Source organism: Dunckerocampus dactyliophorus, chromosome 2 (genome assembly GCF_027744805.1).
Source record: "Dunckerocampus dactyliophorus isolate RoL2022-P2 chromosome 2, RoL_Ddac_1.1, whole genome shotgun sequence".
Classification (NCBI taxonomy): Eukaryota; Metazoa; Chordata; class Actinopteri; order Syngnathiformes; family Syngnathidae; genus Dunckerocampus; species Dunckerocampus dactyliophorus.
This window is the reverse complement of record NC_072820.1, coordinates 18844379-18910000: the sequence shown is the minus strand read 5'-3', so window position 1 is coordinate 18910000 and position 65622 is coordinate 18844379. Positions and strand designations below refer to the sequence as shown.

The window sequence follows — 65622 nt, the reverse complement described above, 5'->3', positions numbered from 1 at the left end:
CCAACACTTTGTGGAGGTGTCCTTGTCTGACGAGTTCCTCACCCTGAAGACTGAAGAGATGCTCGAGCTCGTTGGGTGTGATGAACTTAATGTGAAAACTGAGGAGCAGGTGGGACACCTGAACTTACCTTGACATGCAGCTGCTGTTCTGTGTCTTACATGTACTATCTTTGAAAGTAGGGATGTCCCGATCCGAGATTGAAATCGGGCCAATATCGGCAAAAAAAACAAAATCAGATTATGTCGGCCTGCATCTCAAACCTCCGATATACAAGCAGTCGATTTCAAACTCCACCCTAGCACGTCTATCCAGCAGTGACTGTCTAGAGCCCATGTGATCACAACAGCGTGCTAGCAAAGTAGCAAGGAGTAGGGGTGATGTCATCTGTATGGCAGTAAAGAGATGTTATAGCAGAGTGCAAGACCTGTCATTGTGTAACAGGATGGGATGGCAGAAAGTCAATAGTTATAACAGAAAAGGGAAAGGCTTCTTGAGACGTCATCTGTACTTCTGTGAAGAAGGCGCCACCTTCTTCACAGAAGTACAGATGACGTCTCAAGAAGCCTTTCCCTCGTTGGACAACTCCTGTACGACTGAGAGCCTACACAGACATATAACAGAAAAGAGTGAGATCCTGTCGGTGGTGACTAATGTCGGGCTTATAATCTTCATAGAGCACCTCAAACCTTGCTACATATTATGCCTTGCTGCCACTATATCGTGGATACAAATATACCCCAGATACATAAAGAAGTAAATCAATCTTGCTGACTGCAAGTTGCTGACTATTCTGTATTTGTGTAATATCACTTGATCAAGCCGCTTCTAACATTCCACACAACAAAATAAGTAATAAAAGTAAAGGATGATTTTTGCTTTTGTAGCATTCCACACTATGAAATAAATAATAAAAGTATGTATGATTTGTCTTAACGCTATAGGTGCCAAAGGTTTTGTAAAGAAAATATTTTGTTTTAACATTTCTACTGTAATTTCCGATGTATAAGCTGCACCCGCTAAATTTAGAGGGGGAAAAAAGATTTGTACATATATAAGCCGCACCGGACTATAATAAAATGAGATATTTAGTACACAGGAATACGTTATATAGAAAGATTTTTTATAAGCTTTTAACTTGAAAGCGGCATCATATCCATTTCTTTGTGTGTTTTCTGTCATGGAAGATTGTGACTACCGGGTTGTCACTGCGCATGTGCACAACGTGTCTGCAGTCTGGTACAGTAAGTGGTGATATGCACCTAAACGTTGGTTGCCACCCACCATAAACAAATAGAAAAACATCCGGTGTACATCCGGTCGCCTATTTTCCGGCAGTCAGTGTTAGATGGATAGTTTGCAACTTTATGCATCTCGAAGAGAACAACATGTTTTGTGTTATATGGTTTAATGTATCTGTATTTCTATTTATTGATGTATACTATACGTTAGTGGACGTGTACACCTCTGGCGCTACTTACATTGCGTAAGTTTTACGTAGGGTCACTTGCGGAATTGCTGGATATTAAACACTATTTCTGCTGGAGTTATCGCTCTGGACTTGATAAGAACCATGGTACAATGGGATCAAGGACACCGTGGTCGGGCTTTGAGTCATCATAGCGCGTCCCGGCGCATGCAGGTATGTGTCAACAACGCGATCGCTGGGCAAATTCCAATACGTCCCCTCTTTTGGATGTTACTTTCCCTTTTTGTTTTCATTCAGAATAACAGGCTTTGCAATCTTGGCGGTATATTTATGGTGTTTATTGAATAATCCAAATACAACAATGTTTTACATTTGATTTTAGTCTAAATTATGCTTGTTGTTGCTAACGGTAAACTGCAGCGTGTGCACACTTACAAATACATATTTAAACGATTAGTAGTAATTCTGAAGTATACGAGATGTCACAAGATTAGAACATGACCACATATTAGCTGCACAGCTGTATAAACTGCAAAGTACAAACTTTGAGAAAAAAGTAACGGCTTATACGCTGAAAAGTATTTCAAAAGGTTGTACCTTGAAAATGGTTAGAGATAAAGGCATACTGTAAAGAGAAAAATAATCAGTATGACTAAAAGTGATGGGAGTGAAATCATAATCTAATTTGCATATCATGATGTCACCAGGCTCAGAATTTGTCAGATCCCTGTCTCCACGAACAGGCTCATCAAAAATGTCTGATCCACTTGTGATGCTCTTAATCATCTCTCAAGCAAACCCAGCCATCACCATAGTCATTTACAGCGGGATCTTGAACCACCACTGCTACCACCACCACTCTTAGCAGTGCATTTTCTGCTGAGGAGTCTCCCACGGACTCTACTGCATCTGCTGCTATTTCCGTGGGGTTGTTTGTTTGTTTGTTTGTTTGTTTTTTTAACATTCCTGTTACCCCCCTCACCATTCATGGTGTTTTGACCACCCACCACGTCCCCTCCTGCCACCCCGAACACGTGAAGCAAAGCATCGGCTCAAGTATGTGCTGCTTGTGGACTGTCATTGCGAGCGGACTCGCTGCTTCCACGCACACAGGGGATCAATGTCTCTAAACTTTTTAACTTTGCATAGAAACACACCCACAAATGTAGCTCAGATTGAAGTTAGATGCCCACCATCTCCTGGTGTAAAGTATTAACTACATCACACACCATATTTGCAGAAATGGCTTGTTAAATTCAGCAATGTGGCTTGTCGCAATTTTCGACATTGGTGCTTAAGGGGTTAATACCTGTATCAGCCGATATGCAAGGATGCAATGTCTATATCATAGCGGAAGTGAAAAAGTTTTACTGAGACACCCCTATTTGAAAGTGTCCTATGTGTCCCATTTTTGAACATGTTCTATCTTTGGACGCATCGTACACGTGCAGGTGTTTGAGGCGGTGCTGGTCTGGGTCCATCATGACCGGGACAAGCGTGAGTCTCTCCTGCCGGAGCTGCTGTCAAGGATCAGACTGCCACTTTGTCGTCCTCAGTTCCTTACGGAACGGGTCCAACAGGAAGAACTTGTGCGCTGCTGCCATAAATGCAGGTGAGACATGTTGGAAGTGTTTGACTTTTTGTTTTGAAGATGTTTGAATTTGCTCCTCTGTGACAAAGAGACCTAGTGGATGAAGCCAAAGACTTCCACCTGATGTTGGAGCGTCAGCCTCATCTTCCGGCCTTCAAGACCCGGCAGAGGTGCTGCACGTCCATCACGGGTCTCATTTATGCTGTGGGAGGACTCAACAGCTCAGGTGTTTTCTCCACTCCTCACCTATCTGTTAGAGGGCGGTGCTTACACAGGATTGCCTTCTGATTGGACCTTGGCCGAACATTCACTTTGTCCTCCAGGCGATTCCTTAAATGTGGTCGAGGTGTTTGATCCAGTCGGGAATTTGTGGGAACGTTGCCAACCAATGAGGACTGCTCGCAGCAGAGTGGGTGTCGCTGTTGTTAATGGACTTTTGTACGCCATTGGAGGGTATGACGGACAGTCACGCCTCAGCACTGTCGAAGTTTACAACCCTGAGACGGACAGCTGGACCAGAGTGTCCAGCATGAACAGCCAACGCAGGTAAACACTAATCGAAACACTGATCACTGTGCTGCACAATAATTGCGGTGGCAGGACATCATCAGTAGACGTGTCTTTTTCACTTCCGATCTGATACTGATATTGCAGCCTTGAATATCAGCTGATATGGATATCAATCTGATATCAGCATGAATCATACATACTTTTTATTACTTACTTAGTAGTGTCAAATATTGACACTACCTTGATCAAGTGGTATTACTCAGACAACAATAATAAGCAACAGTGGGTATTATTTAAGTTTCTGGGGTTCAGTTTAATCCACAATGTAGTGGTGGCTAGGCATAATATTGCAAGGATCGATGTGCTTAATTAAGCATTTAAACCTGACTTTACTCACCAACGACAGGGGCTGGTCATCTTTTCTGTTATAGCCAAGGACTTATTCTCATCTCATGGGAGTTTCCCGTGTAACGCTGCTGCAGATGCGTGAGGAGTTTGGTCATGTTAACGTCTCTGGTTCATTGCCACCATGGGAAACTTGTGCATGACAAATGTTGGACTCAGCTGTAACATCTTTTTGGGACTTGAATGGAAAAATACAAATGGTTGACATCCCTCCTACTCCATGCTCAACACAGGATGTTGTGATCATGTGGGCTCTATCCAGCCGCAGCTGGATAGATGTGCTTGTATCGGAGTTCCAATATCCTAGATTTTAGATGCCGGCCAATATAAACCGATACTTTTTTTTTTTCTGATATCTGCCTGATATTTGATATTGGATCGGGACACCCCTAGTCATCAGTCAGGCCTGGTTAGTTGGGTTAGTAGTAGTGAAGCTAGTTGACTTCTTCAGGTTGAGGAAGTCAGCTTGGGGCCCCTCACTCACACGTCGTTTTACGTGTGTGTGGTGTTCAACACATGTATACAGTACTGTATACAATACTATCCACTATAGTATGTACTATATATTATATTATATCATACTATACACAATGCTATATACTCTAGACTTTATTATAATACACTATACTGTACAGCAGTGGCCACCAACCTTGTTTATTTATTTTGTAGAATGGCTTTTAAAATAAATTAAAAAAAAAATGATACATATTTTTAAGTTTTGTCTTTAAATACAAAACTTTGTGTTATTATTGGTTGTTGGCTTCAACATTTCATCCTTTTCTCATTGTTTGTTTTGCGCTATTTTTACCATTTTTGCTAGTTTTTTTCAATTTTATTTTCTTTATGCACTGATGCCAGGACACTTGTACTTTTGTGGATCTTCGTCGAGCTTGTGGCGTGGGCTTTATGAGCAAACCACAACTGTATTTGGCTTGTTGGCTTCGTGTCGTGGGCAAGCGATGTTGGTTGAGGAGAGAGGGCTGCTCAATGCGTTACAACAGTCACCCCTAATGAGCCGCATCGCCGCAGCTCAAAGATGTATTTGGAGGTGCACATCTATGGAGTTATATTGGTGCATTCATTTTGAGATAGCGAAGCCAGATTTTGAACCATATTAATGTGCAATAACTACTGGAGTGTACATAGGCACATCGCTGTGCTCTGTCACTCCCTCGCTCTTTCTCTCAACCTCTGCACGTTTGTCCCGCTTGTTGCTTGTCTGACAAGGCAAGCCAAGCCGATCTGGTGTACGTGCGCTGTTACTTCCGGCCTGGTTTTGGGGACTGGGCTCCTGGCTGGAGCTTGTGAGTTGTGTGCCTGGAGGGCGGCAAGGCATACGGGCATGTTCAGTGGACAAAATGCTTGCCTGTTGGTCACTCTCTGGGAGGAGAGGGCACTGATATAATATTTTTTTTCCTAATATTCTTGCGATCGACCAGCAAAGTCCAAAAGATCAACTGGTGGCTTGCGATCGATGGGTTGGTGACCCCTGCTATACACTATCTTATTTACTATACTATGCACTCTGGTAGAGACTACTGGTATATTATATAGCATACAGAAGAGTGTATAAGGGCATTGTTGTTATCCTCAGCGCTATGGGAACAGTGGTGGTTGATGGACTCATCTACGTATGTGGTGGATATGATGGCAAATCTTCTCTCAACTCTGTTGAACGTTACTCTCCTGAGACTGACAGGTGAGCATTACACAGGTGTCACAATGACGGATAGAGTTTTAACACAACAACAGGTGAGATAAACTTCCTGTTCCTTCATCAGATCACTTCCTGTTGCCTGCAGGTGGGCCGTCGTGACGGAGATGACCGCAAGTAGAAGCGCGGCCGGTGTGACGGTCTTTGATGGACGCATCTTTGTCTCTGGCGGCCATGATGGTTTACAGATCTTCAACACGGTCAGTGACATTGTCATCGTCACAGAAGAACATGATCACAAACAGGACTCACTGACTGTGTGTGTGTGTGTGTGTGTGTGTGTGTGTGTGTGTGTGTGTGTGTGTGTGTGTTGAAGGTGGAGTATTACAACCACCACACAAATCGCTGGCACACGTCGTCAGCCATGTCTAACAAGAGGTGTCGTCACGGCGCTGCAGCACTGGGCAGTCACATGTACGTGGTGGGCGGTTATGATGGCTCGGGGTTCCTCAGCGGCGCAGAGGTGTTCAGCTCAACGTCAGGACAGTGGACCCACCTGGTGGCAATGAACACACGACGCAGCAGGGTGTCGTTGATGGCAACGTCGGGCCGCCTCTACGCTGTGGGTGGGTACGACGGACAGTCCAACCTGTGCTCTGTGGAGATGTTCAATCCCGACACCGGACGTTGGACCTTCATGGCGCCCATGGCATGCCACGAGGGAGGGGTGGGCGTCGGCTGCATCCCCTTGCAACCTGCCTAAATCCTTCAATCACAGCTGCAGGATCCACGTCACTGACATGCTGCGAGGTGAAAAGGTCACGCCCCCCAGTCGTGCGAGGCCAGATGCAGCACTCACACCAGTGGTGCGCACGCCAGAGCCCCCTAGGGCACAAACTGTAGCGTTAGCTTTGGAGGCTAACTGTTAGCATTGTGCCCTGAGCAAGCAGGCTGGTGACTGTTACTACCAGCAGGAGGCGCTGTGAACATTTCTTGTCTGTGACAGGAAGTGGCACAGAGGGAATTTCCTGCCGTCTACGTTGTGTATATCATCTTCAAAATAAAAGCACCAAGCTTGGATGTAGTTTGCTAATGAAGCTTTTATTCTGGAAGCAACAGGAGGTTTACCTGTGTACTCATTTGTCCCAAAGCAAACACATTTTGGTAACTTGTTGGAAGCGGAAAAAGAAATAAAGTTCCATATTAAAGGTTGTGGAGTGAAAGGTATTATGAGTGGTGCATGGTGGGTAGTGGCATTGTGGGTGGGTAGTGCCGTGTCCAATAAGAGAGAGGCTCAGTTTGAAAGAAAGACTTTTTTTTTTTTTTATTGTCTCCTCCAGGAAGTAAAAATCTAATCACATGACTCCACAGCATGCAGTTATTGGCTTAACTGGCACCCAGTTGACTGCAGGTCCCAATTGTAGGTCCTGGAGCAGGGGCGCTGGGGTCTGAAGAGGTGGGAATCCTGGATGGTTGGTCAAGCTCCAAAAGATCAGAGTCCCTGGACAGAAACGTGTTCACTGAATTGAGCCAACCTCCAAACAGATCCTGATTGGTCTTACTTGACCTTTGTTTTGAAAGTGTGAGTGTGTCTTGAGTTGAGGTCACATGACCCAGCCCATAGGCTCATCTCAGCAACTCACAGTGGCTCTGTGGGCTGGAAGCGGCGCTCCTCTCCATCCAGGATGCCATGATAGAGTCGGATCTCGTGCTCCAAACGCTGCTTGTTGCTCAGCAGGGCATCGTAGTCTCTGCGCTGCTGCTCCGTCTCGCCGCGCACATCTGCAAGCTCCGCCTCCAGCTTGGACACCACAGAGCCCAGGTTCTGAAGCTCCATGTCATGCCAGTGGTGGGCATCGCCTAGTGAGTTCTCCAGGCCACGCTTCTGCAGGAGGAAATTCATTAAAAATACAACTTAAGTTATAAGTCGTCGTGGGTTTTTGTAACTCAGCTGCTTGTGATCACCAGAGCTCGAATGGATTCAGTCTCTGCTTGCAGACTTTGGATTCTGCAGCCAGCATCGGAGCATTCGACCTTCAGTGCCTCCAGCTCCTCCTCTTCTGGACTGAGCTGGCTCACACACTTTGCGTCCTGCTGACACACACATGTGTCAAGACCGGTCCACACCGCCCCAATCAATGCGGGTTCTGACCTTGCATTCCAGGTAGCTGTCTGTCTCAGCTCGGTTCCTCTCTGTCGCCTTCTCCCAGTGGTTGCGGATATAGTCCAGGATCTGGTCCAGACTAGTTTCAATGGGGGCATCTGGCTGATCCACTTCACGTCCACACATCTGACTGTAGAGGAGACGAACGTCCTGCAGTCAGACAAATATTTGGAATTTTACGAGTCATTCAAAGTCATTCAGAACCGTTAAATCTTGTTGTGTTGAGTTGGTTCACCTGCTCGTGGTTGCGCTCCAGTTGTCCAAGTTCTGCTCGCATGTCGTCCATCTGCTGCTCAAGCTCCACCCTCGTCAGGTTGGCGTCCTCAATGACCTTGTAGAGCGAGCCAATCTCCTCCTCCACTGCCTTCCTGAAGGGCTGCTCATTGTCATATCTGTGGGACGCACACCTGACAGTGACCTCTCGACCGAGAAAACGCCCTAATTCACTTCTCACCTTTCCTTGAAGTCCTCTGCATTGGCCTGGACGTTCTCAGTCTGCAGCATCAGCCGAGCGTTGTCCAAGATGGCCTCACTCACCTGTGCACACACACACACACACACACTGCTGTCCATCAGTCTTCATTGTTCAGTGACCTTGTCCCACCTTGACGAGACAACAATGACTACTACTGTTGCGGGTTCATGTGACGTCACTGAATAAGCGGCATTTTCAGATTTGAGGGGACTTTTGAAAGAGTCAACAAGAAGGCACTAACAGGAACTAGTGCATGTCCCATGGCGACAAAGGGTTTTCATCATGGTGTCATATGGTATTTATTTATGATGAATGATTGTCCTTTGGCCTCTGGTCAAAGGTTCTTCTCACCTGTCTGTAGACGTCCTCCCAGTCCTGCCTGAGCGGACCCCAGGCGCCGGCGCTGGACGCCTTGCGGTCCAAGCTCAGTCGGATCTGCTCCTCCAGCTGCTGGTTGAGCTGCTCCAGTGCTCGCACTTTGTCACGGTACTCCATCAGGCAGGTATTCAGGCCCAGCCCTGGCCCCCCTCCTCCCACAGCACCCTGTCCGGTCCGCTCTCCTGCCCGGGGAACAACCGGCACCGCGCTGGTCCTCATCCCCTGCAGGAAGACACTGCTGATACCCAGAGCCCTGCGGGACACCCGTGTGCCCAGGCTGGGCGCCATGGGGGAGGCGGTGCCGACAAAGACACCCCGGGATGCGGCGCCACCCGGAGTGACCCTGCTGCACGCGGCGCTCGGACGCTCGGACGATGACTGTCCTAAAATGGAGGAGCGACGTCGCGGCAGAGGCATGACGGACAAAACCTCGAAGGGCAGCACGCCACCTGGATTTATGGGAGGACGAGTTTCTGGAAAGATGGCCGCCTTTGTCCATCTGGGACCTGTGACCTTTGTTGTCACACTGTGTGTGTATCTTTGTGTGTGTGTGCGTGCAGCTGTGTCAGCAAATAGGAAGCATGCTGAAACACAGAGGTCAGCTGACACACACACACACACACTGTGACTCAGCTGTTTGTTTGTTGTTCCTCTGAAAAGAAAAGTTCTGGCGTCAAGTGGCCATGTCACTTCCTGTTTGAAACATCAGGAGACCTAAAAGGCAACAGGAAGTGGTCAAGGACAAACGAAGAAGTTTCTCCAGACATTAAAGGTTACTTAGGGTCAAAGTTTCTTTTTATTTTGTTGAGAGGAACTCCTCAGACCGCTTTTACCAGCATCACTCATCACTTCCTGTCACCTTAACATATCTTAACGTATCATCAAAACAACTTTGTTCGTCCATGTGTACAATAGCTGACATGTTTTGTTATCTCTCGTTTCTGTTTTTTTTTAATAAAGGTCATGCATGAGAAAGTTTGTCAGAATGGAGGTGAAAACAGGACGTGAGGGAAGGAAGCGAAGAAAAAAGCATGACAGTCAATTTCCTGCTGCTTGTTTGTCTGTTAGCACTTCCTGTTTTGACGAAACGTCTTTTACGTAACAAGCGCATTGTCACGGCCACCACGCCACCAACAGGAAGTCCCGCCTATAGTGACAGTGCCTGTGACGTGTCGCTGTCAGACGCTCTCACCGAACCCAGCTGACTTTTGCCGGAGCGGCTTGACTGGTCTGACGGTGGCGTGCGGCGGCAACACCTCAGCAGCCGCAAGAGGTCACGCCTGAAGCGCACACCAACAAAGGCGTAGAGGAAAGGGTTGAGGCAGGCATGCAGGTAGGCTACGCCCTTCAACACCTGGCCAGCCTTCAGGAACCGTTTGAGCTCCTTGCAATCTGTCATGGTCACATTGCCCGCCTGTACTGCCTCTGTCACCAGCACGGCATTGTGAGGCAGCTGCGACGCCAAGAAGACCACCACCACCACCAGGATGACACGCATGGCCTTGTGCTTCTGAAAATTGCGTGTCTTGAGCAGCGTGGCCACAACAGCGCTGTAGCACGCTGCCATGACCAGGAAGGGCAAGCAGAAGCCCATTACCACCTGCACCGACAGCAACGCCATCTTTGTACGCTGCCCCACGTGTGGCGGGAACACCATCCTGCAAAACTCCTGAGTTTCGCCATCTGCTGCCGCCGTTGTGGCAAACACCAACTCGGGTGTGGAAAGCAGCAGGGCGGAGAGCCACACCCCTGCGCACACCAGCCGGCCGCAGCGGCGCCGCTCCGCCTGCGAGTTGTGTGCTTTGGCGGTCTGCACGATGACAACGTAGCGGTCCACGCTGATGCAGGTAAGGAGGAGTGTGCTGCTGAACAGGTTGACCTTGTACAGGCCCGAGGTGATCCTGCACAGGACGGACCCAAAGCTCCAGCCATGAGATGCCTCGGCCGCCCACAGCGGCAGCGTGACCAGGAACAAAAGGTCAGCCATTGCCAGGTTGAATAGGAAGACATCTGTCATGGTTTTCAGGCGCCGCCGGAAGTTCAGATAGATCCACACCACCGCCAGGTTCCCGGCTCCGCCCACCAGCGCAATTATCCAGAAGAGTGGCGGTTCGCACACGCGCCGGAAATGGCGCACGGACTCCAGGTTGCACAGAAGGTCAGGGTAGTCGTAGTCGTCGGTGGCCGTGGGCCCACCATAGGATGGGTCCTGGGGGAGAGAGAGAGACAGTCTGTAATGATGCCACCACCATTTGTCACTTGAGTGGTGCTTCGTACCTCAGTCACCAAGTCTGTCATGATGTCATCAATGGAAGTCATGTGATCCTCAACCAACTAAAACACACACATTGTTACATACTTTGTGCCAAAATAAAAGCTTTGAATGAACTCAAATTACGAGGAGTGACACAAACACGCACACAGAGCACTCACAGCGTGTCTTCTTGTTGCGTGTCTGTTCTTCGTGTCCGTTAAATGTTGACGAGTCAAAGCAGAAGTGGCACAAAGGGGCGGCGCTGAAGACGCCTTCCCTCCATTTTCTGGACCACTTATCATATGGGGGTGGAACCTCTCCCAGAACTGTTGGGCGAGAGGTGGAGTTAATTGGTTAACATAAATATTGAAGAGCACTTTCTGTCAAATGTTTTCACCTCAGAGATGAAAAACATCATCACATTGCCTGAGTGTGTGTTGACACCACACACACTTTTTACTTCTCGGTGCCGACACACAACGTCTAAAGTTAACCTTTGACTGAGTGTGTCACATAACGGACCAGCAGCAGATGCACCACAAAAGGGTGAAACCAGTCTTGGTTGGGGGGTTGCCTCTACTTTAGAGAATAAATAATTGGATCCTGCACCATCCCTTCACACTAGAGCTGTTTTATCTAGTCTTGGAGCATGAAGTCTGTTTGGATGAGAGGTGAAATGTCCTTTTAAGCAACCTGAACAGTCCAGTTGGGATCTACTCTGTGTCCTGAGAATATGTGTCATAGTAAAAATGTACACATTTCCTGATCAAATACAGCGCAGAAACCTAAGATGAGGCTGCCATGAGCGTCTCTTCTCAGCTTAGTGTGCAAGCCCTGCCTACCGTCTGATTCAGGCCCTGTCCACACACAAATGCTGCTGAGATTTTTTTTTGTCGGGATGAAAAGATTGGTAAATACTTGCATCCAGACGGAACGGATCACTGAGTGAAAATGATGTAATACCCAAGGCACACCTAAGTGTGCGAACAGACAGAACCAACCAGAACCACGTGACACACCAAACCATATAAAAAAAGAAGGAAGACGTGCACATAAGTCCATCGTTTTCCACTTCCCAAGGCTCTTCTGTGAGTCATTATGGACTATAAGACAACAAAATATCAGGAGAATGTTGACTGGGGTGAGTCATGTCAGTCGTAATATTCCGGTATTATGTTGGCTTGTCCTCAAAGCTCACTGCTGGTCACGTGACGGCGACGGGGCAGTGGTGGGTCGGTGACATAGTTTTTGTGTCGGCTGTCTACACAAAAATGACAAGCCGGCGTTTTCAGATTTTCTCACTCTGGAAACTTAAAAAAAAATACCGTTCCAGGGCACCCAGAACACCGTTTCCGTGTGAATGAAACGATAAAATACTTTGCCGTTTTGACCTGAAAATGTTTCCGTGTGCATAGCCCCTGAATTGGATCACGGCACCTGTTTGTTTTGTTTGTCAACATGTCACCAATAATATCATGTTGCAGAAACATTTACACACACCATGACTTTCTACAGGCCGTGTAATGTATTTAAGGTAAGTGTGATATCATTATTCTTACTAATCCGACAGTAAAATACAGAGAAATGTCATACAGAGGCGCTTGCAATAATGACTTCATCCTGAAGGGGTGGTGGCGTGCGTGAGCTGGAAGGTGCTTGCTTCTGCCTGTCTGCCACTGCCCATAGAGATCCATTTTTTGACAACAGCACCAGCTGGAGAGCAGCAAGTCAAATTCAAGATTTTTTTAATGCTGAGCTGAATGATTGAATAAATTTGACGGTCAAGATGGAGGATTATATAGCCAAGCTCACCATGTCATCAGACCTTTACAAGAAAGTATCAGAACTTATTCTGGATGATAGGGTGCATGGACTTCATATACAGGTAAAAGGTAAGAATGCAAATGTTTTTTTCCTTTTTTGAAAAAATAAAATAAATGGGACAAAAAAGTATCAAACATTTTTTACCCAAAGTGAATTATTCTATTCTTTTTGTTGTTACCCTCTTAATGAGCAACCTGCATTAGCAAAAAATGCTCCAAAGAAACCTAACTGCACGTCACTGTGTATAATATCTGCATTTTTGCCTATGTATTCAGAATTTAGAGACACATTGTACATTATACAGTATGGACACAAATATTGGCACAGCTCCACTAAGTGAAACACACAGATATCTGGAGTCCTCACAGATAGAACATCTTCCTCTCTTCTGGGAAGATGTCACAAGACACAAACGAGACGAGACGAAACGATGCACGAGATTGGGTCTACAAGAATGAAACGAGACAAGATTTTAACATCACTTTTAACAAAAGTATAATGAAAAATATCAAAAAATATATGACAATATATTGCAATCTACTAATTTCCTTTCCATGTTACACTCTTATGCACTTTGTGTGTATGCTACTGACCCCGCCTCCACCCACCAAGACAAAGAGACTGCATGACTGACAAAAGGGCTCACTCCATTCATGCCGGTGTTGTATGGAACAAATGCGAACTCTCTTTCCTGCCTGTTAGGAGGTGAGATACGAGGAAAACAGATATGCATGCACATGGCAATGTATTGAAGCCGGCAAAATTATTGTGTTCATTTTCATTTATTGTGTGATGAATTCATTCATTTGTTATCGTCCCAGGCATAGTGCCCACAAGGCACCTTTTTTCTGAACGGGAAATCATGTCACGTTTTAATCTTGCGAGATGTTGTGACACAAGATCTTGTGACACCCCTACTTTCAAGAAGATTTATGTCCGTTTGTGATGTCACTGACGTTGGACCTATACTAGTTCTTTGAGAACATACTCCTCCCAGCATGCCTTTATGAACTTTGCTTTGTGCACTGGGAACAGAAAAGGGTCTTCCTCAAAGTGTTCGCACAAAGTTGGAAGCATATAATTGTCCAAAATGTTTGCTAAGATGAAGAATGAAGACACCGGGGCAACTAAAAACTCAGGTCCATCCTCTCATTGATTGATCGACTGTCCCAACACTTTTGTGCATAGTGTATGTATCAAATCCAACAGAAGATGAACGTTCTTCATCAAGATGAACATTGACAAAGTCCTAAAAAATGCATAACCCAAGCAGTAAAAGAAAGTATCACCACTGACGACGCTGTTAACTTGGAACCACTTCCGAGAGTCTGATTCAAAATGTTGAATCTCATCTGAGACATTTCAGTTGTTTTGTTGCGTGACTCAAAGGTTGACTGCACAGTTGGTTTGTGTAAGACAGGAAGTGAGAGCGTATGTTTGCACGCAATGTTTGTCTTCTCACTTTCAGTGTGGTTGATAACCGCATTTACAACTACATGTACAAAAAAGATAGCTTTATGATCTAAATAATAGATTAAATACAATAAATATACTTATATTCAGCAAGCAGGTGTGTGAAGAAGGTCATTGACCTCCTAAGATGGTCTCATGCTTGTGGACTCTGAGCCATGTCCAGATGCTGATCCATTTCTATTGCCTATATTATACAGTATGTCTATATATTCTCCTTTCCCAGGTAATAAATGACAATAATTGCAAATAAAAAGAGCGCTAAAACCACAAGACCCCAGGCAGCCAATCAGAAAGGCTGCTGAGGCCCAACCAGAAAGCAGCTGCATGGTTGGGTAGATTGGTGCAGGTACAGTACAAACTAAATTAGAAATGCAGGTTTTCTTTCCAGCCGGTCACTAAAGCAGGTGATTTTAATGATCAACACCTTCAGTTTGAGGGAAGGAGCTCATCAATTAAATCACCTGCTGCAGAAACTGGTTGGAGAGAAAACCTGCAGCGTCTCGGCCCTCCAGGGCACGAGTTTGACACATGTGCTCTAAATTGTCCATAGGTATGAATGTGAGTGTGAATGGTTGTTTGTCTATATGCGACGGTGTTGGTGCCTAAATATGTGATAATATGGTGCAGGAACTAAAATATGAGCATGTACATGTATGTGCCGCCACCACTGTGTTGCTATAAGTGCCAGAAATATGGACATACAGTATAGCAGCACATTGCTCAGGAAAGCAAACATGTGGAAGATGGGGAGGAGATCACGATTACACGTACAGTATGGCACATGTGGGGCAGGAGTTAAAGAGAAATGTGTGAATTGCGGTGGAGCACATAATGTTGGCCATAGAGACTATGATGCAAGGAAAAGGGCAGTTGAAATACAGCAAATTAGAACAGAAGGGAAAATGTTATATGCAGAGGCAGCTAAAAACGTTAAAGGAAATCAGGTGGTGAAAATAGTGGGAAAGTGTTGTAGTATTCAGGAGGACTCCCTAATTGTTAAAAAGGAACATTTCTTGTTCTTCATCGCAGCAGTGGCGGTGTAGAAGGCCAAAGTATACCCCCAGCCCAGGCCAGTTTATATCCCGGGTATAGTAGGCCTTGGCCAGTGGTTCCCAAACTTTTTACAGTCGCATACCCCTTCAGACATTTGACTTGAAGCCATGCACCCCCTACTGCTGCACACTTAAAACACATAAAGCATTTTTACATTTAATTAAATTTAAATATTAAACATGATGAATTGGTTAATTCATTTTATAGTAAGTAATTCTGGTTCCAAAATGTGTATTGTGCATGGTCAAATTTTGATGAAGTTTTACATGAGCACTGATACATAGATAACGTGAATTTCTCTTGGAGATGAATAAAGTATTTAAGTATTCGCCCTACATATCTTTTATTTCAGCCAAATATTGGGTTCCTTACCTTTTGAATAGGTTGAACTTGAGCTTCACTTTTGTCCACTTGCTATTGCTATGATTTAAATATGCATATTCATTTGATACCAAATTGAAAGGGAAAGTTGCACAAACATAATAAAGCAGTAGCCATAGTACAAAAATACACACAAGCAGGGATAAAGCCTAATTTTCAAGGGAATCTTTGGGCCAGAATATGCCCCCTATAAAATATACTTAATATTAATAACCACATACTAAAACTGAATGGCAATAACAACATTGATATATACTAACAATTTCCAGGTTAAATGCAGTGTTCACTTGTGTCCTGTAGATTTATACTCCACTGGGCCAGATTATACCTGCTGAAGTTTTAGAGTTTAACACAATCATTAATACAAATTTATGCTGAAAATATATGTTTATTTGGACAATTTGATAACAACCCACTACATACTAATAACAATAACTAAACCTAGCGCGATAGAGCTAGGTGTCTGACAATGTCAACACTAATGAAAATAGCATGATAGTGCAGTGTACCAGGAACACTAAATGTCCTGATTGAATAGTGCTTGTAGACTTTGGAATGGTTTAAATAAGTTGAGAAACGTGCCAATAGTGGAAGTTTGAAAAATGACCCATTCATTTTCAATGGGAAAAATACTGGGAATACTGGGAATACTGGGATAATACTGGGAAAATCTGGGAATTTTTCAAAATATCTGAATAGCTGAACAATTTGATGCTTGAATGGTTTGAATCGGTTAAAAATGAAGGAGGACTCAGAAGACAAAAAAACAGTGTAATAATAATAATAATTATAATATGAAAATTGGTGTAACACAATAATAATAATAAATTGATTCAAATTAGTGTAGAATTGTATAGGTGTGAATGATCAAGCATTCACACAATAAATTCATGAACTATCCAAAAAATAGGTGAAAGATACAATATATTACATTGTGATTATAATCTGGCCCAGAGGTGTATATTCTGGTTTAGGCTGTTTTATACCCGAAGGTATGAGCCCGTCCGGGCCATATTACACCCCCGGGTATATTCTGGCCTAGGCCACATTATACCCGGGTATATTTTGGTTGGGGGTTAATTTGGCCTGCTACACCTGTTCTGGTTTGAATGTCGCCCTGGCCAGAATGACGCTACGGGAGCCAGACACAGATACTACCCTGAATGAAAAGATTAAGAAGCACAAGGGAGATAGTGGACAACTGGCTATGATGTATGTGGATAGATACTGTATATTCCGATTTTCACTGATGGAGCTAAGCAACCAGAAACAGGAAAAGTATCTGTAGCATTTGCGGTGTCAGAATTTAATATCACATTTGCAGTAAGAGTACCCATATTTCAGTGTGTTTTCTGCAGAGCTTGTGGTAATTACAATGGCGTTGCAGTGGGTGGAACAAATCAAACCATTAAGAGTAATAATATGTACAGACTCACTTTCAGGCTTGGAAAATATTAAATCAAGTAACATGAATGAACGAAATGACCTTGTGTGTGAAATATTAATTAATTATGATTGTCAGAATTCAAAGTGTGGGAACTCATGCTAGATTTGTGTGGGTTCCAGCCCATGTGGGAATGGTAGGAAATGGGTTGTCAGACAAATATGCAAAGCAAGCACTAAGAACAGAAATAGTTAGTTCAGCGTAAAGTTGGCAAATCAGAGGCCAAGTCTGTAATTAGGAAAGAAATCATGAGGATATGGCAAGAGAAGTGGCGTAATATAAGTACGGTAAGTGGACTATTTTTTTTGTCAACCCTCAAATTGGTCAGGTTGGGGGCAGGTGCAGTTCCTGAGACAGTAGAACATGTTCTAATAAATTGCACTAGGTACGACAGAGAAAGAAATAATATACAGAGGAAAATCGTGGACATTGGAGAGACATTCAGCATAAAAGATAGCCTAAGTAAACAGAGCATAAGGTCAAAAAATATTTGTTAGAATTTCTAAAAGCCACCAAACTTATCAATAGAGTATAATCTATTTTTATTTGTAGAATTTAAATATATATATATATATATATTATTATACTTGTATATTATTGATATAGCCTATAAACCTTAGCGATCATTCACATCCGGAGGGTGGCGGTAGTGCAGTAACATAGTCTGCATCCGCCATTAAACCACAAAGAAGAAAAAAGGAGGCGAAACGACGTCGATTTTCATCTCTGCCCGTGGGGGCAGTAGCAGCGAGCAGACGTTTACTTGCACTTGAAGGAAGAGGAGGACGAAGAACAAGCAACTGAAGAATGTTGACGATACAACAACAACGACGGAATACCTACTCCAAAAGTTATGAAAACGTTTAATGTTTTGTAGTGAGCGGATGAAATGTTTTTAATGTCACTTCAGTTTCCGCTAGCATGTTAGCATCAGTACAACAAAGTCACCTCTCCTCTTAGCATGCTAACATTAGCACCGTTGTAGCTTGGTTACTTTTGTTGACATCACGTGACATTTTCTTCTTTTTAAATTAACTACTGGGTTTGACCTCCATCCTGAATTCGTTTCTCTTGTCGAGCTTTCATAAAAGACGTCAGACAGAAGGATGTCACCCTACAGGGTCAAAGCTCACGACGTCCAGCCAACACCACAGACCGCACCATCTGCGGAAGATGATGACGTCACCACTTTGAGCTGGAAGCAACGTTACCGTGACATCAGCCCCGTAACGCTGCAGCTAGGGGGCGGGGCCGTGAGTGCCAGTCTGTACTGTGACCTCATTGATGGCCTCCGCGGCCTGGCGGAATCTTTCCTGGTGGAGATTTACCGCTGTAAGCTTTGCCAGTTCACCTGTGAAATGAAGACCACCATCAGCAGCCACCTGCTGCTCAGACACCATCCCCCCTCCCTCACCTCGCTCGCCTGTATGAACGGGGCTGAGGAGGCGAGGCTTCAGCAAGCATCGTTGACCTATCCGCTTGACCTGGCAGAGTCCAAACAGAGCGAGGAGGAGGAGGACTTCCTGCTCTACAACATGCTGGACAACATGAGCCCGCCCACCTGTGATGTCATCAGCACTGAGGGGGAGCTGCAGGTTGCTCACAACTGTGAGGTGACACGCACGCACACAACCACATGCGCATGCACACACACGTCGTGTGATGTCAGTTAACTAAGTGGACATGTCTTTCTGCAGGTCAGCCCTCTCTTTGAAGAGGACGAATCCATCTTCCCTCTTAAGAGGACGTCTGGGGAACACCCTCGTTCCACCGACCCCCCAGCCACTCAGGAGGAAATGGCGCAGTCTGCCCACCTCATGACGCTCGGTCTGTGTCGCATCACCGCTACACGGACGCCTTTGCCTCCCGTTCCCATCCAACGGCGTCCGGTTGATGACTTAGACCAGCTGCCATGGAAGGATGCCCGGAAAGACGTCAAGAGACGCCATCTGTCGTGTTCTCTCTGTCTTGTGAAGCTGCCGTCCAGGCGGCTGTTGGACGCACACGTCAAGTGTCACCAGTCATCAAGCGCCATCACGTGCTGCATAAAGACAGCTGATAGGTGGACGGAGCTGAAGCCTGATTGGAGAAAGCGCCACAGGAGGAGGGAGGAGGAGAAAAAAGAGGATTGTTCAAATGTGAAAGCACTTCCTGAAGATGATAACGCAGGTAAAAAAATCTCTTGGAAAATTGGAATTGACCAGTGATCAATAAATACTGATATGTACATGTCTTCTGCAGATGAAAGGAAATGTTTGATTGGACCATCTGACAGCAGGAAGAAGAAGGGGACACACATAGAGCGGTGATGATTGACAGCTCAATGACATCGTCACCGTGACTTACTGACTTGTTTTGACTTGTCGTTACAGTGACTCATCAGCGACACCAAAAGAAGAGTCATCAGGTTTCATCTGCTCACTCTGTCAGAGGTCACAGGTCACTTCAATACCCACAATCTCCCACCTCACTTCTGATGTGGACCAATCAGAAAAGTTGTTGTTTCCTTCACAGGAAGTTCTCCAGCAAAGTGACACTGCAGCGCCACCTGGGGGTCCACAGTGGAGACAAACCTTTTTCATGTCCTCAGTGTTCTTACAGGAGCAGGCTGAAGGACTCCCTGCTGCAACACATGAGAACACATACAGGTCACACGCATGCAGGCACACGCACACACCAAGTTGACATGAGCGGTTGACATTGATGCAGTGTGTGTGCGCGCGCAGGTGAGAAACCCTACAAGTGTGTTCAGTGTCCGTACGCCTCCATTGATCGCAGTTCTCTGCTGCGACACTCGAGAACTCACAGCCAAGAAAAACCTTACAGGTGTCAACACTGTGACTACCGCAGGTAACACACATACACACACAAACACCCAAACACACTTTGTCCCAACAGGTTGTTTTTTTAATTGTCAGTATCCAGAAGAAAAGTTTGGATCTTCATGCTCGGCGCCATCACACCGGAGAGATGTTTCCATGCCAACAGTGTGAGTACTCCAGTCCTGACCGCCAGCTGTTGCTGCGACACACACGCAGACGCCACGCTCCCTCCCAGAGAACCTCCTCAAAAGCTACAACTCAGTCCTGTTGGACAACAAAGATGGAATTATCTCATAAAAAATATAAGAAGTCATAACACTTTAAATATGTTACAGTGTGTTCTATACAGCTTTGTGCTTGACTTGAACTCATTAAGTCCCTAAGTGATGTGTGGGAAGCATTTTGGACTATTGTCATGTGACAGTCATGTCATATATGTTTAGTTTCTTATATTTATTATTTTATGTTTTGTTACAGTACATGTTTTGACTGTCACCTGCAGTCTATTTTTACTTTTTAATAGAGATGCTCGATATTGGCTTTCTTACTGATATCTGATATACCAATATTGTACAGCACATCATTTTTGCTACTGATAGCAACCGATACCCGTATTGGCAACAGCTCTTGCCTCAAACGACTGTATTGTCAGGTCACATTTCATGTGATGAATAAACATACTACACTTCTTTTACTTTTACTGGATACATTTACTGGAAAAATAAGACTAGTGCAATATGTCCAAAAGGTACCAAAAGTGTGACTTAGCGTGATATAGCAAGCAAAATTGAAAGGTATTTTCAACCAATTTGCATATTAAAATAAAGTATCACTTTAGCCCTCTGGGGTCTCAAGGATTTTTAGTCCTTGCAGGCAATTTTTTGCTCCTTTTTTGCTCACAACTTTAGTTGTTACACTATCGCATGAGTTTTCCTAAGATGTTTTTTTTTTCATGAAAAAATACATCCATCTTCTATGCCGCTTATCCTCACCATCCCAGCTGACTTCGGGCGAGAGGCGGGATACACTCTGGACTGGTCACCAGCCATTCGCAGGGCACATATAGACAAACAACCATTCACACTCACATTCATACCTATGGACAATTTATAGAGTCAGCAAATAACCTAACATGCAAGGTTTTTAGAATGTGGGAGGTAACTGGAGTAACCCCATGCACACACGTGGAGAACATGCAAACTCCACACACAGATACCCAACGGAGAGTCGAACCCAGATCTGTCAGATTTCATGAAAAATCAAATTTTAAATTTGTTCCTAGGTCAACCAGACGCACAGGCCAATTTCCCACCCTTTCAGGTTCCTAGAGGACAAAAAAAGTCCACTCCCAAAAACTGGTATAAAAACATAAAAGATTGTTTTGTTTTGTTTTTTGCTTAGATCTCTTAGTCAGCTTGAGTTCAAATAAAAAATACCAAATGTAAATATTTTTATTTTAACCCTCTGAATGCCCATTTCATGGAGATTATTAATAAAGTATCTATTTGATTCAATTATGTCACTGGTTTGCTTACAAAATAGTTACTTTCCATATAATAAATGTGAGGGGGCTCGGACTTAACTATATACTGTATAAGGTTAGTAGTAAAATTGATTTGTGATTTTTTTTTTTTTTTTTTTACAGTGTCACATTCCAAATTTCCTACCCTTTCGGATCCCTAAAGGATAAAAAGTCCCATTGACTTCCAAGCACCCTTTTTTAACTCATTGTAATAAGACAGTATGAAGATGCTTTTTCTAATTTCACGGTTTCATTTTGTTGAAAACTCGTCCAATTTGTCATATTTACTGTTTAGAACCGATTGGATAATTTTGACATTGTAAGTCTGCAGAATTTAGCACACAATATAAATGATCCTGGAAAATCTTCAAGATTACCGTAAACACTTTTAATATACAACTTATTTGTTCCTGTAATGCACACAGAACAATGAACAACTTCATGCTGTCACCTTTCTTCTGCACTGTTTACATGAGGCGTCTGAGCGCATTACGTAAATCTCAGTGTTTGGCGCTAACGTAGTCAAGCTGTTTTACATTTTTATTAACATACCCCCCGACGGCAATCTTCTTACCCCTAGCGGTATGCATAACCCACTTTGGGAACCTAGGGCTTATTATTGTTAGTTAGGTTTGCAACGTGTACACGTTTTGTTGGAGTTTGGTCAAACTACGTGCAAAACTACATGCAAAATGCGTTTGGTTTATAGGTAGGAAATCAAGCAGCTGCAAGTTCCACCATTTTGTATTTATGTCATCGTATTTGTGACACACTTTTGCATGTCAGAAATTGGTGATGTGCAAACGACCTTTAATTGACATCAAATCATGTTTTACATACAACAGGCCTGAAGAAAATGCATCCATCCTCCCTGGGGTTGGCGGGTATGCTGGAGACTATCAACACACACAGGGGACAGACCAACAGTCAATTGCAGGGCACATATAGACAAACAACCATTCATACCTATGGACAATTTAGAGTCGCCAATTAACCTAACATGCATGTTTTTTGGAATGTGGGAGAAAGTCGGTGTACCTGGGGGAAACCCACGCATGCACAGGGAGAACAGAACATGCAAACTCTGCACAGAGATGCCCAACAGAGATTTGAATCCTGACTGTGTGGCCAACACGCTAACCGCTAGGCCATCATGCCGCCTGTCTGAAAATATTCAACACTATTACCGCTGTTTATTCAATATATTTGCAATATATTTTTTATTTGGTTATAGCTGCAAATCACTGAACGTTGGAGAGACTGTGTCTCTCAACTGGCCTGGGAACGCCTCGGGATCCGCCGAGAGGAGCTGTTTTCCCTTAGTTTCAGTTAATTATTTGGTCTTTAACAAAATAATTAAAAATGTGTCAATATTTGTGGGTGTGTGTAAGCGGTCAAAATCTAAAAATACACAGCACAGACAGAAGATATGTCATGACAGTGAGGATAAAAGCAAATCATTGTTTGTCACAGAACAGGACTTTGCCTGTCATGCACCGTCTTGACTGACTATTCCCGATTCCCCCCTCCAGCCCATGAGTCCTTGATTGAAACACTTTCGTAAAATAAATGTGACACCAGCAGAGCGCATCTATTTCATTGAAAACATGTTTTCAAACACCTATGTCAATTATTGTAAGACTTTTTGTAGCGTTATTTGTGTTTATGTCAATAAAGTTTAAGGCCTTTGAACACAATGTGGTAATCTGCTCAGATTACAAGCGTGCAGATTACTTGCACACTCTTAATCTGCTCAACATGTCTGACTGGCGGAAGACACTTGTGGTCTCAGGTACGTTAACCTGCTTTGTCATGGAAAGAAAAAAATCCAACATTTATTTTTTACATTTATAAGAGATCAATAGTGTTCCTGATGTTTGTTGCGTGGTAGCGGTGCTGCTGTGTGCGTCCTTCACCTCGGTTTGGACCTTTGTCGAGGAGATTGATGACTCGTGAGTACAATTTAGTTCTGCTCACGTGTCAGTGTTTAGTGTGTTTGGATCATACATTAAAAAATTACATAGTTCAACAGAGTTTATTTAATCCTAACCTTGTTGACTAATCAACAAGAACTTTGATGACATCATATGACTGAAACACTTTTTGTGTTATGTTACATTTTGTATACATTTGCAGGCCCGTAACCAGAAATTTTTTGGGGGGGTGCAAAAATCACAGTGAATGGACCTTTTGGACGGAACCGCGGGGGGGGGGCAGACCGTACTTCCCAACGTATTCTGAATACGTGACGTCCGTGATGAGGCGCAGAGATAGTCCCTACGCCGTACGGGATGTGATAAAATATAGTTGCTAATTGTAATTATAAAATATAACGAGTGCGAACCCCCCCGAACCCCCCCCTGGTTATGGGCCTGATTTGTATTGAGTTTGTTATTGCATTCTGTATACCTTCGGTTTGGTTTTGTTTGCATTGATTACTTTTAATGTCCAATAGGTTGGTGGAGACACGTGGAGACAACGACATTTGGCTCATTAAAGTACGTTGATCAGTCATGAACGTTTTACCACTGATGGGTGGACGCCTGTCTCTCTCAATCTCTCAAGGCGAGATTTAATTTGGGGCCACCCTCCATTGCCAATTTACATATGCTCACAAAATAAATCTAACTGCATTTTATAGTTGTCTTTAATTTGCAAGACAAGGTGTCGCCCAATTTTCTTCATGTAAAAAAATATATGGGTGAATTTTTTTTCAATTTTTTGGCAACCCCTGGAGGCCACGGTGCCCGTAGCATTTGCCTACATTGCCTAATGGGCCATCCGGCTCTGTGTGGTGCTAAACAATGCTAATTGTCATCAATGCTTAATGTATGAGGTGACCACAAGGTGGTACTGTTGTGTACAGAGGCACTGACATCTGATCACCTTTTGACCCTGTCTCTTGGGTTTGTGCAGTTTTACGCCCCCTGGTGTTCCTTCTGCAAACAGTTGGATCCCGTGTGGCATCAGGTTGGATCGGAGTTGAAGAGCGTCGGCTCTCTGGTCAACGTTGGCAAATGTGACGCGACTGCTAACATGGGTGAGATTACCATCCTACATAGCAAAGAAGCTAACATCTCCATGTTCACACATCTCTTTCACATCTCACAAAGCTTTAGCCAAAGAGTTCAAAGTGCGAGGTTATCCTGCCATCTTCATGTGAGTCCAGTGCACAGGCCAATCAGCATCCAAGACTCAGCAATTATGTCATCATGTCATCTTCTGCCTTTTCAGGTGGAAGAAAAATGTCAAATACAATTATTTAGGACCCAGAACCAAAGATGGAATTATGGATTTTGCTGACCGTGTTAGTGGGTAAATCAGCGCCCTCCGCAACGCTAACATGTCAATGTGTAATCGTGTCAAATGTGGAAGTAATTGTGTGATCATGTTGTTGTTAATCAGTCCGCTGATTCGACCCTTGACCAGTGTGCAGCTCTTTCAACATGCTTTGAGTCGTCATGACGTTATGTTTGTTTATATTGGGGCATCTTCGCCACTCAAGGTAAACACACACGGACACGCACACACACACGCACACGCACACACACACTAACCACATTGACGTGTGTGTTTGCAGGGTGTTTACTCCGCTGCTGCTCAAGATCTCATTGCTTCTACTTTTTTCTTCTCTGCCAGCAGAGACATCGTGCCCAAGGTCCAAACACAACAAAAAAAAAAGAATACATTCTATACAATTTATAATTGCATACAATTAGAAGAATTTATTGTATAGAATTTAGACATTGTATAGGATGAGTAACTTGTATAGAAATAATAAATTGTATAGAATGAATGATTATATATTGTGTAGAAATAATATAAAATTACATAGAATTAATAAGAACATATTATATAGAAATAATAACATATAGAATATATAGAACGTATAGAATTAATAAGAGTAAAATGTATAGATGGGGCCCGGCAAGGCCCAGCCCGAAGAAGTGACACGGGATCTCCCCCCCTGTAGACCTACCACCTGGGGGGGGCAAGCATAAGGTTCCGGTGCAATGCGTTGTGGGTGGCGGTTTGGGTTGTGGAACCAAACTCCTTGAGAGGGGCTGGACCTTGTTCTACTCTGGAGTTGCTAGAGGGGAGAGGCGGCGAGCTGGTGTGGGCTCATTAATAGCCCCCCGGCTTGGTGCCTCCACGTTGGAGTCCTCCCCAGTGAACGAGAGGGCTATTTCCCTACGCCTTCGGGTTGGGGAAAGGGTTCAGAGTACCCAGCCTTCATGAAGTGTATCAGAGGGGTGCTGGAGAGCACCCCAGCTGGTAAGTTCATAGTACTACTGGGAGACTTTAACGGCCATGTGAGCAATGACAGTGTGACCTGCAGGGGTGTGACTGGGAGGAACGACCTCCCCGATCTGAACTCGTGTAGTGTGATGTTATTGGACTTCTGTGCGAACCACAGTTTGTCCATAACAAACACCATGTTTGAATATAAGGATGTCCTCAAGTGCACCCTAGGCCGCAGGTCTATGATCGACTTTATTGTAGTATCATCAGACCTGCGTTTGCATGTTCTGAGAATAGTACCTCTGGATTGGCAGATCTGGGTGGTGGTCCCCATTGTCAAGAAGGGTGACTGGAGGGTGTGGTCCAACTAAAAGGGGGATCACACTCAGCCTCCCTGGGAAAGTCTATTCCAGGATGCTGGAGAGAAGGGTAGTCGAACCTCGGCTGCAGGAGGTGCAATGTGGTGTTCGTCCTGGTCGTGGAACACTGGACCAGCTCTACACCCTTGCAAGGGTACTGGAGGGTACATGGGAGTTTGTCCAACCGGTCTATATGTGCTTTGAGGACTTGGAAAAGGCATTTGACCGTGTCCCTTGCGGTGTCCTGGGGGGGTGCTCTGGGAGTACGGGATTGATGGCATGCTACTACATGCATTCGGTCCTTGTACAACCGGAGTAGGAGCCTGGTTGGCATTGCCAGCAGTAAATCAAGCCTGTTTCCGGTGAACGTTGGCTTCGGCCAAAGCTGTCCTTTGTCACCAATTCTGTTAATAATTTTAATTGACAGAATTTGTAGGCGCAGCCAAGGCATTGAGGGAGTCCATTTCAAGGGCATTAGGATCTCATCTCTGCTATTTGCAGGCGATGTGGTCCTGATGGCCTCATCGGGCTGTGACCTTCAGTGTTTACTGGGGTGGTTTGCAGCTGAGTGTGAAACTTCTGGGTTGAGACTCAGCGCCTCCAAATCCGAGGCCATGGTTATCAATCAGAAAAGGGTGGATTGCACCCTCCGGGTTGGGAATGAGGTCCAACCCCAGGTGGAGGAGTTCAAGTATCTCGGGGTCTTGTTCGCAAGCGAGGGAAGGTTGGAGTGTGAGGTCGACCAGACCATCAAGGTGAAGAGAGAGCTGAGCCGGAAGGCAAAGCTCTCAGTTTACCAGTCAATCTATCTTCCCACCATCACCTATGGTCATGAGCTTTGGGTCGTGACCGAAAGAACGAGTTTGCGGATACAAGCGGCTGAAATGAGTTTCTTTTGTAGGGTGGCTGGACTCACCCTAAGAGATAGGGTGAGGAGCTTGGTCATCCTGGGGGGCTCAGAGTGGAGCCGCTGCTCCTTCACATCGAGAGGAGCCAGATGAGGTGGCTCAGGCATCTTGTCTGGATGCCTGCTGGACGCCTCCCTAGTGAGGTGTTCCAGGCATGACCAGCCGGGAGAAGGCCCCGGTGCAGACCTAGGACACGCGAGAGGGATTATGTCTCACAGCTGGCCTGGTAACGCCTTGGTGCCCTCCCGGTGGAACTGGAAGAGGTGGCTGGAGACCGGGAAGTCTGGATTTCCCCACTGAGACTGCTGCCCCCGCGACCCGGGCCCGGATAAGCGGAAAAAAATGAATGGAAGGATGAAAATGTATAGAATTAATAAGAATAAATTGTGTAGAAATTAGAATAAATTGAATAGAAAAAGTAAGAATGAATTGTACAGCATGAATAAGCATAAATTGTGTAGAAAGAAGAATCAATTGCACAGAAACAATAAAAATCAATTGTATAGAAACAATAACAATGAATTGTATAGACGTAATAATACATTGTGTAGAAATAAGAATAAACTATATAGAAACAATAACAAAAAATTGTGTCGAGATCAGAATAAATTGTGTAGAAAAATTAAGAAAAATATATAGAATTATAGTAATAAGAACAAATTGATTTCTGTTATGAAATCTTTTGATATGACTGATATCTTCCAGACCGTGTCACTACCTTCCCTTCCTGCTGTGGTCGTGTTTAAAGATGGAACCTACTTCACATTCAATGGTAGGAGTCAACACCTCACTTTTCACCTTTGGCCCCATCTCAACATGTCCAGTGTGTTTCAGAGGTCAGTGACGGTGAGCTAAAGGCATGGATCAACAAAGAGCGCTTCCCGAACTACATGAAGGTGGACAGCTACACACTGTATGCCATGGGAGAGTCAGGTGACCTGGTGACACAGCAACGTCACTCATTCACACACACACAGGCACACACACACACTGACATCTTTGTGCTTCCTCTTGCTGCAGATAAACTCGTACTGTTGGCCCTGCTGGAGGAGGCCAATGTGGGCCAACAAAGTCTCAGGTTTGACCTCTGCCAAAGACTTCCTGTCTCTCTGACCTCTGTGTGACCTCACTTTATGGCTATGTCACATGTTCAGGTGCAAAAGTATTGTACAGAAAGTGGCAGAAGAATACAAAGAAATATACAGCAGGTCAGGAAGTCAACAGGCAGAATAAAAATTCTCAAATCCACTTTGCAAGTGTGTGTGCACGCGTATGAGGCCATGTCATGTTTTTGTTCTCATTCTTCCAGAAATGTTCACTTTGGCTTCATGGAGGGGAATGAATACATCAATGGACTCATCATGGGGTGACCAAGCACACACACACCACGCACACACACACACACACACACACACACATCGGTGAACGTCATAGGGTTGTGACACGTGCGTATGTAGTCGATGAGGAAGGTGATTTGTTTGTGTGTTGTTGATGAGGATGGTTACTTAATTGTGTGTGTGTGTTGTTAGCGAGCTGCGTCTTCCCACCATCGTCATGTTGAACCTATCCACTGACAGCTACTTCCTGCCGCTAACATCAGTGGACACAGAGCGTCACCTGGTGGACTTTATGGACCAGGTTCTGGATGGCAGCATCCAGGTGAGACCTGAAGCAGAAAAAAAGCGTACTTGGTTGCGAGACTTTTTCTTTTTGTGTTTTAGAGTCAGGGAGGAAACGGAGTCACTCAGCGAATCAGACGCTTCATTTACGAAACCAAAGTCACACTTGTGGTACTTCCCGTCACCACTTTCTGTTTGAGTCTCATTGTCCTTGTGCCCTCATGGTTGTCTTCTCTGTGTGCCCCGTTGAAGCCACTCTTCATTGAGGCTCCGCTGCTCGGTTTCTTTCTGCTCTGCTTCCCACTCGGCCTGATTGGATTCTTGTGCATGCTCTGCTGGAAGATCCGGTCTGGCCGAGGAGACAATGACGATGATGATGGCGAGGAGCTTGTGGCGCAGTCATGGTGTCGTAGAAAAGTATCAAACAAGAAATCTGACTGACCGGCAACAGCAGAACCTCAGAATAACTCGACAATTGACTCCACCCGGAAGCAAACGGTGAATTCATTCCTTCATACAGTGGTGTGAAAAAGTGTTTTCCCCCTCCCTGTTTGTCATTTAAATGTTTAAAATTTAAATATCAATCAATGACAAAACAAATGAACACAAAATGCAGTTTTTAAATGATATTTTTTATTACTAAGGGAGAAAAAACAAACAAACCTACATGGCCCTGTGTGAAAAAGTGATTGCCCCTAAACCTAACAACTGGTTGGGACCCCCTTAGCAGCAACAACTGCAATCAAGCGTTTGCTATAACTTGCAATGAATCTCTTACAGCGCTGTGGAGAAATTTTGGCCCACTCATCTTTGCAGAATTGTTGTAATTCAGCCACATTGGAGGGTTTTCGTGCATGAACCGCCTTTTTAAGGTCATGCCACAGCATCTCAGTAGGATTTAGGACAGGACTTTGACAAGGCCACTCCAAAGTCTTCATTTTGTTGTTCTTTAGCCATTCAGGGGTGGACTTGCTGGTGTGTTTTGGATCATTGTCCTGCTGTGGAACCTAAGTTAATTTCATCTTGAGGCCGGACATTCTCCTACAAGAATTTTTGGTAGCAAAATTCATGGTTATTTATGGTTCCATTTATCACAGCAAGTCTTCCAGGTCCTGAAGCGGCAAAACAGCCCCAGACCATCACAATATGGAGTCATGATCACTGACCTTAACTGAGGCAAGTGGGGCCTGGAGCTGTTTGGATTTTGTTGTGGGGTCTTTCATCACCTTTTGGATGAGTTGTCGCTGCACTCTTGGGGTAATTTTGGTTGGCCGGCCACTCCTGCGAAGGTTCACCACTGTTCCACTGTTCTTCTAAACTTTAATATTATCTGATCATGCAACAAGATATTCCTAGCATTTTTGTTATCAAAAATAAATACTTTATTATCAGCTTGTCACCTTGATTTCTTGTTTCAAAGCAAGTTATCCTTTAAAAAAAAAAAACAAAAACAAAACCATAATCATCAAATGCATGGGCAATTGTGTAATAATATCATGTGGTGATTATACATTTCTATTCATATATCAGGTTTATCACGGTTAATTTGTTCCAGACCTGACCGTGAGAAGTGAATGGAATATTCTTGTAGTATGAGCATAGAAAACCTGTTTACAACTTTCTAAATACAATTTTTTACCATTATTAGAGCCCTCTAGACATGAAATAACACCCCTATAGTCATTTTTGCAGTGATATCACCCAATATAGTAGATATAATCAGAAAATAAGTCATTTAAGAGATAATTAAGACGTGTGTTTCAATAAATGTCTTCCTGACGTGTGGACAGGATTCACAGTTGAGCTTTAGCTGGAGTACAGCCACAACAGTAGCCTGTGTTATTATTATGATGATGATGACTATTATTATTATGTTGTTGTTGTTGTGCTGTGAGATAACTAATTATAAAATAAAAGCCTGTGTTGGTGATGAAGTCTGGTGTGTGTTACTTGTGACACCTAGCGGCCAGTGTAAACCACAGTTCATTAAAGTGCATGACACCGAAAAAGTTGGAAAAAAACAAGAACAAAATTAAAGCACTCACTTAAAAAAACATTTTTGTCATACTGCTGTCATAGATAAATAACTATGAAACAGGAGTGAAATGAAGTGATATTGACTCGCCATCCCCCCAGCGAATATGTTTTACTGGCAGTGATATCCACAACAATCACCCAGAGAAACAAATTAGCTTATAGCCATATTTGTGGGAGTCTCTCACAATATACTTTAAGTCTTGTCCAATGTCCTGTTTATTTACCTGTTTAACAACTAATGTTTTAAATTTATAACATTTTTATGACACATACATGTCTTTGTTTTTGGGGAACTTAAAAAATTACACATCAGGGGCTTTACATATAAAGCTTGTGTAGGCACCAAATGGGGCCAAAAAGTTGCGTGCGCCATTTTCCAAGCAAAGTATGGTACAGATAAAAGCACAACTTGACGTGAGAATGTGCGCAACGGTACGCCATCTTTGTAGTCCGCGCTTTCTGGAGACATGGCAAAAAGGCAACGCACATTTTAAATGGTGAGGTGAAATCATATATTAGAAATAAACATGCAATGGAAGCCAATAAAGTTTCATCTGTCATTGCACGAAAACGTCACACCGTTACTGAATGAAAACAATTGTGGAAAGTGTTACGATTTGACATGACACTGATGGATATCATTTGTCATTTATCATGAACACCATTACACACGAGTGTATAGTATATCGATTAAAAGATAAATAAAAAATACAACGCAGCGCTTGAATACTTCATCATCTTATTTTAAAATCATGATAATATTATGTGTTCGATTAATATTTATTATAACAAACGGTTGTCAATTAAATCATTCTATTGAGATTAAGTTTGCAAGACACAGAGCTAGCTGTCTTTAGTGCTCTGTTTCTCGCTTTTCTTTGGACAGTTCATAAAAAAATAAGACAGTGTTGTGTTACATATGTCAAGTATGTCATCAATAGCAACATTTACTTACCATGCACGGCCTTTATTTGTGTGGACAGTGTCAGGGCCGTGTGCGTAAACTTTCTCTTTCATTTTCCACAAATGATGGGCAAATATTTTTTAACTATCCATCTGGAATTACAGCAATTAATTCTCGACATAACATCATCCCTGTTTTGAGTCTTTGAATCCACCTTTAAATTAAACAGATTTTGCTAAGCTTATCCATTCGTTTTCTATGCTGCTTATCCTCATTAGGTGGGTATGCTGGAGCCTATCCTAGCTGACTTTGGGCGAGGGGCGGGGTACACCCTGGAATGGTCGCCAGCCAATCGCAGGGCACATATAGACAAACAACCATTCACACTCACACCTATGGACAATTCAGACAGTTTAGAATCGCCAATTAACCTAACATTCATGTTTTTTGGAATGTGGGAGGAAACCAGAGCACGCACGGGAGAACATGAAAACTCCACACAGAGATGCCCAGCGGAGATTCTAAACCATGTCTTCCCGATCTCCTGACTGTGTGGCCAATATGCTAACCTCTGGGCCACCGTGCGGCCCTTGCTCAAATGTGGTATCAATTAGGAAAAATGTAGAAACATGCTCACTAAAAATGGAAATGTGTGCCCTGAAAGCCGACCACTTTTTTTCAGATCTGCCACAGTGCGTCCCGTTCCACTGACACTGTTGACAGCGGATGCTATGTCACTTGCTCATCTTCCTCTTGCTCAAAATGCCGCTGCTGTGTCCTCCAAATATTATGTTTTGCGCGCCTCCAGCTCTCCAGCTAAGATTTCCACCTCAATCTAGGTGAAGTTACGTTTCTTCGTCTTCGGCTTCTCAGCAGCCATGTTTCAGAAGAACTAAGCGAAATGCAATCAAGGGTGATTAAATGTGGACTCTGCATTCATGAATCACTTTGCATTGGCCATTTATGGAAATTGATTTCCACGCACAGTTTTATAAGTGAGGCCCCTGGTCTTTTGGATTGTCTATTAGACCAATTAATCGCTGAGCAGTGTGCCCAGGACGTGTTTACAATGCAATTTGAACATTGTTGGGGCAGCCCTCCCCTCACTGCAAGACATTTACAGTATATATCTAGAGTCCTACGCAGAACACACAACCTCATCAAGGACAGCACACATCCACAACACTCATTATTCACACTCCTACCGTCAGGCAGACGCGACAGGAGTTGGAAGTCCAGGACCACAAGGCTGGCAAACAGCTTTTACCCACAGGCCATCAGGCTTCTCAACAAAGCACTCACACACGCCGCACGCAACACACACTCATAGCACTTTATTTGTTTATTTATTTATTTACTTATTTATTTGTATATTTATTTGTCTTAATGTCTCTTGTTTTTGTTGTTGCTTAATTTATTGGTATATATGTTTATGTTTCTTATGTTCATATTCTTATTCTTTCTTGTGTTTTCTTTCTTTTCTTGGGAGAATGAACAGAATAAGATTTGCATTGCATGGTATAACTGCTGTTTTACTATGCACATGACAATAAAACTCTCTTGAATCTTGAATCTTGATTGTTTATGGATTCTGCTCACCATCATGGAGGCCAAACCCGCGCAGGGCATACTACGGAAGTGGATGCAGAGTCGGCGGTCGAGTCTACTCGACTTAACTAGAATGTTTTAATTTGGTTTTGATCAAGGAGGCTCTTGAGGACCAAGCATGAAAAGACATTTATGCAAACAGTTTTACTATGCAAGTGTACCTTCTTTGTTTCCTAATAACCTTTATTGTCGGATCAACAGTAACAAACTTTTCTTTTAAATTTTATGATGTTTCCTTCAGGACACTTTTTGGCTTCTTTTTTTTTCACTTTTTGGCTTCTTATCGTCATCCTCATCGTCCATCTCATCGTCATCATCATAATCATCAACATCATCATCGGGGAGGCGGGGCCTAACCTAAGTGAGTCAACTAGGACTGTCAATCACGGGTTGTTAGTTATTTTAATTGCGTGGATATTTACTTCTTCACATGGTGTGTTTAATTACAAGTCATACACTTAGTTGCACTTTAACTTAGAACATGAAATAGTATTGAAACGTCTCTTTCCGTTAACGCTGTGCTTTTATTGTGAAGATCAGTCCGCGCGGAAGTTTCCTGTAGGCTGAAGTCAAACAGCTAACGGCTAGCAGCTAGTTCAGTCCGTGAAAAAAAGCAATCATCGTGACGATTACCACGTAGACGCGAACGGAACCACTGTCTTTTTTCCATGATTCCGACCAACTGAAGACGTTCGAGGACGTTGTTGGCGCTCTCGGGCCGTCTCCATGGCGACGGAAGACTTGTACGAGGTGACGCTAACTTGCTAACATGCTAATGTTGAAGTTACACTAAACTTTACAAGGGTTTTGTGCGCATTTGTCCATGGAGTGACGTCATACAACACCTTGTTAGAGACACTAGTTGAAAAGTCTCCACATAGTTCGTCCACAACTAATGAAATAAGAGCAGTTGAGATGATTTTTTTTTTTAATTTAAAGAATAGGTGATATTTGTATCACTGTTTTGCCAATATATATTACGTATATGTGTTGTAACATGAATATGTAAATAAGATGAGTTCTGCCACAGGTGGAGAGGATCGTGGATAAGAGAAAGAACAGGAAGGGGAGGGTTGAGTACCTGGTCAGGTGGCGAGGTTATGGCTCTGAGGGTGACACGTGGGAACCAGAGAGTCACCTGTCCACGTGCATGGTGTACGTGCACGACTTTAATCGCCAGCAGGTACAGCGTCAGAGAGACGGCACCTTGCTGCGGTCCACTCGCAGCTACCTGTGCAGCTCGGCCCGCAGACCCCCCTGCGGCCCACCGCCAGACCTCAGCCAACTTCTGACCACTGGCACGGATCAAACCTTGGAAGGTCAAACCGCCACAGTACTAAACAACCTGTCGCACTCATCGGCGAGTCTGATGTCAGTACCCCCGGTTGGTCCGGCCCGCCGCAACTTGGACTTAGCCAAAAGTGGCATTAAGATCCTGGTCCCCAAAAGCCCCATGAACAGCCACTTTGATTCAGAGGAGTCCCCCAGTGAGGCGGCCCACAGTCTGGATGCCGGAGCACGAGACGCCCACACCGTCCCTCCCGAGGTCGCCCTCGAGCAACCGGCCGGGGTCCAACTGGGCCCGGGGGAGGAGCGTGCCCGCATGGGGATCAGGTCGCGCTGCCACAACACCCTGCCCCCGCCGCGCCTGCCCATCACGCCTGCCAGCATGCGCTCCCTTAGTGGGACAGGTAGGGGTCAAAGGTCTAAAAGGACTGCCTCTTTGCTATGTGACTGGATGTAAGCCCTGCCCGCACGGCTTTGTGTCCTCTTAGGCGCTTCGGGAATGATGGAGGCCGTCGCTGCCAACAGGATGTCTGGGCTGCAGAGCGCAGTCACTGTGGCAAAGCGTCGTCTGGAGGAGCGGTGTGCTTTCGACAAGCGTTTGCGTTTCAGTGTGAGGCAGACAGAGAGCGCCTACCGCTACCGCGACATTGTGGTCAAGAAACAAGATGGCTTCACGCACATCCTGTTGTCCACCAAGAGCTCGGAGAACAATGGCCTCAACCCTGAGGTGTGCAGAACATGTCCCCGACAAAAAAGCATGTTTTTTTTGTGTCATTTTCTCCTCGTGATCCAGGTGATGAAAGAGATCCAAAGCGCCATGGCAACGGCGGCATCGGATGACAGCAAGCTGGTGTTACTGGGCGGCATTGGCAGCATCTTCTGCTGCGGCCTGGACTTCCTGCACTTCATTAAATGCCTGACGGAAGACAGGAAGAAGGAGAGCATCAAAATGGCTGAAACCATAAGGTAATGGTTGATGGATTCATGGTTGTTGATATACTACTTCCTGCTACTAACAGAGTCACTGCTGATACAGCTAGTTCAAAAGGTGGCATGAACAGAGTTGAGAATATTGTTGTTGCTGAGAATCTTCAGACAGGATTGAATGAAAATAATCAATTAATTAATTATTCAAATGTCGCCAGCATTTGAGCAATAGCCGCTGTGAGTGCTCTGCTCACGTTACATCCTCTTCCTCAGGACCTTCGTCAACACTTTCATCCAGTTCAGGAAGCCCATTGTTGCCGCTGTCAACGGGCCAGCAGTTGGCCTCGGTGCCGCCATCTTGCCACTCTGTGATGTTGTCTGGGCCAACGAGAAGGCCTGGTTCCAGACGCCCTACACATCTTATGGACAGACCCCCGATGCCTGCTCCTCTTTCACCTTCCCCCGCATCATGGGCCCACTCTCGGTCAGTCCACTTACACCAGGCTAATGTCCATGTAGATTTTCCAGGCTAATAAGTGGAATATTCCGTTCCTTTGCAGGCTAACGAGCTGCTCCTAAGTGGCAGGAAGTTGACTGCTCAGGAAGCGTGTTCTAAAGGATTGGTATCGCAGGTTCTCTGGCCGGGAACCTTCACGCAGGAAGTGATGCTGAGAATCAAAGAGCTAGTGACAGTCGACTCTCTTGTGAGTCACGCATGCACATACATGCGCGGAAGCATTGTTTCTACAAGTCTTCCGCTTCCTGTCTGCAGGTTTTGCGAGAGTCCAAAGCCTTGATGAGGAACACCAGTCGCAGTGCTTTGGAGCAAACCAACGAGCGCGAGTGCGAAGCCTTGAAGAGAATTTGGGGCTCGTCGCAGGGAACTGATGCCATCTTACAGCACCTGCAAAGAAAGTCTGAGCTCTTCTAGGACCAGGACTTGATTGTACCAGTACACTATGTGCTGCTTGTGGATGTGGACTGGACTTATAAACTGCAGGAATGATTAGCTAAAAGCTAAACTTAGCTCACCTGAGGTTTCCTCCAGCCAATCATCTGTGGACAAACAAAACATGAACATTTTTAGAGGGACATTGTAAACCTCTGGCCTGCTTGACTTAACATTTGGACCCGTTTCTATCCTGGGATTTTGATGCCATATTATCGTGCCTTTTAATGTGGGTGAACTCTAACCGTTTGCCCTCTGTATGTTTTCATCTTTTCTAAAAGTGATCAAAGTGAAGTGTACTCGCCCTATACTGGTCAACCTGGTCTTTGTAGGCCACAAATAATGAAAATTATTTGAAGGACCAAATTAAATAGGTTGAGAAGTCATTAAAAACATTATTCAGGCTTTTTAAACTGTTGGGAAAAATGTCAGAAACAGTCATCAAATAATATGTTTATTGAAAATAAATTATCTTGATAGGTCACTTGATAATAAATGTTATGAGATTACTAAAAATTGCACTGAAATCTCAAGAACTTCAGTGTCAGTAGACCATTTATTTCATTGGTGGGAGCGCAGGGTGGAAGTGGCCATGTGTAGGCAGTAAGTGTGGTCTTGGAAGAGAAGTAGGGTGTAGAAGGGTTCGCCAGGTGCGTACACACTGTCAAAGCCGTGAACAGTCATGGCCACCCAGGACATTGAACGGGGCCACTCCAGGTAACGCCTGCGACACAGGTAAAGACATGGGCTAATTGACTGCCAAGATGGGAGGTGACTGCCGTGAGGTCAGAGGTTACCTGAGCTCTTGGATGAGCGACAAGATGTCATGTGGAAGTAGCAGGCCACTCACAGAAAAGCTCAGGCTCTGAGCAGCTGTATTCATCATGTCTGGATACGCCAACGAGGACAGGAAGCTGTCAGATGTGTTGTCACTGTGACGGCCAAAAGAGTCATCAAGTCACATGACAATAAGGTGTGTGTCGGCTGCTCAGACCGCCTTCTCACCAGCTCACGTCGGCAGCCACTGCGCCGAGCCATTCCAGGAAGCTGAATGGGTCATAAGACTGCAGGTCAGAGGTCATCAAGGCGGGACAGGGCAGGTGAGTCACAGTGTGACTTCTGACATCTGGTGTGTGCTCAGACCAATCATATCGTGAGAGGAGTGGCTGCAGTGCAGCTCCGCCCCCTGCATACAATTAAAATAAATAAGTAATCACGGGCCACATGGTGGTCGAGTGTGGCGTGCGTGGGTTTTCTCCGGTTTCCTTCCACATTCCAAAAACATGCATGTTAGGTTAATTGGCGACTCTAAATTGTCCATAGGTATGAATGTGAGTGTGAACGTTTGTCTGTCTATATGTGCCCTGCAATTGGCTGGCGACCAGTGTACCCCGCCTCTCGCCCAAAGTCAGCTTGGATAGGCTCCAGCATACCCCCGCCCCTAATGAGGAAAAGCAGTATAGAAAATGGATGGATGGATGGATAATTAATCACATTGTAACTTCATTTCTTGGATGCCTAAGCACACAGCATTTTTATTACATCAAAATAATTATAAAATCTCTTCCTTTGTTTCTGTAACATACATAGTATCACGTTTGTAAAGAAAATAAATAAATAAAATCAGTTCCTTTGTTTCTGTAACATACATAGTATTACGTTCGTATACACTGATGCTTGGCCATTTGCTTTGTATGTTAATATTTGCTCACCTGAATGACTTGACAACAGGAAGTCCATCCGTAAGAGAAGTCGTGACGTCAGACCTGTGAGTAGACGCTGGTAATCCCGCCCACCAGGAGTCACATCAATACTGACGACTACAAGTACACAGAGAAGTGACGTGGTAGCATGGAAGGCATGCATAATATCTCTAATCCAAACAGCCATCATGCACTGCTGCTATTGCTTTCCAGAAGAAGCAATTCAGACCGTATCTGCTAACTCTTGTCAGCTTTGATCTCCAAGCTTTCCCTTCAACTCCCAACAGCTCGTACGAGTCTTTATCCAGAGAGAGACAGAGGCGTCCTGCACACACACGTTAGTGAGAGATCTTTAGCGTAATGTTACTGCACATGTGCCAACAATCAAATAATTACACTTGGGTTTTTACCATTTGGCATTAGGAAGACACAATTGTCTTCATCAATGCGAGTCTTGTAGGACAGGCCACACACTCCTGAAACACACCTTGTCAGAGTACTAGTCATGTGGCAGCCCTGTTTGGATGTCATCTGACAAGTGTGTACCTTGGCACACAGCAGTTTTCAGGAAGTGCTGGTCGAGCAGTTCATAGAGTGGAAGCTTCCGGATCAGATAGAAACTTTGGAAACTCTTCATTGCCATGTCCAGGTCAGAGGGGGCGGAGTCACATCCAGGCAGCAACACAGTCACCTGTGGAATAAAACGATAAGGTCTGAAACAAGATTTGATTAACACCACATAGTACCCCGCCTCTCGCCCGAAGTCAGTTGGGATAGGCTCCAGCATTCCCCAGCGACCGGATAAGCGGCATAGAAAACGTATGGATGGATAACACCACATATGCAGAATTAAGAACATAAGATGAATACGTATAGATGTGATTATATGCATTTATATACATATATAGGAAAATTATTATCACAATGCCAGTTTCCATGTCGACTGTCACTGCTGTGCCCACGTGACGAAGTAGCGGCTAATGCTAATCATACACCTCTTGCCTTGCAGTTAAAGTGCTGCTGCTCAACCTGCTCACGAAGCCGGTTCTTTTCATCTAACAAACTGGACCTTTCACAGACCAGTAGTGAACGCGGGCTGCGCTCCAGATCGGTGCTCATCGGAACCGCGACGTGCTGACAAACACACTAAACAATCCCAGCCGGAAGTGAAGCGCCACATTTTTTCCTGTAATGCCGAGCGTGCTTTTGCTTCTTCTTATGAATTTTTATTCTGTTATTTACGACCTTAGACTGATTCCTTATACATTTTCATTTACGTTCTGTGTTATTATTATTATTATTATTATTATTATTAATGCAACAATCATTTGCGACGTTTCTTTACTGTAAGTAAGATGAGGCAGTTCTTCCAGCAGGAGGCAGCCTTGAGCTAAATTTAGCAGTGACGTCTTGTTCTTTCCTCTTATTCGATTGTTCAGACCCGGAAGTCAAGTGAGCACGTTACTTCGTGAGGAGCTACACTTCTTGTAGTTGAATCGATACGTTATCGATACCGGACGAAATAATTGTTGTAAAATAACAGTTCGGCAGTACAGGACGTCATGGCGCTGGTGGTCGACTTTCTAGTTGGACAGTTTGATGACGCAGAAGCTGAGGACAGGTAGGTGTGTGTGTGTGTGTGTGTGTGTGTTTCAGTTTCAGACGTATATGTAACCAGTTGTTGAAGCGTGAGTGATTTGTTGACGTGACACTAACATGTGACTTGACTTCTGAAATCACGTTTGTTTCCATCTAAATAAAGGCCAATGAAAGAATGTAAAAGATCAGATTTCCGGAATATTTGTAGTTTTATTCTGTTGATTCCTGGCTGTTTTTTTTTTTGTTTTCTTACACTCACATGGCAATGTCATTAATTAACGTCATATTTTTAATTAACGTCATATCTTTCATGTCTGCAACAGCAGCAAATCACAAGTGTCCACTGTTGAGCATCACATGAACCAAGTCAGTCTGCAGCATGATGGTGATGACGACGATCGTGATTATGATTATGATGATGAAGATGATGACGAATGGGCGTGGCCTGCAGCAGGAAGTGATCTGACCAAACGATACAATAGGACCACTTTAAATCCAGTAACATTATTTGACAGTAATTATGATTGACATCTGTGATGATTGACAGCTCACAATCAACTAATGTTTGGGTTGTGTTCCAGGCTAACAAGCAGAATTCGTCCAATCACTCACTTGTGTCGTCCAAGCAGACGGACAGATCTCTGAGGAGGTTCGAACACAAGATCAACCTGGGTAACACACACACACACACACACACACAGCAAAGGAAGTCGTTCATTCACACAGTTTGTGTTTGTAGATAAACTGAATTTTGCAGACTCTGTGATCAATAAAGTGACGACAATGCAGAAGCAGAAGGACCTTGACATGTACGTGAACACTGGCTAGTTTGTATTCAATCTTTTCTTTGTATTCTAAACCTTCCCTCTTGAATTAGAAGTGTCTACTGAGTATTTTTACTATTTTCAAATTTTTGCTTCCGCAGGTATAGAGTGAAAGACAAATCCGATCGGGCCACAGTGGAACAGGTGCTCATTCATATGAAGATGCTTTTATTGTAAAAAGAGCTGACAGGATACATCAGTCATAGGAGAACTGTTGTGCAGGTTTTAGATCCTCGGACTCGAATGATTCTCTTCAAGATGTTGAGCAGAGGAATCATCTCAGAAATCAATGGATGCATCAGCACAGGGAAGGAGGTGAGCTGTTCATAGAGCAATATTTGAACTCCTGTCTGCGGTGGCAAATTTTTCCAATGTGCAATGCAGGCTAATGTTTATCATGCGAGCACGGCCAGTGGAGAAAACAGAGCCATCAAAATCTACAAAACGTCCATCCTGCACTTCAAGGATCGTGACAAATACGTCAGTGGAGAGTTCAGGTGACACACTTCCTGTTTGCTCTCGCATGTTGCCAAAGTCGCACAGCAGAACACTGCTTGAAAACTGCATTCTGACAAAATCTGGAAGCTTACTTGCTCCCTTGGAGCTACGATGACCAGAAAAAAACATAACTGACATGAATTTGGAACGTAAATGACATTTATGGCGCTGCCTATGGTTTGTGGTCACAATGCATTGACTGTGTCGTTGTGCAGGTTCCGTCACGGTTACTGTAAAGGGAACCCCAGGAAGATGGTGAGAACTTGGGCTGAGAAGGAGATGAGGAACCTGATCAGGTCAGCACTTTGTGGATACAACCGAATCCGGTAGAAGCTCGTGTGATAAATTCAAAGTTCCAAAATTGTTTCAGGTTGCAGACAGCTGGGATTCTAAGTCCAGAACCTCTCCTGCTTCGGAGCCACGTCCTGCTGATGAGCTTCATCGGAAAAGACAACATGTGAGGTCCAATCAGAGCCATTAACGAGTCGCTTGTAACCAGCACGTCTTTTCATCAGCTGACGTTATTGAGCAGGCCTGCCCCATTGCTGAAGAACGCTGTTCTGTCAGAGTCCAAGGCCCGGGAGCTATACCTGCAGGTTGTACACAACATGAGGAAAATGTTCCAGGAAGCCAGACTCGTCCATGCCGACCTGAGCGAGTTCAATATGCTGTAAGTACATGCCCACTCAGTACCAGCCAATGGACGTCCAATGAGCAAGCTTGTCTCTGCTCTAGCTATCACCACGGAGACGCGTACATCATTGACGTGTCGCAGTCGGTGGAACACGACCATCCGCAGGCGCTCGACTTCCTCAGAAAGGACTGCAGCAATGTCAACGGTGAGTCGTCTTTAGAACCCTTGGATGAGTGTCACAGTTTTAATTCTTTTTTTGCAATTTCAAGAGTTTTTTGTGAAGCATGGTGTTGCGGTGATGACGGTCCGGGAGCTTTTTGACTTCATCACTGACCTGTCAATCACCTGTCACAACATCGATCAGTACCTGGAGAAGGTGCGTAGCCGACGCCCACTGACAGATATTTGATGTTTATTTCCTGTTTGGCTCATGTTGCTTTGCCATTTGATTGTCCAGATGATGGCCATCGCGTCCGATCGGACATTGGCACAGCGGTCGGATCAGGACCGGATTGACGAGGAGGTGAACACCGAACGAGACCATGTCCACTCGTGCGGTTTTGTCTGCGTCTCTTTGATGTTTGACCCCTGCCATCCACGCAGGTGTTCAAGAAGGCGTACATTCCGCGAACGTTGACTGAGGTCAGTCACTACGAGCGAGACTTCGACTTGATCAGGATGAAGGAGGAAGAGTCAGCCATTAGCGGATGTGATGACAGCGTAAGTAGGAAGGAAGTGATGTCACACTGGTCACTTCATCAGAAATCATCCAAAACGAACTAACAAACTCTTCCTCTGAGGTTGTCTCCTTGAAGATGTCGTCAAAAACTTTTGGAGAACTCTGAGGTTGCCATGGATACCTGTGATGCTCAGCTGAGTGCTTGTCTTTGGTTCAGGTTCTGTATCAGACGCTGACGGGACTGAAGAAGGACTTGTCTGGAGTTCAGATGGTATGATGACTGAGCCTAGTTAAGCCTAGTCAGCCACAGCGTCCTAATTTTCTGTAGACATGTTTCACATTAAAAAAAACAAAAACTGAAGCCGCTGTGCAATTCAGCGGTTAGCTAATGATCGCACGGTGTTCCGGTGTAGATTCCGGCATTGCTGGAGGACGACGGGTCTTTGTCCTCGTTGGAGGAGGAAGAGGAGGATGAAGACGACGAGGCGTGTCAGCTGACACCTGGCGATGAGACCACGATGGACAAAAAGGTGCAGTTAATGTTGTTGGACCTACAATCATGCAACACTAATTACAAGTAAATGGTAATAGTAATTAATCATTATATATAGGAAAAGTAACAATACTAATATATTAACAACACTATTGTATAATAATAGTAATATACATGTAACAAGGTTATGTGGGGTTTCAGGAGAAGAAGAAGCTTGCCAAAGAAGCTCAGAGGGAAAAGAGGAAGTCCAAAGTACCAAAACACATGAAAAAGAGGAAAGAGAAAGTGGCCAAGACAAAGAAAGGCAGATGAGGAGGACAGCGTCAAGACATCACATCATTTGAATGTCGACGCGGGCTTACAGTCACGATGCTGTAGCCAATCACAGCTTAGATTTGTTTTGCTCGCAGATGAGTTCTGTCTAAAAATGAACAAAACTATCAGTCATTAATGTTGAATAACGACTTCAATGTTAATTTTCACTGCAACTTCGCTCCAACTAAAGGAACTGCTTTCAACAGTGGAGGAAGACTTTTCTTTTCTAATGTGTGTGTGCGCGCGTGTATGTGTGTGACAGAGATATGAACAAGACATAGAAGATAGTAACCAAATTATTAATCAGCCAGACTCAGGATTCAATGGACAAAAAGTTCTCGTCTTTTGTCATGTTATGAACATAGCTGAAGAACAAATGTTTGTTCAAGATGATAAAGTTGTTAAAGAAATAAAACGTATGACAGCTGATAACAATGTGCATTTACACACAACAATAGAAAGCAAACAAGAGTGATGTCATGTAAGTGCACTGGAAGGTCAACTGTTGGAAGTATGTTCAAGGTCAATTCTGTATACACACGATGTCCCTAAGGTGATTGTGTGCAAAGATGTTTGTTCTGTCAGTTCACATGCCACCATGTTTGAGATGTCAGCAATGACTTTGTGGAAGACTATGAATACATGATGGGGAGGAGCTAACGAGTGATGAAGACATGATGGGGAGGAGCTGTGATGGGGAGGAGCTAATGAGTCATGAAGACATTATGGGGTGAAGCTGATGGATGATGAAGACATGTTGGGGAGGAACTAATGAGTCCATTCTGCGGTTCTATTGGTTCATTGTGTTACTTTAGCTGCAAGCTGAGCTCTGATTGGTTGTTTAAGAAGTAAAAAAGCACGCAAGAGATGCAAAGTCACAAGTCTGCACTGGAGATGATAGGTGAGAACTTAATCTTTCACTTTTCTTTGCCTCATCATGAAATGTTCATGTCAACTTCTTTCACAGATCATCATGGATGACTGGAGCCACTGTTTGACCTTTGGCCTTTCCATGGCCAAACAGGCCAGTCAGGTACGACAGCCTTTGACACACAAATCACTGCAGTATGATCATGTCATGGTGATCATCTTGACTAATAACCCTGAAACAGATTTTCTTGACTAATAATAATGAATCAGCTCATCTTTGCTAATAGTCATAATGGGGTGTTCCAATCAGCTCGTGCTGGCGGCGTTTGAACAGCAAAAAGAGGTCAAGTGTAAAAGTTCTGCTGCTGATTTGGTGACACAGAGTGACATGAAGGTGGAAAACCTCCTCAAGTCAGCCATCGCTAACAAATATCCTGACCACAGGTTCTGCTTAATTATTTTCTACTTAATTATATTACTTTCATTATGGATGTCACATGAATCGAAGTCTACCTTTGACCCCAGGTTCATCGGGGAGGAGTCTGTGGGCACAGGGGAGGATGTGGAGCTGACAGACCATCCAACCTGGCTCATTGATCCCATTGATGGAACTGTCAATTTTGTCCACAGGTCAGAAGCTTCGCGAACTCGCTGTGATGGACAGTCCACCGGGTGACTCTGATGTGCGGTGATGACGCAGTGATGATGTCATCATTTGACCTCGTAGAACCTCGGTTAGATTTGTTGCTTAGTCTAACGTTTGTGCGTCTCCTGTTAGGTTCCCTTTTGTGGCCATCTCCATCGCCTTCTGTGTCAACAAGCAGGTACAGTCATATGTCAGTCAAAAGGTCAGAGGTCAGAAGCAGACGCATGTGCTTGTGCACAGACGGAGTTTGGTATCGTGTATAGCTGTGTGGATGACAAAGTGTATCACGCTCAGCGAGGAAGAGGAGCCTTTATGAACGGGCAACAGCTGCACGTCTCTGGACAGCAAGGTACCTCACGCATGACAGGATCACTCATACTGTACGTATGACATCATAGCACATACTAATGTCATAGCATACGTATGACACCGTGGTGCACAGACGTCCTAACACATACATATGACATCTTAGCGCACACTTATGGCAGCATAGCATATTCGTATGACATAGCCCATACTTATGACATCACATACAAATGAACTCAATGCATTCAGTAATGACGTCATAGCACATACGTTATGATGTACTAAAGAAATATGGCTGTCTTCTGTCTTGTCCAATTAGATGTGAGCAAATGCGTGGTGGTTACTGAGATTGGGGCGGAGCGTGATGACCTGGCTCTGTCCACGATGACCTCCAACATCTTCAGACTGCTGAAGCTTCCTGTGCACGGGTGAGAACAAGCCAACACCCCCGTGGATGTGGTCCTGATTGTGATCGTGTTGCGGCGTTGTATGTTGCAGATTGCGAGCGTTGGGCACGGCGGCAGTCGATATGTGTCAGGTGGCAACAGGTGGTGCTGATGTCTACTATCACATTGGGATGCACTGCTGGGATATTGCTGCCTCCGCCATCATTGTCCAGGAAGCTGGGGGCATTGTCATTGATACCGATGGTCTGTGGGTGGCTCGTATGTCAGCTGCTTGCGTCTGTGTTCGTGCTCTTGACATGGTCATGTCTCCTCAGGCTCAGAGTTTGACATGATGTCACGGCGAGTCATCGCAGCGAGCTCGTCTGTTGTGGCCAATCACATTGCTCGGGTGATTCGCGTATTTCCCTGTCGCCGTGATGACGCCAAGCCAAGCGAATGACGTCGGTATCAGTGGCATCGATGGCCGTCTGTCAGTCACGTCTGTGGTCAACCACCACCATAGCTGCTTGGAGGTGGAGCTTATACAAATTACCAGTGTTTGGAGTAACGATGTTAAAAATAATATGGAAACTAATTACATTTATGAAAATGTAATTTCATTGCTAATTCAATTACTCTTTGGAGAAAGTAACTATGACTAAATACTTTTAAAAAGTATTTTGCCCAACACCGCAAATTGCAACCTTAATTTGTTCTGACAATAAAAACTCTTCTTAAGCGTCTATGCATGTGTAAAAAAAATCTTAAATAAGATTGCGTGATGCTGTGATAGTGAACTTCACTTCATCAGATTGACTTTTTATGACATTTCAGGTTATATATTATTACAGAAATTCAATGATCATAGAAATTTTCAACCATAAAGGGAATCCAGTTCCTGTTTCCTGTTTTCTTTATGTCGTTTGCATGACCTGTGAAGTCACTGGTGTTTGGTCGTCGTAAAAGACATGACAGCGTTTTAACATAATATCGTCAATCAGTTTGATTGACCAGTGTGTCAAGCGTCTCAAGCTCACAGTGACCAGTAGGGGGCAGCAGCGCGTGCTGAGTGATGAACGAAGAAGACAAAACCCGGAAGAGAGGGGAGTTGCTGATCCGCAACACTTAACACAAATCCACTCTTATTTACACCTTGACAGCAAGTGTCGGTAAGTTACGTTTAAGGTATGTTGTGCTTTTACATTGTTGTCATATAAACACATTGTCTGTCATCCATTTTTACGTCAAACTTTAGTCTTAAATCAGTTTGTGGCAGGTGTTTTTGGTTTAGCGTTTCGACAAGCTTTGTTGGCTGACACCTCATTGTCACTTACGAGAAGTGGTTGAGATTTACAAAGTTTTTGATACAAAATAATAATGTATTAAAATAAAACACCAATGCCTCCCGGCGTTGATATGTGGTCACTGCAGCCAAGGGCGCTGCCAGGAAGTCTGTGCCACTTGAAAAAAAAAAAAAAACACATTGGGCACAGGGTAGCAATGTTACAAAATTTTGAAATTTTTTAAATTAAGTCTGTGATTAATTCTATATGATAAAGCATGACCTGAACTTTAATTTGATACCTCATTCATTTCTCTACCCCAAATATTAAAGAAGTTAAAGCAGATTTTATGCCCGAAAATAGTCCCTTTGGTCCCCATTGCTTTAACATTGAGTCAAGACAAAAGCTGTGATCGACCCATGCACCTGGGCAAGTACAACCCTACTACAAAATATATAGTAACTTAGACTGTGAAAATCTGTTTTAAAAGTCAACAGAGTCAACAGAGAAAATCAAGTGTCATATTTTTCATGTAGGCGTAGCACTGCAGTGCAGCAGCAAGCTGTGTTTTCATTTTCATCCCACACTAACCACAAGCAGTGGCGGAGCCAGACATTTTTCATTGGGGTGGCCAAGGTAAGACCATTACTCACATAGGGGTGGCAATAAGTTGATACCTGAATTGTCCATGTAGATGGCGAGTGGGGTGGCTGGAGAGTAACCAGGGGAGGCCACGGCCACCACTGGCGACCCCATAGCCCCGCCACTGTTTCTGGACCGTCTATTAGAGCAATTAATAGCTGAGAAGTGCGCCGGGAACATGTTTTCAATGCATAGTTTCTGGATTCTGCTCCCCATCATGGCGGCCAAACCCGCCCAGGACATAATACGGAAGAGGATGCTGATGGGCACTCCTGTTTTAACTCTAGACTCCTTGGTTTACATGCCCACTCCACTCATGCTGCTACAGAGAGCTTCCATTATTAACAGATTTATGTGCTGAATCACGCTTCAGAATTTAAGTCAAAGTCAACATCGTGAGAAAACTTGACTGGAGCCGACCAAAGTAATCATAAAAAACTTACCTACCGCTTGCAGTTCATGCAAGACGTGGTTTTACTGACAGCTCCTCTTCATGGAAAGTTGTGTGCTGCAGTGAAATGCGTCCAAGCAGAAACGGTGGTCAGGCTGAACTAATGTTCTGCACCACAGAGTCAATTTGTCAAAATTGTCCCCCAGCCATGGGGGTGGCCGGAGAGTGACCAGGGTCTGGCCACCTCGTAGCTCCGCCACTGACCACAAGACACAATGATGACAGGGATGTATAACATCCACCAACATCTACTCCATATTTGAGAAAATCAATGTTTTTTTAGCATGATTTTGTTATAATTAAGCGGCATAAAAAATGAATGGATGGATGGATGGGTGGATACCTAAATTATCCATATTTTATTTGCTTTTACAATCAAGGCATCCAATAGGACAACAATGCAAATGCGACATGTAGTAATTCCGGGCTAAAATAAATATATCTCACACAATCAGATTTTAATGAAATTTCGTCTGCAGATAGATATTAAGTGTGTTAAAATCCTATATACTTTTTATCTTGTCCTGAAGCTCAGATCCATGAGTTTGGAAGGCTTAAAGTTATACTTAACTTTCCAAGCACTCTTTTGACTTGATGTGGTCAAACACTCAATATAAATCCAATATGAAATTGAAGATGAAGAAGTAATCTACCTAACAAACATTTTTAAGGACGTCCCCACGGACTTTCCTAACAGAGCGCAAGCACGCTCAGTGTCAGATTTTTGCATCGCTAATATTACGGGTATTGTAACATTGCTACACAGGGGTCCTTGGAATTGTACTAACTTTTTCCCTCCACCTGTTGTGTCCACAAGCTGTCCATCCAACATGGATGATGTTTGGCAGAATGCCATGGACCATGCTGTTGCTGTGGCACGAAAAGCTGGCCAGGTGGGCCTCACGCTGCGCTTTGATTGGTTCTGCTGTGTTGGAGAAGATGCGCGACTGAATGACATTTGAAGAGTGGGTGGATGTCATTGACATACCTGTCGACCCTCCCGTCAAAACTCCCATATTTTGCCCTTCTCAGAGGCACTGTAGATGACAATGGTGCAGTGGGCAGTCGGGTCTTTTCCTAATCACCCCCCAAGAATTTATTTTATTTTCAAATGCAAATGTTAACAGGTATGGCCAGTGATTTGTGAGTGGATGTTATTGATGAGTGAATTGATGGGTGACTGAATGTCGTTTATGAATGAGTTCATATCAAGTTGAGTGGATAAATGTCATTTCAAAAAAGCCTCCTGTGAACAAGTGTTGCGAATTAGCACATGTGCTAAAACACTGAAACAATCAGGGGCGGACCTACCATTAGGCAAACACAGGCCTAGGGCCCCCAAACGTCTCATAAAAACTGATTATTGAGCTTCAATTTAAAGTACGTATTACTGTTTTAGTTTTAATTCATGTGCCAAAAACTTCATCAAAATGCGTAATCTTTCATAAGTGTTTCAACCGCTGCCCCTCCCTTCTCATGCTATGGATGCAATTCCCTGCATGTCAAGTAAACTTGTTGGCTTGAGTGAAGCGGAGAAGAGGCGAAGGCGAGTGGAAAACAGTTTTTTTAAGATCAAAACTACCGAAGGTGTCAACCTTTTTCACAGTCACAACAAACGCTAGTACAGCACTGTACTCGGTTGACACTGACAGTAGCAGTGCTGCGCTACTGTCAGTGTCACCCGAGGAGAATGCATAGAGATGAAGATGAGAGTGGCGCTTTTTATCACAAAGATGTGAGTATAAAGTGGTAAATTATGATAAATGTTCTAAACACGGCTATGTAACTAGCAACTTAAGCTGACAGATAACTTTTAACAGATTTCAAAAGCGGGAAAAAAAGTGGACTAAATTACAAACTCGCATTTTGTAAAAATGTAAAAAAAAAAAAAACACGATGTGGAGGGCCCCAATGACTACGATTACCTTGGGCCCCCAAATGACTAAATATGCCCCTGCAAACAATGCATCTGGTTTATCCAATGTAATGGTGATGTCCACATCAAATTAACAATAAAATTTAAAAAAGATGAATTGATAAGTGAGTGGATATGATTGATGAGTGAATTGATCATTGAATAAATGTAATCAATCAGGTGGTGCGTGAAGCCCTACACAACACGCAGAAGGATGCAGTGATGGTGAAAAGTTCGTCAGTTGATTTAGTGACACAGACTGACCAGAAGGTGGAGCAACTCATTATCCAATCAGTGAAGGAGAAATTCCCAACACACTGGTATGAAGGTTAAACTGTAAAAGTGATCATTGCTGTCATGTATGATGTTTAATGTCTATGTTCTGTCAGCTTCATTGGGGAGGAGTCTGTTGCCGCAGGAGAAGTTTGTGTCCTGACTGACCGTCCCACCTGGATCATTGACCCTATTGATGGCACCACCAACTTTGTTCACACGTGAACTAAAACTGTGCAGCACAAGATCTTTTCACAACTCTCACTCATAAACTTCATGCTGTCTGTCGTCTCCTCTGCAGCTATCCTTTTGTTGCCGTTTCCATTGGATTCTCCGTCAACAAACAGGTCTGTTTGATCATAACTCACGCTGCTGTATGTACTGTCGAAGCATGAGCAGGTGCCTTAAAGAAACAACTAGATCAAGGGTTGCCAACCAAAGAACATGTCAGTCTTTGGTACTTTGCCGGTAGATACCAAAAGTATTAGGAAAAATAAATGCATTGTCACATTAGTGCCCTCGCCTCACGGAGAGTGACCAACAGGCCGCTCTCCAGGCATGTACCCCGCTTGCCCAAGCCCTTTGCCCAGTGCCCGAAATCCTGAGGTGGCAGTGCAGGCCACACCGGCTTGCCTCGCAAGCAGCAAGCGTGATGCGTGATGTGCATCTCCAAAAAAATGCAGCGATGTGGATTGTTAAGGCTGACTCTTGTAACACATCAACCAGCTCCAGCCGCAACATTTCCCCATCCCATCAACCACCATTACTCACAGGCGACGGGAAGCCACCAAGCCAAATAGAGTTGTAGTTTGCTCACACAGCTGATCGTGCCTAACCCCAATGAAGAGCCACAAAAGCAGGGATGTCAAAATGTGTGGCCCATTTGAGGCATACTGCAGAAACAAAATTTTAAACAACAAAAAAAAAAACAATCTGTAAAACCAGACCAAAATGCATGATGAGAAGATAAAATATCAGAAAATACTAAGAAAAAAATGTGTGTGTGTAAAAATATCAGTTTGTGTCTTTTAGGTAGAGTTTGGCGTGGTGTACAGTTGTCTTCAAGATCAAATGTACACTGCACGCCGAGGGAGGGGCGCCTTCTGCAACGGAGAACCTCTCCAAGTTTCTCATCAGCGAGGTCTTCCACCCATCCATCTCTCACATGACCTGCTGTATTTAAATAAACAGAGTTCTGAGCAGGAAGACAGATGTCATTTGGCTTCCTCTCAGACATCCACCAGGCAATCATCGCTGTCGAGTTTGGGTCCAACAGAGAAGCACAAACAGTGGACAAGATCTTCTCCAGCCTCAAGAAAATTGTCAGCATCCCCGTCCACGGGTACTAGAACCACACACATCGGCAAGTAGAACCTCCTCTGGTCTTCCCGAATCACCAAAACCGTAAAAGTGTGCATGTTTGATTCCAGGGTGCGTGGTGCAGGAAGTGCAGCCATCAACATGTGCCTGGTGGCATCCGGCTGCGTGGAGGCTTACTATGAGATCGGCATTCATGTGTGGGACGTGGCCGCAAGCTCGCTCATTGTCTCGGAGGCCGGCGGCATCCTGATGGATGTGGAGGGTGAGAGACTGGCTCACTGGTCCACACGACACTTCTTTGTAGTGCATCACCCTGCTCACACGTTTTCTTCAGGAGGCCCATTCGACTTGATGTCCCGCCGAGTTTTGGCCGCCAACAACCAAAGCATCGCCGAGCGACTTGTCAAAGAAATCGATTCCTTCTGTCCACTCAGAGACGACGCGCCGCTTGCACAGTGAAGACTTAAGATCACATGACCAATGTCACCTGTCATGAGTTCAGCAAACCACAGAGAAGCATCCCAAAATATTCACTAGGAGACTTCTAATGAACATCAAGTAAGACTTTGTTCCTTCCTGTATACGTGTACCTTTTACATTAAAAGCCCGTTGACTTCAACTGATTTTGACGAGACCTTTCCGCCCAGAGATAAACAATGTGTGTAAAAAGTTGTCAGGAAACTCATTCCTCATATTGTGGCGAGGGGCTTTTACTAAACCGCAGATACAGTGGTATGAAAAAGTATCTGAACCTTTTGGAATTTCTCACATTTCTGCATAAAATCACCATCAAATGTGATCTGATCTTTGTCAAAATCACAGATGAAAAGTGTCTGCTTTAACTAAAACCACCCAAACATTTATAGGTTTTCATATTTTAATGAAGACAGCATGCAAACGATGACAGAAGGGGGAGGAATAAGTAACTGAGCTATCACATTTAATATTTTGTGGACCCCCTTTGGCAGCAATAACTTCAACCAGACGCTTCCTGCAGCTGCAGATCAGTCTGGCACATCAATCAGGACTAATCTTGGCTCATTCTTCTCTACAAAACTGCTGTAGTTCAGTCAGATTCCTGGGATGTCTGGCATGAATCGCTGTCTTGAGGTCATGCCACAGCATCTCAATGGGGTTCAAGTCTGGACTTTGACTTGGCCACTCCAGAACGTGTATTTTGTTCTTCTGAAACCATTCTGAAGTTGAGTTACTTCTGTGTTTTGCATCATTGTCTTGTTGCAGCATCCATCCTCTTTTTAGCTTCAACTGTCTGACAGATGGCCTCAGGTTTTCCTGCAAAACATCCTGAAACTTTTGAATTCATTTTTCCATTGATTGCAAGTTGTCCAGGCCCTGAGGCAGCAAAACAGCCCCAAACCATAATGCACCCTCCACCATGCTTCACGGTGGGGATGAGGTGTTGATGTTGGTGAGCTGTTTCATTTTTCTTCCACACATGACGTTGTGTGTTCCTCCCCAACAATTCAACTTTGGTTTCATCAGTCCACAAAATATTTTGCCAAAACTTCTGTGGAGTGTCCAAGTGCCTTTTTGCGAACATTAAACGAGCAACAATGTTTTTTGTTTTTTTTTTTAGGCAGCAGTGGCGTCCTCCGTGGAGTCCTCCCATGAACACCATTCTTGGCCATTGTTTTACATATAGTTGATGTGTGCACAGAGATATTGGACTGTGCCAGTGATTTCTGTAAGTCTTTAGCAGACACTCTAGGATTCTTTTTTTTACCTCTGAGTATTCTGTGCTGAACTCTTGGCATCATCTTTGGTGGACAGCCACTCCTTGGGAGAGAAGCAACAGTGCCAAACGCTCTCCATTTGTAGACAACTTCTCTGACTGTTGATTGATGAACAGCCAGACTTTTGGAGATGGTTTTGTATCCTTTCCCAGCTTTATACAAATCAACAATTCTTGATTGCAGGTCTTCAGACAGCTCTTTTGAGCGAGCCATGGTGCATATTAGACAATGGTTCTCATCAAGACAATTCTTACCAGGTGTGTGTTTTATAGTGGGCAGGGCAGCTTTAAACCACTCATCAGTGATTGGGCACACATTGGGCACATACCTGACTCCCCCCCTTCTGTCGTCGTTTGCATGCTACTATCCTCATTAAAATATGAAAACCTATGAATGTTTGGGTGGTTTTAGTTAAAGCAGACAGTTTTTCATCTGTGTGATTTTGACAAAGATCAGATCACATTTGGTGATTTTATGTAGAAATGTGAGAAATTCCAAAAGGTTCAGATACTTTTTCATACCACTGTAGTATCAGGTGTGGAGTAAGGGAAAATAATTGAATTGTACAAATCAAAGTTTTACTATAAAACATAATACAAATAATAATTAAAATGAATTCCGGACAGTACTCCCTGTGGCAGAATTAAACCCCTCTAAAGTTCTGAATCAGTTTCTTATTTGGGTTCATGTTGACATGTTTAGCAGCTTCTAAATTATGGGTGTGCGTCTTACCCATGAAACATATTGGAGGACTGAAGGAGTCACACTGGAAGAGTGCCGTTGAAGTATTGGCGGCCACCTTGTGACACCACTTGGTACTTTTCCCGAGGGCACCTGGCGAAGCCACTATTTGAGGAAGTACAGTAGTTAACAATTGAGAGCTAAACAGTTTGATCTGTTAGTCAACTTTTCTTGGAATAATGAGTAAGCTCTAGTAAGGAAAGAGAGCGGGGTAAGTTTCCTGATGCTTTATTCAACTCAACAACCCAATCTGTCAAAGTTTGAACATAATGAACTAACTCAAACTCCCATGAGCCCCCACACAGATGGGCGTAGCCCTCCACTCCTTGCCCTCAGTCAGCGCTCGTGGTTGGTGGATGAACACACTAAATCGGACACCCTGATTGGCCGCTGCCCTTACAAAGCGGCTGTTTGCCGTCATGGTGACCGCTTGCAGTGAGTCACCGGTGCCAAAAATCAAGAGGGAGCGGCGGTTGACCTTGGCACTCGGTGTGAGGCCCAGTGCCCGCTCTGAAGGGCTGTCGTCCACCAGGTGGAGGCGGGCCAGCAGCTGACGAGCACGCTCCTTCTCGCCGGGCCCGCCCAGTGTGTCTAGGATGAGCTGGAAGTCCTGAACAGCGGCACGGCAAGCGTACAACTCCTTCCCTGCCATAAAGGCATTGAGGTGTGGCAAAACCTGCTGGCGGCGCTCCTGAGCCGCCTGCTCGGTCAGAACGTGCTCCCTGAAGGTAAAGTGACATCGGCCATGACTCAACGACGAAACATAAGCAATGAGCGTGGTTATGTCCAGGTTGATGCGGGGACACTCCTCGATGTGGACCTGCGTGGGGAATGCCAGGCTGGCCACCACGGTGTCACGGTCCACTCTGGTGAGCTCGGACTCATCCTCTCCCTCCTCACTGTGCTGCTCGTCGTCGTCCTCACCCCCGCACTCGTCCTCTGTCAGCACTGTGTTTACGGCTACAATGTCCCCGCGGACAGACACGCCCATCTCCTTTAGGCGTTCTGCCATGGGGCTGGACACGCCGTTGTAAAAGGCAAAGACGACATGGGGGTGAAGGTACTGGACGGGCTGTTGCTGGCTCGCCTCCACAAAGTTCTCCGCCTGCCGGATGATGCTCTTGATGCCGTACTGGCCCCGCCCCTGCCAGATGTTGTGTAAGGCCTCTGCTTTTCTGCCCACCGCCTTGACCCAGGTGTGTCCGCCATTGGCCACCACGTCCACCACCAGTATCTGCTTGCGGCCAGCGGCGTCCTGGTAGGAGAAGACGTGCAACACAGCGACTACGTCCTCCAGGCTCTCTGCAGACTCCACGATGGCGGTCAGGTGGGTCAGGTTGGTGCTGTGCAAGTGTGACTCTTTGATGAGCAGCTCACCACTTTCCACTCGCCTCAGGAAACGCAGCTCAGCTCGCAGTTTGCTGCATAATTTTCCTCGACCTTCCACGGTGGGACTGAGCTGCTCGGCCCTCTGACACAAGGCTTTGGCCACGCCAATCCTGTCCTGCAGCATGTCCTTCAGCGACATGGTGGGTGCATCCTACCTGAGGAGTACGGGAAGACCATATGGTGACACCAGCCGTCTATTTTCGTGTATAACCCTCAAACTGGCCTTATTCTATCAAGTGTGCACGTGATGCAGCCACCATTCAATCAATCAAGAAGTAATGACTTTCGTGAGTGTGACAGTTTGCTTTCCGAAGCAGAAACAGGATTATTTAAAACGTATTATTTAGAACGATTACTTTAAACGTAAACAAACGAGAGTCAAGAGTGAACATCGGCAGTTAACGAATTTAGCTATTTTACATTATTCGTGCGGACTCCATTGTAATCCGTGGATGAATTACTTGCTTACTGGGTTCCTAGAGCCTAGCCGTTACTAATAATACACAAAAATACACGAAAAAGTTGAACAAATCAACATGACGCAAACTTACTGTATCAGTGACGTGTAAGGTTTGCCTCAGCTACTGCTAACTTCTTCCTTTTTCACAAAATACACGAAAAAGTTGAACAAATCGACGTGACGCAAACTTACTGTACAGTGACGTGTAAGGTTTTAATCAGCTAATGCTAACTGCTTCCTTTTTCCGCCTCCCGACAGGAACTGCAACAAACACACTTCCGGTAAAGCTTACAAATATTCATTTAGTTTTTTTTTTAATTAGGAAACTTTTTTTTTTAAACATTTTTCTGATTGACTTTACTTTGTTTTTATGTCGCAAACAGTAGTGAAACATGCTGCATTGTGGCTTTAACAGTCGTGAAAATGCTGCGTGTTGCACGTCCATTTGTAGCATAACAATATGGACACCAGAAGGCAGAGTAATGCTATTCAATTATTAACATCTCCATCCATTTCCTATACCGCATATACTCATTAGGGTCGCGGGGATTATTCACATCTCGACAAATGTTTGAAGCTGTCAAACGTGTCATGACGGATCAGTGACATTTGAAGCTGCAGATGTCATCAATCATGTGGTATGCGCTTCCAAAAGACTGCAGTAACATATCCAACGATTTGAGAATAAATATCTTTATTAGTTGAAATGAAGAGATTTACTTGAAATGAAGAGACTGACATGCTGAAAAGATAAGGCACATAAAGCAATGAGGTCAGAGTCATGTGACAGGCAACAACACAATCTTCCAAACAGAAGCTACTTGATGAAAGGGCAGTCGCACGTCACAGTGGGGGGGCGCAGTTTGGCTTCATCAACTCTTAGCTTGTTTCCTTTTCTGGACAAGTTCTGCCAACATCTTGTAACGAACAATGCAGTCCTCCTGAATGCAACACAGAAGCTCATTATGTCATCCTGCAGGCATTGCTTGTATCCGTCTACTATCACTAGTTTGATATGTCACACCATGATGACATTTATCTACAACTTGTCATCACATCAAGACGTTTGGAGAACAGTCTTTTTAATCTGCCAGTTTTATACAAAACCTGTAGCTCACCTTACTTTTCCCTGGGACCACTTTGGCGATACGGTCCCAGCGCTCTGCAGTTCCTCTGGGGAACTGTTGCAGGGCGAGTTCCAGCAGCTTCTGCTGGTTCTGAGTCCACACCATCATGTCCGCTTTGTTCTCCTGGGGCTCTGCCTCCTCCTCATCCACCTCCTCAGGGTGGAAGTCTTTCTGTCGCCGAGCCCTGACCCGGACCTCCACTCCATCTGCTGCTACCAGGGTCTTCTTGTTTCTCCTCTTGGCTGCTGGAAGCAATTCCTCCTGATGCTCCTTGCTGTCCACACCCACACTTTGTGTCATTACACAGTCAGAAACAGGAATTGACCTTATCGGAAGAGTGGGCCCCTTCAACTCCGACAGCTTTACCAGACCTGCACCATCAGATAGAGACAATACCTGAAAGCAACACCTCCAGAAGGCAGAAAGGAGAACAAAAGGAGAATTCAGGTGCGTTTACCTGTGCTGACGTTGTCTTTGACCTGTTTGACTTTGGCGGTCACCTGGTAAAGGAAACATGTTGACTTCAATTGTTGACCAGGTTTCTTGTACTTGTGGTTCTACACCATTTTCGTCCAGAACTAAGGCTGTCAAAGTTAACACAGAAGTTTCCTTTAACGGCACTATTTTTTTTTTAATGTGCGAATAACATACACACGTCCTGTTTGAGCCTTGGCCCACACCGTAGTTTAAAAAAACACCACAAGCGGGAACAAATACTGAGGAGAAATGGACAAAGAAAACTATTTCAATGGTAAATTTAACTTCAAGGCCCTGGCAGATGGCTCTCTTAACAAGACCAAAGTTATTTGTATCTACTGTCTTTCTGAGCTGAGTTGTCACGAAGTATGTACCGTTAACTACCACAGAGAAGTGAGAAGGTGGAGCACTGACGGTATTTTTAATCATCATTTATATCATCATTTATACATACAAGTGTCCCAACTAACGAGTGTTATTTTTATCCGTCTCTAGGATTATTTTTTTGCTTTGAACCGCAAGCTAAAATTTGGGTTATGAGCTGCTAGTTACCGGCAGGCTGAGGACAGCTATTTGGGGGCTTCTCTCAATGTGACCGTGGCTGAAAACGGATGTAAATAAAATTGCTGTATTTATGCATTCCCACATAGTAGCAGCATTTGGGACCAAATATGAGGCAAAAGAAAAAGAAGAAAAATACAGTATAGTACAATATCAGTAGAGTGTGGGATAAAGTTAGGTGTGTTCAAGGACTGTTGAACAAAGTGGGACAAGTCTCCTCTCGCATTAAAAATGGTAAAACAAAATTTATATCCCATTACATAAAATGTTATGTAGTTATTTACAGATTATTGTATTTCTTTAAGTGTTTTTTTTTTTATCATTGCGCCTGAACGTTCCATGCGGCCAGGTAGTTGGGGACATGATGTGCTTTTTTTTTACACACTTGAAAATACTGTAACAATGCCACTTTTATAGAATTGGCTTCTTTATTTTAATAATGTAAGAATAATGTGTACATCAACAAATGGAACTGTTGAATCGTATAGTTTGTACACTGTATCGAATCGTATCAAATCGTTCTGTTTTTAGAATATACTGTATCGTTTTTTTAAATCGTATCTTAACCCATGTATCGAGATGTGTATCGAATCGTTTACCACAGAGATTTACATCCCTACTTATAGATAAAAACTTCTATTCACGATTAATTATGAGTTAACTATGGACAAAATGCAATTAATCGCGATTAAATATTTTAATCGATTGACAGCCCTATCCAGAACACAAGCAAGTAATGTCGTCTTGATGCAGCTTTAAAACAGCTTACCTCAGACACAGATCTTCCCATTTCATGCGCAATTTTCTCCCAGCGACCCGGTGTTCCTCCTGGAAATTTGCCCATCAATCTGCTGAGGAGGCTGACGTCTTCCTCGCTCCACTCTGGAGACTAAGAACAACGGATGACACCTTATTTTAGCCATCAGCTTGAATGTGAATAAAAAAAAAAAAAGGGTAATAGTCAAATCTGGATTTTTATTTTGGTGCTACCTTCTTCCTGGCAGGCCTCTGATCCTGCAACCATTCATCCAACTGGTCTTCTACTTCCTCAATGGATCCCGTCTGCTGATAACTTTGGGAGTTCAGCTCATCCGGTGATGGAACATAAACAGGAAAGTCCATCTTTGGTTTCTTACACTTTGGCTTCTTCTCTCCTGGAAGTATAAAAACAGGAAGTGAAAGGTCACGTGAGTTTAAACAAGGAAGGAATAATAAAAAAAGCATTTACTGGTCATAACTTCCAGTTGAGCTTCTTCTTCTTCTTCTTCTTCCCGCTGCTGCTGCTTCATCTGCTGGTAATCTTTGTAGTACTGTTGGACCTCCTGAACATACAAACAAGTACAAACATACAAACCAGAACCTTCCAAACACATCACCTCAATGCCACGACCGGGACCACATAGACCAGAAGTGTACCTGCAGGGTTTGTGGTGCATGTTTGATTGACAGGTAAATCCACATGCTGACTTTCAGAGGAAGAATGTCCTGCCAGTGGGGACGCTCCTGAGCCCTGCAAAGACCAAGTGCAATAAGACAAGACCTCCATAAACTGTAGAAGTGATGTCACACAAGTACCTGTCGGGACGGTCTGGTGCAATCCACTTGAGTTCCTCTGCTGGTTTGGAGTTGATCTTCTTTTTCTTTTCCTTCTTCTTTTTACTCAACAGCTCATCCTGCAAACATGAGGTCACACAACCAATTTCCTGATTGTGCGATCGGTGCTGATTGGCCGACTTACCAGCTGTTTTTCCAGGTAAATTGACCAAATGACGGCATAGTGTCCCACAGTGAGGATGAGAAACAGGAGGAAGGCCAACTCACTGTTACCCATCTTCCTCACACGTCTGTAGTAGAAGACGGGCTGCCGCCAATCAGGAAGTCCATTCAAAAGGATGTCATCATACCTGCACAGCAGCAGGAGAGGTCAGGCTTCATGGCAATATGTGTGTGTGTGTGTGTGTGTGTACGCACTGCGACTGGCCTCCCGCTCACCTGCGTCGTCGCTCTTCGTCTTTCAGGACTTCATAAATGGCCACCAGCTTCAAAGTGAACACAAATGTCATTTTCAAATGGTTTCAGATTGTGTGATGTCATATCTTCACCTGACGAAATTGGCTTTCTGCATTTGCATCTTTGTTCTTGTCGGGATGCAAAATGAGAGTCAACCGACGATACGCTTTCTTGATTTCTGCTGCTGACGCGTCCTGAACACACACAGTGTGTACATTCATTATGTACATAGTATTTATAGTAGTATTCTTATGTGTGTGTGTTTTAAAAATGGTCAATGAAAATTTTAAAAAGTAGCGCAGCTGTTAGCGTGATCTAGCTGTTAAGTTTCCATCAGAACTAGGCGCCACTGATTTGTTACCATGGAGACAAGTGGTACGAACCTGCTCCACCATCAGAAAGTGATAGAAGGTCTGCGGGATCTCCTCTACTAGGTCGAGAAGCTCCAAATCCGCGTCCCAAGCGGACAAAGGAGGACAGGCAGACAGCAGCAGAAGCACGGAGACCAAACCAAAGCCACTCGAGGACACCCAGGCCGTCATCGTGTGCCGAACAGCCAGCTCAGCGGGCCAGAGCACGGAAATTCTCCGCCGGTCACATCCGGGTCAAACGCACTATCAGAATAAAAGCTTTTTGTTGTGCTTTCGTAAGATTGGAAAAAAGATACTTTCGCGCGCGTGTGTGACGCTGTGGAGATGTGATTTGAAAAGAAAGATTAGTCGAGGGTGAGTTGAATCAACAATTTACTCTCCCTTCAGCAAGGCAACAACACATTAGCCACAGCTAAATCGCTACAACCACAGTACACCACCTTTGCCAACTTTTCAGTAAGAAAGGTAGCTATTGGCTGTTCTAGAAGACGCTATATGACGCAATCATATATTTGCATCTCATTTGCATATGACGTAAAGTGCTGTCGGAAAAAAGCATAATCTCGTAGGAGGGACAAAAAAGTGAGTAAAAACACATTCATTACGTTTAGAATTACAAATAAACTTGATTCTTGGTTTGTGAATTGAAAATTGCTCATTTCATAAAAATAAAATAATTTTATCTCGGCCAGCGCCTCTCAAAGTGCTTCCATCACACACAAATATGTCGTCAAGGGGGGTTGGAATGTCGCCAGATCTAGCAAAAATTGCCAAGTTGGCAACACTGCAGTACACACATAACCCCAGAATTACTAACAGTGGCGTGCAGGGAATGTCTATAGCTGGCACAGAGGTAATTATTAGCCAACTCTTTCTAAAAAAATGCTGGCCATGTTCCCGTTGCTCTCCATGTAATCAATTATTTTTCCAAGGCCTCGGGCCTGTGCCTTAACTTTCATAAATGTGAGCTATTAGCTGTTAAAAACAGCAATGTAAATTCCATTTGTAATATTCCTGTCAAAGAAGTCACCTACTTAGTTCTCTTAATCGCCATCCAACCATTTTCCTCCACTTATCCAGGTCCGGGTCACAGGGGCAGCAGTCTCAGTAGGAAAGTCCAGACTTTCCGGTTCCCGGCCACCTCTTCCACTTCCACCGGGAGGACACCAAGGCATTCCCAAGCTAGCTGTGAGACGTAATCCCTCCAATGTGTCCTATTTCTGCCCCGGGGCCTTCTCCCAGCCGGGCATCCAGACTAGATGTCCGAGCCACCTCAACTGGCTCCTCTCGATGTGAAGGAGCAGAGGCTCTACTATGAGCCCCTCCCGGATGACCAAGCTCCTCACCCCATCTCTTAGGGTGAGTCCAGCCACCCAATGGAACAAACTCATTTGAGCCGTTTGTATCCGCGATCTCGTTTTTTCTGTCACGACTCAAAGCTCATGACCATAGGTGAGGGTGGGAACATACTGTAGATCGATCGGTAAATTGAGAGCTACGCCTTCTGTCTCAGCTCTCTCTTCACGACGGTCCAGTAAAGGGACTGCATTACTGCGCCGATCCGCTTGTCGACCACCCGTGCCAACCTTACCTCACTCGTGAAGAAGACCCCAAGATACTCCTCCACCTGGGGCAGGACCCCATTCCCAACCCGGAGGGTGCAATCCACCGTTTTCTGACTGAGAACCATGGCCTCAGATTTGTAGGTTCTGAATCTTATCAGTTTCACACTCAGCTGCAAACCACCCCAGTAAACGCTGGAGGTCACAGCCCGATGAGGCCCGTTAGGACCACATCATCTGCGAATAGCAGACACAAGATCCTGTTTATAATAAGCCTTATCTGTTTATTATAAGATTATTTAAAAAAAGAATGTCTTAACTAAATTGTGGGTCACCACAACGTCATCGATACATTCGCAATAAAACACTCAACTCCGTCGTATACGAAAGTCAATGTTTATTTTCACAAACATTTTACAGAGTAGACACACATTAGGTGCTTCTGGTTGTGTGTGCCACGTGTTTATGTTGCGTTGTCGTGTGTCGTGTCTGCAGCGCCTCCCAGGGGTCCTCCAACATTGACGCATTAAAATATTTCTCTACAGCGTCATTTGACTGAAAACAACAAACAACTGTATCACACAATGTATTTTTATGTCAATTTGTATCAAATTAATTAGGATGAGGTTCAGGTGGGAAGTTACAAAGAGGTGGACAACACTGAATGAAGCAATCAAGACATCATGAAAAAGAACCCCCGACTGCTTGATAACAAACGAAACTTTTTTCACTTTCGGTTTACTATCCTAAAACAACCACATTACTTATTTTGAGAAACACACAAGCATTTTAAACGTTTTTTAAATTTCATGAACCAAAACCAATAATTGAATACAGTATATACAAAAAACAAGGCGTTGTTTACCTGCACCGTGGGACTGAAGCCCCGAGGCCGCCTGAAAGTATCCCCCCAGCGTCGGTGCTCCCCAGCCGGAGAAACTCCGAAGAAGCTTCCTCTGCCAATGGGCCCTGTTGGGGAACAGCCCCAATGTCCACGATTCGAAGCGGGGGAATAAGCCGGAGAATCCGGTGAGAACCCCCGGGGAGAAGCCTTGCGATGTACGGAGCCTCCGTGGGGGATTCGAGGCCAGCTGGAGGACGGTGAGGGGAACCGCTCGTTCCAGTTTCTGCTTGGGGTTCGATCCATGTATGCAGTTCGGACGCACAAGAGAGAGACACGTATTTCACGAAAGTGTCTTTGTTTTTGTAGGAAATTTATTTTACGGAGGACGACCAAGTGGAAAAATTACAAAAAACAACAACGAGAACCAACCAGAAGTGGAAAGAGTTCTGCTCTCTAACCTGCAGCGCCGCCTAGCGGCACTCCTGTACTTCTTCTTCGGTTTTATGGCGGCTGGTATCCTTCACTTTGGTGCATTACCGCCCCCTACCGTATCTACTACCAAAGACACTGGGGGTACACTGCGAAAGTGGCTCAACAAAACCAGGCTTTGTGCTCAAGATGCAGCTCAACAAAACCTAAGTTCCCCAAACAAAGTTTAATGGTAGTTCAACGGTGCTTATCAACTTACCTTGTCAAGTCTGGTTCTCCGCTTTGTTCTCAGTGCACATTCACATACAAGGGTGCATTTGACGTCATATTATGATACTTCTGCGCAAAAATGAAGCGATCCCAGACGGTGTATTTTACACATGATGAGTAAGTAATTATTATGTAGCATTATGAGGAGTTAAAAAATTATTACTGCCAAAAGCAACACTGTTGCCGCCAATAGAACGCGGGAGGACTGCTGGCCGAATAAAGCTGAGCGTGTAAATGCTCAAGTTAACCCTGATTATTATACCAACTATACGTTACTAGTCTGTTCATTTATCACAGCAATCAACCTTGACACACTTATACATTTAAAAAATAAATACCTTGGATCAACATCTGCGTTTTTTCATCTTAGAAATATGACTATATTGTTATATTTTGAGATAAATGCTGTATCTTGTTCATCTTATATTATTTTTATTTATCTTATATTATTTTTATTTTATTATATTTTATTCATATTGCATTGCAATTTATTTAAGAGTATTTGTCTTTTTCTTCTGCAATTGAGGTACTGTAACCAAGCAATTTTCCGCTGTGGAACAATGAAGTCTAAGTATCTAAGTCTAAGTATCTAAGTCTAAGTATCTCTTTGTGATCACGAGGTGGCAGTGTTGACGTGTTATAATGAAGTGTTTTCTTCCAGTTGATTGATGCCTCAGAGTGCTTATTCCTCCAGCAAATATTGTAATATAGGAAGACTAACAGGGTAAATATTTCATATTGCATTTTATTCCTGATGGCCCAAAAAGTGAGCAAATGTAGTATATTCTCTACGCTGAAAATTCAGGGAATGCTAGCGAATCAGTGTGATCTCAAAGTAGCCACTTCTGTTGTAGTGCTGCTCAAATTATTCTTGCTCCCAGGTCCACCGGGTTCTCAATAAATGGTGATGCCTCCTCCGAATGAGTTACACAGTGAAACAGCAGTGCTTTCACAGCCGATTTTTAGCTGAAAGTTTGGACATAACCTGGTCGGGACCGTCTTGAGCACAAAGCCAGGGTTGGTTGAGCCACTTTTGCAGAAGACCCCGATTCTGTTCCTCGTGAAGACCACATAGAAAAATATGAAGATAGCAGTTTTCATTGGGAAAAACTGTCAACTTTGGATAGTGTAGACTTAGAGCCAACCAGAAAGACTTCTGTTTTTTCACAATTGAGTTTAAGGAAATTTGAGGTGAGCCAGGATTTGATTTCAGTTTAGCAGGTGGTGAGGGAGAAAAGAGGGAGGATGGAATTTGGTTTGCTAGAGAGGTAGAGCGGGGTATTTGCGAAAGGTATTGCCGAGAGGGAGAAAGTTGATGATAAAAAGGAGGGGTCCGAGGACAGAGCCTTGAGGCACGCCTGTAGTAATAGGGGAGGACTGGGATCTGTGGGACTTGAGCTAGCTGAACTGAGTGTTGGTGTTTGTTATGGACTAACTGTGGTTGGCAAGAAGTCTATATTTGGCATCTTCACCGCCAACATTCTCTGAGACGAGCCACAAAGAATTTCTGCATAAACTGTCAGAAACTGTCTCAGGGAAGCTCATCTCCATGCTCGTCATGCTCATTCTCATCTTGACCTGACTGTAGTTTGTTGTCAGAACCGACTTGAGTGGGCAAATGCTTACATTTGATGGCATCTGGCATTTTGGAGAGGTATTCTCTTCACGAATGAATCCCAGTTTTCACTCTATAGGGCAGATGTCAGACAGTGTGTATGGCGTCAGAGGGGTGAGCAGTTTTCTGATGTCAACATTGTGGCTGGAGTGGCCTATGGTGGTGGCGGGGTTATGGTATGGGTAGGCGTATGTTAGGGACATCGAACACAAGTGCATTTTATTGATGGCATTTTGAATGCACAGAGATACAATGTAATGATGTGAGATCGATACTGAAATATTGATACCACCGAAACCAGGACTTTTTGCTTGGAATCTTTTTGTATATCATTAATAGGAACGGAGTGGAAAATAGGGCCGCACGGTAGTCTAGTGGTTAGCAGGTTGGCCAATACAGGAACAGCCTGGAGATCGATTCTCCCCTGGGCATTTCTGTGTGGAGTTTGCATGTTCTCCCCGTGTGCGCGTGTTTTTTTTGTCCGGGCACTCCGGCTTCTTCCCACAGGTGAGGTTAATTGGCGACTCTAAATTGTCCATAGGTATGACTGTAAGTGTGAATGGTTGTTTGTCTATATGTGCCCTGCAATTGGCTGGCGACCAGTCCAGGGTGTACCCCGCCTGTCACCCGAAGTCAGCTGGGATAGGCTGCAGCATGCCCCCGCGACCCTAATGAGGATGAAGCGGTATAGAAAATGTTCTAAATAATACAGTATGTGGTCGGTGGGAACTACTTTTTCTACTGCTTGGGTAAGTGCGTAAAGCATAAGCGAAGCGGCACACTGCTCTTTCACTCTGTCTGTTGAGACAATGGCTGATCGTAAAGTAGTTTTCATCGATAGTGGTTTTTAATAACTTATTTTAATGGTTTTATTATTTAATTATTATTTGATTTGAAATACACCATTTTTTTTATTTTACCAGATACATAAGGTGTATTTGCCAGACATGGGAGCAAG

At 44.3% G+C, this 65622-nt stretch overlaps 12 protein-coding genes and 1 long non-coding RNA gene across 22 annotated transcripts in view; 8 read left to right on the top strand and 5 right to left on the bottom strand.

The window, feature by feature from the left end:
* The window catches only part of klhl18 (kelch-like family member 18), a 10966-nt gene extending 1413 nt beyond the window's left edge, over positions 1-9553 (top strand). Inside the window, exons 4-10 of one of the 2 annotated variants that reach the window (XM_054768720.1) lie at positions 1-109; positions 2879-3039; positions 3108-3244; positions 3342-3564; positions 5528-5632; positions 5715-5847; positions 5964-9553. The exon at positions 1-109 is cut by the window's left edge and continues 90 nt beyond it. In XM_054768720.1, coding sequence (XP_054624695.1) covers positions 1-109; positions 2879-3039; positions 3108-3244; positions 3342-3564; positions 5528-5632; positions 5715-5847; positions 5964-6350 — 1255 coding nt within the window. In that variant the 3' untranslated portion in view covers positions 6351-9553. The remainder of the gene's footprint in view (positions 110-2878; positions 3040-3107; positions 3245-3341; positions 3565-5527; positions 5633-5714; positions 5848-5963) is intronic. The other variant, XM_054768721.1, reaches the window with a different exon arrangement.
* On the bottom strand, positions 6886-9040 carry bfsp2 (beaded filament structural protein 2, phakinin). Its single transcript, XM_054768722.1, has 7 exons — positions 8578-9040; positions 8206-8288; positions 7987-8143; positions 7740-7901; positions 7553-7678; positions 7231-7472; positions 6886-7088 (listed from the first exon to the last, which is right to left on the bottom strand). Exons 1-7 carry the CDS (start codon positions 9019-9021, stop codon positions 6974-6976), a joined length of 1329 nt encoding a protein of 442 aa, XP_054624697.1. The 5' UTR covers positions 9022-9040; the 3' UTR covers positions 6886-6973.
* Positions 9057-11178, bottom strand: ccr9a (chemokine (C-C motif) receptor 9a). Its single transcript, XM_054768723.1, has 3 exons — positions 11038-11178; positions 10882-10938; positions 9057-10813 (listed from the first exon to the last, which is right to left on the bottom strand). The coding sequence occupies exons 1-3, from the start codon at positions 11158-11160 to the stop codon at positions 9752-9754; spliced, it is 1242 nt and encodes a 413-aa protein (XP_054624698.1). The 5' UTR covers positions 11161-11178; the 3' UTR covers positions 9057-9751.
* A 6574-nt stretch (positions 11179-17752) lies between these two features.
* On the top strand, positions 17753-21369 carry si:dkey-154p10.3 (zinc finger imprinted 3). Of its 2 annotated transcripts, XM_054767140.1 has the most exons (7): positions 17755-18646; positions 18731-19202; positions 19275-19338; positions 19406-19465; positions 19548-19681; positions 19760-19883; positions 19952-21369. In XM_054767140.1, the coding sequence occupies exons 1-7, from the start codon at positions 18140-18142 to the stop codon at positions 20169-20171; spliced, it is 1581 nt and encodes a 526-aa protein (XP_054623115.1). In that variant the 5' UTR covers positions 17755-18139; the 3' UTR covers positions 20172-21369. The 2 variants fall into 2 exon arrangements, 1 of the variants encoding a protein (XP_054623115.1); XR_008569498.1 differs by having other exon boundaries at positions 17753-18646; positions 19406-19472; positions 19548-19883; positions 19952-19985.
* Positions 21370-23116: 1747 nt separating this feature from the next.
* On the top strand, positions 23117-30435 carry LOC129177867 (protein disulfide-isomerase TMX3-like). The gene is made up of 16 exons (XM_054769439.1): positions 23117-23169; positions 23269-23329; positions 23833-23875; positions 24294-24417; positions 24491-24536; positions 24612-24692; positions 24783-24882; positions 24958-25035; positions 27592-27658; positions 27721-27819; positions 27907-27964; positions 28041-28094; positions 28196-28252; positions 28416-28545; positions 28608-28676; positions 28758-30435. Exons 1-16 carry the CDS (start codon positions 23136-23138, stop codon positions 28944-28946), a joined length of 1290 nt encoding a protein of 429 aa, XP_054625414.1. The 5' UTR covers positions 23117-23135; the 3' UTR covers positions 28947-30435.
* Positions 30436-33580: 3145 nt separating this feature from the next.
* Positions 33581-37482, top strand: cdyl (chromodomain protein, Y-like). 2 transcript variants are annotated; one of them, XM_054764680.1, is made up of 7 exons: positions 33582-33804; positions 34085-34745; positions 34830-35068; positions 35135-35307; positions 35542-35752; positions 35829-35972; positions 36041-37481. In XM_054764680.1, exons 1-7 carry the CDS (start codon positions 33781-33783, stop codon positions 36197-36199), a joined length of 1611 nt encoding a protein of 536 aa, XP_054620655.1. In that variant the 5' UTR covers positions 33582-33780; the 3' UTR covers positions 36200-37481. The 2 variants fall into 2 exon arrangements, with proteins under 2 accessions (XP_054620650.1, XP_054620655.1); XM_054764675.1 differs by having other exon boundaries at positions 33581-33804; positions 34830-35307; positions 36041-37482.
* Positions 36661-39154, bottom strand: rpp40 (ribonuclease P/MRP 40 subunit). Its single transcript, XM_054764757.1, has 8 exons — positions 38923-39154; positions 38467-38611; positions 38331-38396; positions 38150-38245; positions 37930-38037; positions 37223-37403; positions 37015-37149; positions 36661-36941 (listed from the first exon to the last, which is right to left on the bottom strand). Exons 1-8 carry the CDS (start codon positions 39037-39039, stop codon positions 36779-36781), a joined length of 1011 nt encoding a protein of 336 aa, XP_054620732.1. The 5' UTR covers positions 39040-39154; the 3' UTR covers positions 36661-36778.
* Positions 39155-39336: 182 nt separating this feature from the next.
* riok1 (RIO kinase 1 (yeast)) lies at positions 39337-43377 on the top strand. Of its 3 annotated transcripts, none has more exons than XM_054764700.1 (17): positions 39337-39541; positions 39846-40017; positions 40101-40191; positions 40259-40328; positions 40445-40487; positions 40566-40658; positions 40728-40840; positions 41057-41137; positions 41212-41298; positions 41374-41511; positions 41577-41680; positions 41745-41851; positions 41933-41998; positions 42079-42195; positions 42372-42425; positions 42568-42684; positions 42849-43377. In XM_054764700.1, the coding sequence occupies exons 1-17, from the start codon at positions 39483-39485 to the stop codon at positions 42957-42959; spliced, it is 1623 nt and encodes a 540-aa protein (XP_054620675.1). In that variant the 5' UTR covers positions 39337-39482; the 3' UTR covers positions 42960-43377. The 3 variants fall into 3 exon arrangements, with proteins under 3 accessions (XP_054620675.1, XP_054620682.1, XP_054620667.1); XM_054764707.1 differs by having other exon boundaries at positions 39337-39545; positions 39843-40017; XM_054764692.1 differs by having other exon boundaries at positions 39843-40017; positions 42849-43375.
* Positions 43378-43652: 275 nt separating this feature from the next.
* LOC129173668 (inositol monophosphatase 1-like) lies at positions 43653-45868 on the top strand. Of its 3 annotated transcripts, none has more exons than XM_054764775.1 (8): positions 43653-43863; positions 43930-43995; positions 44143-44462; positions 44611-44656; positions 44719-44827; positions 45104-45212; positions 45283-45434; positions 45506-45868. In XM_054764775.1, exons 2-8 carry the CDS (start codon positions 43936-43938, stop codon positions 45628-45630), a joined length of 921 nt encoding a protein of 306 aa, XP_054620750.1. In that variant the 5' UTR covers positions 43653-43863; positions 43930-43935; the 3' UTR covers positions 45631-45868. The 3 variants fall into 3 exon arrangements, with proteins under 3 accessions (XP_054620750.1, XP_054620757.1, XP_054620743.1); XM_054764782.1 differs by having other exon boundaries at positions 43653-43995; positions 44143-44276; positions 44358-44462; XM_054764768.1 differs by having other exon boundaries at positions 43653-43995.
* Positions 45869-46192: 324 nt separating this feature from the next.
* Positions 46193-54882, top strand: LOC129173687 (inositol monophosphatase 1-like). 2 transcript variants are annotated; one of them, XR_008567277.1, is made up of 10 exons: positions 46193-46339; positions 48364-48439; positions 49642-49781; positions 49851-49955; positions 50036-50081; positions 50767-50875; positions 50968-51076; positions 51165-51316; positions 51389-51612; positions 54746-54882. XR_008567277.1 is itself a non-coding variant. In XM_054764794.1 (9 exons), the coding sequence occupies exons 2-9, from the start codon at positions 48377-48379 to the stop codon at positions 51511-51513; spliced, it is 849 nt and encodes a 282-aa protein (XP_054620769.1). In that variant the 5' UTR covers positions 46193-46339; positions 48364-48376; the 3' UTR covers positions 51514-53220. The 2 variants fall into 2 exon arrangements, 1 of the variants encoding a protein (XP_054620769.1); XM_054764794.1 differs by lacking the exon at positions 54746-54882 and having other exon boundaries at positions 51389-53220.
* Positions 53749-55660, bottom strand: c2h7orf25 (chromosome 2 C7orf25 homolog). Of its 2 annotated transcripts, none has more exons than XM_054764743.1 (2): positions 55591-55660; positions 53749-55093 (listed from the first exon to the last, which is right to left on the bottom strand). In XM_054764743.1, the coding sequence occupies exon 2, from the start codon at positions 55075-55077 to the stop codon at positions 53824-53826; it is 1254 nt and encodes a 417-aa protein (XP_054620718.1). In that variant the 5' UTR covers positions 55078-55093; positions 55591-55660; the 3' UTR covers positions 53749-53823. The 2 variants fall into 2 exon arrangements, with proteins under 2 accessions (XP_054620718.1, XP_054620708.1); XM_054764733.1 differs by having other exon boundaries at positions 55490-55649.
* Positions 55661-55871: 211 nt separating this feature from the next.
* On the bottom strand, positions 55872-60341 carry dnajc1 (DnaJ (Hsp40) homolog, subfamily C, member 1). The gene is made up of 12 exons (XM_054764721.1): positions 59957-60341; positions 59666-59767; positions 59556-59602; positions 59302-59467; positions 59139-59236; positions 58980-59073; positions 58792-58885; positions 58554-58717; positions 58333-58452; positions 56983-57025; positions 56517-56896; positions 55872-56339 (listed from the first exon to the last, which is right to left on the bottom strand). Exons 1-12 carry the CDS (start codon positions 60113-60115, stop codon positions 56271-56273), a joined length of 1536 nt encoding a protein of 511 aa, XP_054620696.1. The 5' UTR covers positions 60116-60341; the 3' UTR covers positions 55872-56270.
* Positions 58530-61829, top strand: LOC129173694 (uncharacterized). Its single transcript, XR_008567279.1, has 3 exons — positions 58530-59316; positions 59414-59486; positions 61025-61829. It is a non-coding gene; the product is annotated as an uncharacterized LOC129173694 (long non-coding RNA).
* Positions 61830-65622: the final 3793 nt, after the last annotated feature.

Excerpts from the sequence above, each read along its gene's own strand:
- bfsp2 (XM_054768722.1), bottom strand. The coding sequence starts at position 9,021 with ATGCCTCTGCCGCGACGTCGCTCCTCCATTTTAGGACAGTCATCGTCC. Across the intron at positions 7,679-7,739 it reads ACAGCTACCTGGAATGCAAG|GACGCAAAGTGTGTGAGCCA; the intron begins GTCAGAACCCGC and ends GTGTGTCAGCAG. Across the intron at positions 7,089-7,230 it reads TTCCAGCCCACAGAGCCACT|GGACTCTGATCTTTTGGAGC; the intron begins GTGAGTTGCTGA and ends GTTTCTGTCCAG.
- ccr9a (XM_054768723.1), bottom strand. The coding sequence starts at position 11,160 with ATGATAAGTGGTCCAGAAAATGGAGGGAAGGCGTCTTCAGCGCCGCCC. Across the intron at positions 10,939-11,037 it reads ACGCAACAAGAAGACACGCT|TTGGTTGAGGATCACATGAC; the intron begins GTGAGTGCTCTG and ends TGTGTGTTTTAG. Across the intron at positions 10,814-10,881 it reads TGACAGACTTGGTGACTGAG|GACCCATCCTATGGTGGGCC; the intron begins GTACGAAGCACC and ends TCTCTCCCCCAG.
- si:dkey-154p10.3 (XM_054767140.1), top strand. The coding sequence starts at position 18,140 with ATGTCACCCTACAGGGTCAAAGCTCACGACGTCCAGCCAACACCACAG. Across the intron at positions 18,647-18,730 it reads AGGTTGCTCACAACTGTGAG|GTCAGCCCTCTCTTTGAAGA; the intron begins GTGACACGCACG and ends GTCTTTCTGCAG. Across the intron at positions 19,682-19,759 it reads ACACATGAGAACACATACAG|GTGAGAAACCCTACAAGTGT; the intron begins GTCACACGCATG and ends GTGCGCGCGCAG.
- LOC129177867 (XM_054769439.1), top strand. The coding sequence starts at position 23,136 with ATGTCTGACTGGCGGAAGACACTTGTGGTCTCAG. Across the intron at positions 23,330-23,832 it reads GTCGAGGAGATTGATGACTC|GTTGGTGGAGACACGTGGAG; the intron begins GTGAGTACAATT and ends AATGTCCAATAG. Across the intron at positions 25,036-27,591 it reads GCAGAGACATCGTGCCCAAG|ACCGTGTCACTACCTTCCCT; the intron begins GTCCAAACACAA and ends GATATCTTCCAG.
- cdyl (XM_054764675.1), top strand. The coding sequence starts at position 33,781 with ATGGCGACGGAAGACTTGTACGAG. Across the intron at positions 34,746-34,829 it reads GCGCTCCCTTAGTGGGACAG|GCGCTTCGGGAATGATGGAG; the intron begins GTAGGGGTCAAA and ends GTGTCCTCTTAG. Across the intron at positions 35,973-36,040 it reads TAGTGACAGTCGACTCTCTT|GTTTTGCGAGAGTCCAAAGC; the intron begins GTGAGTCACGCA and ends TCCTGTCTGCAG.
- rpp40 (XM_054764757.1), bottom strand. The coding sequence starts at position 39,039 with ATGAGCACCGATCTGGAGCGCAGCCCGCGTTCACTACTGGTCTGTGAA. Across the intron at positions 38,612-38,922 it reads AGCAGCACTTTAACTGCAAG|GTGACTGTGTTGCTGCCTGG; the intron begins GCAAGAGGTGTA and ends TTTATTCCACAG. Across the intron at positions 38,397-38,466 it reads GAAAACTGCTGTGTGCCAAG|GAGTGTGTGGCCTGTCCTAC; the intron begins GTACACACTTGT and ends GGTGTGTTTCAG.
- riok1 (XM_054764692.1), top strand. The coding sequence starts at position 39,483 with ATGGCGCTGGTGGTCGACTTTCTAGTTGGACAGTTTGATGACGCAGAA. Across the intron at positions 40,659-40,727 it reads GCATCAGCACAGGGAAGGAG|GCTAATGTTTATCATGCGAG; the intron begins GTGAGCTGTTCA and ends TGTGCAATGCAG. Across the intron at positions 41,138-41,211 it reads GAGATGAGGAACCTGATCAG|GTTGCAGACAGCTGGGATTC; the intron begins GTCAGCACTTTG and ends AAATTGTTTCAG.
- LOC129173668 (XM_054764768.1), top strand. The coding sequence starts at position 43,900 with ATGAAATGTTCATGTCAACTTCTTTCACAGATCATCATGGATGACTGG. Across the intron at positions 43,996-44,142 it reads TGGCCAAACAGGCCAGTCAG|CTCGTGCTGGCGGCGTTTGA; the intron begins GTACGACAGCCT and ends TGTTCCAATCAG. Across the intron at positions 44,828-45,103 it reads GCACGTCTCTGGACAGCAAG|ATGTGAGCAAATGCGTGGTG; the intron begins GTACCTCACGCA and ends TTGTCCAATTAG.
- LOC129173687 (XM_054764794.1), top strand. The coding sequence starts at position 48,377 with ATGGATGATGTTTGGCAGAATGCCATGGACCATGCTGTTGCTGTGGCA. Across the intron at positions 48,440-49,641 it reads TGGCACGAAAAGCTGGCCAG|GTGGTGCGTGAAGCCCTACA; the intron begins GTGGGCCTCACG and ends GTAATCAATCAG. Across the intron at positions 49,956-50,035 it reads ACCACCAACTTTGTTCACAC|CTATCCTTTTGTTGCCGTTT; the intron begins GTGAACTAAAAC and ends TCTCCTCTGCAG.
- c2h7orf25 (XM_054764743.1), bottom strand. The coding sequence starts at position 55,077 with ATGTCGCTGAAGGACATGCTGCAGGACAGGATTGGCGTGGCCAAAGCC.
- dnajc1 (XM_054764721.1), bottom strand. The coding sequence starts at position 60,115 with ATGACGGCCTGGGTGTCCTCGAGTGGCTTTGGTTTGGTCTCCGTGCTT. Across the intron at positions 59,468-59,555 it reads GACGAAGAGCGACGACGCAG|GTATGATGACATCCTTTTGA; the intron begins GTGAGCGGGAGG and ends GCTGCTGTGCAG. Across the intron at positions 58,453-58,553 it reads AGAGGCCTGCCAGGAAGAAG|TCTCCAGAGTGGAGCGAGGA; the intron begins GTAGCACCAAAA and ends CGTTGTTCTTAG.